Raw genomic sequence first — 52,926 nt, forward strand, 5'->3', positions numbered from 1 at the left:
TAATAAAGTTATTGACTCTGAACTAGTCCCTTGTTTTAAATATGAGGTACACTGTTACTAGAGGTGTTGGTGTACAGTTTTATCTGATTTGTTCTGTTTAAGACTAATTTTTATAGAATTTCCACATTTCAAATGTTTTAAATAATGGTGCTTCAATTTTGGATATGAATAAATTTGGTTCTGAATAAATTTGAATTTTGCTTTTAATAGTGAAGATGTACAGTGAACTAGAATATATTTTTACATCTTTGAGAGATTTCCTTAGCAGTAGAAAATTAAAAATATCCTTCTGACCAAAACTATCATCCTCTAGTTATGAAATGATATAGAAGCGCATTCAAGAACTTTTAGCTAGTTTTTCGTTTTTTTTAAATCTTGTATCAAGATTTCTTTTAACTTGATATTGTCAGATTACAGATGTATTTATTTCTGTGTATAGGCTGTGTAGTACGTATAGCAAGGATTTTTTAAAAAACTGATACATAAGCAGGTGATTTTTTTTTGTCACATACAGCAGGTTGGCAGCATGTTTCTATCTAAAGCCAGCTTTGTTGACTGTATAAAAGTATTATTTCCAGCTACATATATAATAGCAATTCTCTGTGCTTTATAATTTCCAGATAGTACCATCAGTTTATAAGTAGAGAAACTGAGTAAGTGGGTTAAATGACTTCCCCAAGGTCATATGGCTCCATGTTGTTGGAGAGCTAGCACATGGAATCTAGGTCTCTGCCTCATGGTCAAATGCCTCACTATTATGATGAGACTATTCATTCTAATAGGTATAATGAACCATTACAGAATTTCCTAAAGCACCTTCCACCAAGCTTTGGAAAATAATGAAGCCGCTACTTCAGAGGCTCCGTATGAGATAATGTTATGGGGACAGAGCACTCCTGGCTTACCTAGCTGACCGTGGAGATGCAGCAGGAGGTGAATGGGTTATCTCTGAAATTTGTTAGAGATGATTGACATAGGGTTAAGATGAGATGGGAAACAATCTTACACAAAGTCAGCCACCTCTCAAGTACTACGTTGTGTAGTTTGATGAGATTGTGGTTGTAGAAGTAAAGGACTGAAAGTGATAGTTTACCATGTTCTGTTACTAAGTATAAAGAAAATCAGAAGACAAGACATTTGCTAAATTATTAAGGTGCTAAAATGCCAGATTTGTTCTGTTCTGCTTCATCTAGAATCAGTAGCTAACTTATTTTCAGTGAAGTACAGTAATGAGTTCATGAAAGTCTTCCTCTTCACCTCTACAGACAGATCTGTAGATCACTCTGAAGTTATGTAGGATTTGAGCGGGAGGTCTGGTCCCTTAGGGTGTCCATGACTAAGGTCTGGTCTTCGTTGTAGAGATCTAGATGTTGGGTTACCCCAGATACCCCAAATTTATCTGGCTCAAGAGGAAATGATTCTTACTAACCATATTAACAAGAATCCAGTATAGAGGCCATGTGCTAATAGAAGAAATAACGTTTCTGCTGTGCAGACCAAAAAGTTGTCAGTTGGTTATTGCAGATTTTTCTCTTTGAAAAGCCTTAAGGGGAGCCACTTTTTATTAATCAGAAGATTATTTGATAAGATTACAGTCAGAGAATCTATTGATTTTTTTTAACTTTTTAGTTTGGAAAATTTAAGACATACACAAAAGTAGAACAGTATAATTAACCTCTCTTAAAACCAATCACCAGTAAGGCTCAATGGCCAGTCTTCGTGTGTGTGTGTGTGTGTGTGTGTGTGTGTGTGTTTGTGTACATATATTTCCTGCCCCCTATCATTTTCAAGCAAGTCTCAGACATATCATTTAATCTGTAAATACTTAAGCATGTAATCTCTAAAAGATAAGGACTCAAAAACTAGTTCAGTAGTTAAAATAAATTGGATGAACTTTCAGTTGCCCAAAGTCATCAACTGTAGTACTGGTCTGATAGCTTACTTTTCACTGTGCCTCAAAGGGACCAGGTAATTGAGTCTGCTACTTAGGCATCCTCCCCTCTGCAGTATAGGGAGAGACTATGCATGCGTCATCTCCCTTTATGTGAAGACATATTTTTCCTTCAAACGTCACAATGCATTTATTTTTCAGTTTGGATTAAAACAGCTTTCTTGCCTTCTTGAGCTTCTAAGATTGCCCAGCTTAGGTGTTTACATCTTCTCCTCGTAGACAGCATTACTTACCTGCAGGATCTGTCTAGGTTTTTTCAGTGTAGTGTTGCAGAGGATAACTGACCCTATATCCAAGGTCTACGAACACTTTGATTACATGTGGGTTGACTTCAGCCACCTTCTGATTAAAGTTTCTAGAGAGGTTAAAACTGAACAGTTTAGGATGGAATTTTCTTGAGCTTGCATACATTCTATGACTTTAAAAATGCATTGTAGATGAGCTGTGTGACTATTTTTAAGTATTCTAAAGTGCATGAAACAAACACTTGAATTTATTATGTATCTTTTCTGTGAGATGTTTCTTCATTCAGGGTTTGTTTTCAAGTTTGAGTTCTGATTGAAGTTTAGTTATTTATGAAAGAACCCCAGGCAACTACTTTTTTAAACTTTTGTATTGTAATGCTTGTACATGGTTCAAAAAAACCCAATAGAAATGTTTAGTGATCTGTGTCTCCCTTCTGCTTCTGTCCCTTCTGTTCTTCCTCTCCAGGAGCTACTACTGTTAACAGTGTTCTTCCAAGTGGTGGTTTTTTTTGTGGGGAGCTGGGGGGGTGTAAGCGTATATGTATAGATCTTTTTTATATATGATAGTACGTCATATGTTCTGAATCTTGCTGTTTCACTTAGTATATTTAGAATCATTTATTTTGAGAAATAGGAGATAGCACTTTGAAGTTTAAAATTGTAGTTTTTAAAAGTACATTTCAAGTAAACCAAAGCAGAGAAGTAAATGTAGTTTTCATTGTTGTATCAGATTTTGAATTTCCTCTTTTAAAAATGCAGCTTGAGAGTTTGATAGTTGATCTATTTCTTTCCCTCAGCCATCTCAAGTAGGTCAGTTGTCAACAGCTTTAAGAATGTTTAGGAACAACAGCTTTGGCAAACAACTTGGCATAAATGGCTGTGCCGTAATTTCTCTTGTGGCTATTTCACCCCTAGATAACATACCATAGAGAGAAACTTTTAACATATGTGTACCAGGAGATGGATGTAAAAATGTCATAACAGCATCGTTTGTAATAGGAAGAAAAGGAAACAAAAATAAAAACTGGAAAGATCCCAAATGTCCACCCACAGTCCACTGGATAAATATTGTGGTATATTCCTACAGTGGAATTCCACAGACGTCAGACTGAACTACAGCTACATATGTGAACGTGGTTGAATCTCAACATAATGGTCACAAAAGGAAGTTCCAGAAGAATACATCCACTATGGTTCCATTTCTATGAAGGTCAAAACCAGGCTGTCACATATATATGTGGTAAACAAAAGAAAAGTAAGGAAATGATTAACACAGAATTCAATGTTATCCTTTGCATTGGAGGATGGAGGCAGATGAGAACTGTGGAGGGCAAGGAGGAGCCTTGAGAGGAACTGTTGGTGGTGCTCTGTTGCTAAAGCTGGGTGGGTGGTTTCTTTTTTAAACTATGTTGATGTGCTTTTGTATATATGATGTTTCTTAATAAAATTTAAATTTAAAAAAAGAATGGGAAAAGGTCTTGGTGTAGGTAGTGACTAATAAAGTAGATAAATAAGTATAATGTATTTCATGAAATTAACCCTTCAATGAGTGGCAGATTTAAGAGGTACTGTGCTTTGGATGCCAGCCAAATTTAGGTTCTTAATTGTAGTTCTTTAAAAAGTTAGAAACAGGACCTAAATCTGGGTTTTCTTTGTGATATCTTGTTTTTATATTGATGTAATTTTCATGTGGGTGTCAGGCCAAAAGCTGATGCTTTTGTACTGCTTGTCTAAGCAGCTTCCAAGGAAGCTTTTCTCAGACTTAGGCCATTCGAGGCTGGGGTGAGAACAGCCAATACTCCTGACCCATGTGTCAGCATGTCCCTCCCTTTGTTCACGTTAGATTGTCATGCTAGAGAGGCTGCTGCTACTTTTAGTAGGGTACCTTGAAGTGTTAGGAAAATTTGCCCTTTAGAAGGGAGTGGTTGAAACTTGAAATGTACCTGCAGGTGCATAGAATTCACATAGTTAAGGCCTTTTATCAGCACTGGCCCTCTTAGCACAATCATGCTCCCCAGGTGAGACTTGGACTCCCCCCCCCCCCACTTCGTGAGCTCAGGGCTTAGCAGTGAGTTCATTCAGCGCATCCCTGAGTGCTACTTTCGGGCCAGGTGCTTTTCTCTGATACCTTGTGTCCAACTGAACAGAGTAGGGGCAGCTCCTTACCCTATTGAAGTCTGCCCTCCCAGCGACTCCCCTTAGGCCTAAGAGTGGTGTAGGAAGGACTTCTGCTCTGAGGAGAGTGGAAGAGGGCAGTGCTGTGAGTTACTAGTCACCCCATTGTAAATGAACATAGATTGTGAACAACTAAGAATTCTAGATCATTCCATATTTTAACTTAAGTATGTTCCGGAACTTTTTAGGATTACATTCTGGTACCTGGTTCATTTCAGTGATTTAAAAATATTAAAATGGCATAAAAATCTTTTAGTGAAATTGCACCGTAATCAAATTAATTTTTGCAATCTATGCATGAAGTGAAAACTGCAATAAAAATTACTCTTGAAGCTCTTCAAATTTTTATTCTTCATCTGCAGCCTTAAGACTATTCATGTTATAGAAAGGTTTTCTTTTATTTTTGGCACAGGCTGTGTTTATTAACTTGGAAGGGATATTGAATTTGCTGGTCAACTTTGTGAATTAAGTTGCCCTCATTGATCTTATTGTAATTAACCACTAGGCAACACATGTGTAGGCTGTCAGGATAGTGTAAGCTTTCCTTCCAATAGTAAATTTTTTCAAATTTATTCTATCCACGTTCACTTAAAAACACAACCTAAAAATCTAATTTTTCCACAAATGGTGCTTTGGGGCCATTAACATGACTAACCCTGAGCCCCTTCCGAAATTTTCCTTATTCAAAACAAAAACTGAAAATACCTTAGGGTGGTGGCACTTGGGGACTGACCTCCTGTCATCCCCTATCACAATCCTCTGGCATTGGAACACTGAGCACTAGGTGCAATTGGCTTTCGTTAGAGGCCATGCTGTATTTTAAGAACACGTGTATGTGACTTGGATGCTGAGCTTACATTCATGCGAAGGTCGCTTCTACCATAAGAGGCCCATGGATACCTAGCAGATTGCAGATTCGATCTCAGTCATTACATTCCATGGATGAAATGGTACACACTTCTGCACCTGCCCTATTTAGAACATTTTCTCTTCTTTGAACAATTGGGTGAGAAATGTTCATGTAATGCCTGTGTCCCTTCCTCACCCTTCATCAAAACTGAGCATGGAGAGTTTGGAGATGAGGGGACAGCGGCCTGTTTCATGTGCTGGGGAGACAAGGAAGACACTGATTGCACAGAAGCTCTCTGCTATTTTATCCCTCAGTTCCATAAGAGTTAGAGACAACTACACAGTCTAGGAGTAATGGGTGTGTAAAGAAGTGACAGTGTGGTGTGTGTTAATAAAAGCGTGTAAAGGAGGTCCAGCAGCTACATGAATGCTTCCCAAGTACAAGCACTTGTTAACTAGACGTTAGAGTTGACCTAGAAAGATTCTAGGCAGTGTGGTAGGGAGGCACCTAGTGTGGAATGTGACGACAGCCCACCTTTGAGCTAGTTGTTAGCTTGTCAGCTCTGGTTGGTTTCACCTGAGTAGAGTTCAGTGCTGTGGGCTGTGCCTTGGACATTCTGCAAGTTGTATGAAAAATAGCCTCAAAGGTAGTTGCTCAAGTCATATAAGTCATGCCATTTTGTAGGTAGATTAAAGGTGTAAATAGGAAATGATAGTATGACATGCATTTAAAAACAAGGAGTACTGGTTGAAGCCCTGTGCCAAGTGGGTCCCGGCCTTCCCAGCTGCATCAGCGCAGCTTCCCCCTCCAGGGTTCATGTGAACAGACCCTGGCCATTTGTCCTGAGCGAGTCCCAGCAGTGCATACCTGTGCCTCGTTAGGGTTGAGGTACAACTGTACAAAATAAACATGCATTGGTAAGTATCATAATACTTTTTTTATAGTTCTATTTGTCAAAGCGCTTTGAATTTACTCTTCTCCCAGCCCAGAGAAGTTGGAGACGAAACAACTTTCTGAGGCACACACAAAAAGTTAGCACACTGGTACATGCATCCAGGCTTCATTGTTTAGAAAATGCTGATTCCAGTTTTTAGTTTCTGGGACTTTTAATAAGTCATCTTTGCAGAGACGAAACAACTTTCTGAGGCACACACAAAAAGTTAGCACACTGGTACATGCATCCAGGCTTCATTGTTTACAAAATGCTGATTCCAGTTTTTAGTTTCTGGGACTTTTAATAAGTCATCTTTGCAGCGTTACTGTTGTAGCAGGGCTTCTCTATCAGAGACGGTGTGTATTCTATCAATTGAGAGCTCCCAGTTTTCATTAAAATGAGTTCAACTTCCTGCAAGTCCCGTAGTCTTAGAATGTCTTTGTCCTTAATATGGAGAAAAAATTGTACTGGTTTATAAATACCACATGAAGTTATTAAGATAAAAGCTTTAATAATATTGGCCAGGATCTTGGGTTCTTGCCTAAACTCATAAGATATTTCTGCATTGTTTTCTCTATTTATGATAAAACTGAGTAAATACTTGAGACCTTTTTTCTTTTTTTGGTCCCATTTGCAGGGACCAAAGGGGACTATAGTCCCAATTTGGTGCGTCTCAAGAAAAAACATTAGGTCAGGGCTTTTTTTTTTAAGGTATCTAGAAAGTGTGATCATCCTGTCACTTACTGTTAGTTTACAAAGAAGATAGCTAGCCAAGACACCAATAAGAATTGCTAAAGGGGGGCTGGTTTGGATCCTGGGCACAGACCTAGCACCACTCATCAAGCCATGCTGAGGCAGCGTCCCACATAGCACAACTAGGAGGACCCACAACTGAAAATATATATGACTGTGTACCGGGGGGCTTTGGGGGAAAAAAGGAAAAATCTTTAAAAAAAAAATTGCTAAAGGCATTTAGAAAGCTTTCTTTTTTTTAAGCCCAAAGAAATGAGATTTTTCTCCTGGCATTAAAAACTGAGGTCTGTATGTTGAATCTGGAAAGTACATAAAAATGCAAAATTTTATTTCCTGAGATTGCAAAGGCCAACTTGCTAAGCAAGTAAGAATGGGTTTGTGTTTTCTGTTCTGGGAGCCATGCCACCTATTGTTAACCAGTCAGTTTTGCAGAGGTTGGAGGGGCCATGTGTTTTGAACTAGAGTTTTAAATTTGGGCATTTGTGATAATTCAGGGAATTTCAAGGGGGGATGAATTGTGTGCGTCTGTAGAAGCACCAGATTGCAAATTACCTAGCTACCATATTGGACCATCCTGCAGTGAGAATTTACAATGTCTTGAATTTTGTTTTTATATTAGAAATGCAAAAGCTAAATGCTTGGCTTTACAGAATATAACTTTACCCACCTTAGAGCCCGGTCTGCATTTAGAAACTTGGATACTCTACCTTTCTGAGCAGTGTGTTTGGTAGCTTTCTGATCTTCTCCACTTGATCGGGGTTTATCCCCAGTTCACAGCAGCTCACTTGCAGCAGATTTTGATAACTCAGCTCCTGTCTGTTCAGTTCAACTTCAATAAAGTCATTTTCTTTGGGGCTCTGAATTCTGACTTTCAGCACCAGCTCTACATCACACGCAAATTCATTTGTAAAAGAAACAAAATACCTGTTTTAAAGCCTTTCAACACTGCCAGTTATTACAGTATAGATAATCCCAAGATGAACAGTTATTACCCAATCATCAAGTACATATCCCAACAACTGAATTATAAGTAGGGAGCTTTTATTGGCATATATAAACTTTGAATTATCTGAGGCTTTTCTTAGTATGTTGGGCAAGCTCTGGGATATATGCCCCATTGTACCCACTGCAAACAAAAAGCTTGCAGTTTGAAACCAGGCTAAGATTTTGACTATGCAGTGGATATTTAAATACATCGCCCAAGGGGGCCGGCCCCATGGCTGAGTGGTTAAGTTCACGTGCTCCACTTCAGCAGCCCAGCGTTTTGCTGGTTCGGATCCTGGGTGCAGACATGGCACCACTCAGCAAGCCATGCAGAGATGGCATCCCACATGCCACAACTGAAAATATACAACTATGTACGGGGGGGGGGGGTGGCTTTGGGGAGAAAAAGGAAAAAAAAATCTTTAAATACATCGCCCTTGGGCAACACATGGGAGTTATTTGTACCATGTTGGTTATTTGGAAAGCTTCAAGGAGATGTGTAGCCCTGGGGCTCTGTATCCTTGAGAAGCCATTGTGCAGAGGTGCAAATCCTTCTGTGTGACTCCTACCACACCCCCATGCCCCACCCCAGGACTTCAAGGTAAGAGGTAGGCCCTGAGAAATAGGATAATTCTACCCTCTTTTGGAGCAGTGGTATTGAGAGTCTTAAAACTTACTGTCCTAGGAAGGGGCAGTATTGACTGGAGGCAGAGGAAACCAAAGAGTGAGTTCGGCTTTGCAATGTGATCTAGGGGCTGAGTCCTCACCTAGACAGGTATGGTTAGGTTTGGCATCATCACCTGGGTCAGTTGGCAGTGGTGGATTTGGGCCTTGTTTATTTTCACCTGAGAAAGGATTAGAGAAAGTTGAGAAACATCAGCACCTTGGCGCTTGGCTCTCTGCCAGTTAGGGGACGCTGGTGCCCCATCTCCACTTCCTGCTCCTCCTCCTGAAGGGAAAAACCAGTCCCAGAATGGGTAGTAATTAGGTTTAGACGTGAAGAATAATTTTCCTTAATCACCACCCAAATCGTGAGAAGGGGCTGAGGCAGTATTTTTAAGTGGTACGTTATCTGGGGAAGAAATATTTATGATCTGTGTGCTTAACTCAAGTTTCTGCTTAAATGTTTTCAGCACTGAGTGCTCTGTGTCTCCAGTTTTCTGGCAGAGTTATACAGTCAGAACGGTCCCCTTATAAGGAGAGGTTTTCTCAGCCAGAGGGAAGAGAGAGGAGTGGACGTTACAGAGTACTTTCCAGGGGGCCGGCCTTGTACATGCACCCTTGTACATGCTTACACCATCCATCCTGCATGTGGAAAGCCTGCTCTGCACCAGGCACTGTGCTAAACCCTGGGGAGATGAGTAAAACAACCACAAAAACCAGAGTAGTCTCTGTCCTGGCCTTTATAAGTTAGCAGGAAAGAGAGATTAATCAAGTGACCTCAAGTAAATGTGAAAGCACCATTGTGGGCGTGCTGAGGATGAAATACACAACAGGACAGCATGGAAGGAGGTCAAGGACGTTCTCCCTGAAGGCTGGGCATTTGAGCTGACATCTGAAGGGTGAGCAGGCATTTCTAGATCCAGAGGGAAGAAAGGGAGAAGATCTTTCCAGGACCCAGAACAGTAGAAGGCCCTGTGTGGGGAGGGAGTGGAGCTTTTGAGAAAAGAAAAGCAATTGAGTATGGCTGCGGGGCAGAAAGCATGGAGGGACAGTGAGACCAGGCAGGCGAGGCCGGCGACGGAGAGACCATGGGATTATGGACGTGTACCCCTGTGTTGTCCATTTCGGTAGCCACTAGTCACATGAAACGAGACATGCTCTAAGTATGAAAGAAACACTGGATTTCAAAGACTTGTGGAAAAAATTTCATTGAAGTAAAACATTTCATTAATTTTTAAATATTGGTTATATGTTGAACTAATTTGATATATGAGTGAAGTAAATAAAATTTATTTTGCCCATTTACTCTTTTTAAATGTGGCTACTAGAAAATTTTAAATTACATATGTGGCTTACATTATACTTTTATTGGACAGCACTGGTCTAGGTGAAAGATTTTTGTCTTTATTCTGGAACAACAACAAGCCATTAGACAGTTTTCAGCTGTCATAATCAGACTTGAATTTTGGAAAAAAAGACAAATAGAAACCTCACTGTCCTCAAAAGAATCCTATGGGGTGTAGACATTATTGCCATTTTCAGACAAGAAAACAGGCTGAATGGTGAAGTAATTTGCTTGAGTTTGCTCCGTTAGTGAACAGCAGGACCTGGGGAGTGGAGCCCAGTGCAGAAGGAAAATGTGCAAAACGACTTCCCACAAGCTGCACCCCTAACTCGGGGCAGATGGGCCACCCCTCAGGAATTGCGACCTCCCCACCTGAACACACTGGTACCTGGTTGGGGGGTGAGAGGTCCCCGCCTCCTCTCTGCCCAATTGCCCTCAGAACATGCCCTGTCTTCCCCATCTCAGATCGCAACTTGTAGGCATCAGTCCCCACCAGGGGCCGAGGGTGACAGCAGAATGAGGGACTCGGGGGGAGGTTATAGCGGTGGTGGGGTGGGAAGGGGACAGTGGGCTGGGAGTGGCACCACACACGTGAGCCAAGGCTGCAAGCTCCCAATCCCCTAGCACGTGCTCCATTGTCCCATCTAACTTCACTTACAAAACAAAGATAAAATTACTAAAAATTTCAAACCAGCAAGCACAGAGCATTTAATCTCAAGTGTGGGGCCTTTCTGAATGCAGGATCCTGCGCAACTGCTCTGATGGCAGGCCCATGAAGCCGGTCCTGCTTAGGGCTCAAATCATGCTTTTTCCACACTGCCAAATGCCTCCTGCCCAGCTCAGCCCCCACCCAGGACAGAATGTCCCTCCCCTTAGTGCACAGTCTCATTTTCGCTCTTCCACTCTCACTGAGGGCCCTAGAGGGAGCTTAGCGCTGGGGTCTGGAGGGCTGAGGCCCCTCTCCCGGGCAGCCCGTGTAGCAGCTTGTCCTCAGCACCCCAGAGACAGCATATTTGAACCTAGACGATGCCTTCTCCATGTCTCCACTACTCATCCAACACAGAGCTCAAGAACTTCCCCCAGCCTGGCCTACCATGTTTAAAAGCATCTTATTTTCTGATTAGTTTGTCAGATTCAGATACCCTGTGGCTAGACAGGGTCTCGTAGAGGTCAGAAAGCACGCCCTTTGAAATCAGGCAGATTTGGGTCTGAATTTTTCCTCTGCTGTTTGGTAGCTGTGACACCTTGGACAAGTTATTTAACCTCTCTGAGCCTCAGTTTTCTGCTCTGGAAATGGGATTAACAATCTCTACCCCACAAGGTTGTAAGAAGCAAATGAGACAGTGCACAGAAAGCCCAACTACTGGCACGTAGCCGGCAATTGCAGGCCGCTATTATTTACTAGCTGTTGATACTTGTTTCCCCCTGAAAGGACCCTTGGTCGACTCGCCCTGCTCTTGACCACACCACTGGCAGAGTAGGGGAGGGCCACAGACCCCTTGGCTGCAGCATCGCCCCTGTATCTCCCTTCCTCAGGCCCCTCCCCAATCCTCCTTGAGGACCATGTTGGAAACAGGACTTCCAGACTCACCTGCGGGCTCATCCCTCATGTCCTGTTGGGGTTCAGCCATGGTTCAGCTCTGTCGTGTCAGATCAGCAGCCTTCTCACACTTATGCATGAGCTCCCGATCGGTTAAGAAGCACTTTCTAAAGCCTCAGTGCATCTGCAGTGACACAAGAAGTTCTTCTCATTAGCTGGTGAGATAGGGCATTTTATAGATAGGCAAACTAAGGCTCAGGTATGTCGCATGACTTGCACAGGATGCCGCGAGTGAAGGAAGGGACTGAAATTCAAGGCTCCCTCCTCCCTCCTCAGGCCATGTCCACTGGGAGACAGTCTAGGCTCATAGTGCTCCCCAAGGGAATGGCGCCCCTAGGAGGGGAGGGCTGGGAGGCACAGCCAGCGGCACCCAGCCATACCCCAGCTGGGGGTCAGCCCTCCTTGGAAAAGGTTAGCAGTTGCTACCTCATGGATAAGAAAAGCCAGACCCCTAGTATCCCTGATTGCACAGGCTCCCCTCCTCCCCAGTTCTCTCTCCCTTTCTCCCAGCCCCTTCCTCAGTAGCTGTGCGTGACAAGAAAGCAGGAAGGCCCTGGCCCATACCTGGGGAGACTCAGCCTTGGCAAGGATCCTGGATTCCCTGATTCCAAACATCAAAATGGAGGCGGCAAGGGCTGGAGCAGGAGGTTCATTGAAGGGTGGGTGGGGCTGGGCAAAGTCCTGGGCAGGGCTGCTGCCTCAAAGGCCGGCTGAGGATAGGAACCTGCGTGTTTGGAGGTGACTCGCATTTCACTTAACCCTCCAGGGACAGAGGACAGCAAAAGGACAGGCCATCAAGGTGGGCCTCAGCATCAGAGTTGTAGGGAACCACGGAGATCGTAGCCCACAGGCTCTCAAATTTAGCTGTGTGTTGGAATGACCTGGGAAGCCTTAAAACCCGCGAGTGTCTGGGCCCCACTCCCCAGCCAGCTCATTTTAACGTGTGGCCAAAGTTGAGAACCACTCATCTGGCCAAACTGCTTAAGGTGTAAATGGGGAAACAGAGGCCCAAGAAAGGGAAATACTCGCCCACAGTCACATGGGCAGCCCCGCACAGGCCTGGGGCTAGATCTGGGCCGCTTGGTTGCCAGCCTGCTGCCACCTCCCCAATATGCGCTGCAGCGCCTTTCTGCCAAGAACGGAGGAAGGGGGCCCCCTGTAGAGAGGAGGAAGCAGTGGGGATCCACCTGGCCTGACCTCCTAAGAATGGGGAAGAAAATGAACTGTGGCCAGCCTGGCCGCCAGGGTGTGGTCAGCCATAAACCCAGCCATCCTGCACCTCCTCACCCGAGCGGAGAGGCCTCAAGGCGCAGAGGGACTGGAGATGACAAGGCTTTCGCGTTGACAGGGAGCCTTCGTCCATTTCCACTTCACTCCCCTGCTCTGTCCATTCATTCACTCACTCCCCACTCACTGATTCATTCACTCAACAGTACTCACTTGTTCTTGTTTTTCTCTCTCTCTTTTTTTTTTCTGGCCTGGGATACAATTCAGGATCATGCATTGCATTTAATTTTCACGTTTCATAAATTTCTTTAATCCAGAAGAATTCTTCAGCCTTTCTTTGTTTTTCATGACATTGAGATTTTTGGAGTCCAAGCCAGTAATTTTGTCTTTTGTCCCTCAGTTGGTTTCGTCTGATGTTTCCTTGTGATTAGGTTCAGGTTATGCACTTTGGCAGGAATACCACAGAAGTGACGCTGGGTTTGCCTTAGTGCGTGGTGTTGGGAGGCATCTGTGGGTTTGGACCACTTTAGGGGATGGGAACTTTATTCACTCGTGGAAGGAGGTGTCTGCCAGATTTTTCCATTGTACAGTTTGTCTTTCTCCCTTTGTAATTAATATGTAGGTTATGGGGAGATATTATGAAACCGTGCAGATGCGCTGTTCTTCAAATCTTCACCGTTTAGTTTATAGAATCTGTTGAAGATTTTGGCTTGAATCAGTTGTTACTATGATGAGTGCAAAATGGTGATTCTCTAATTCCATTATTCTTTCTACACTCATTATTTGGTATTCTACTGTAAGAAAGAGCTTTTCTTCTCATTCGTTCATCTATTATCAGTTTGGACCCATGGATTCTTATTTTATTCAATGAGTTGTAATTCATTACTATCATTACTAATTTTGGTGTTCAAACTATTCCAACTTTGTACAGTATCTGCTACAGCTGTTTCCCATATCCTGTGACATATCTCCGTCATTTTATGAGCACATTCTTACTTTCTGGCACATCAAGATGTTCTAGGCTCAGGGCCGGCCCCGTGGCCAAATGGTTAGGTTCGTGCACTCCGCTGCGGCAGCCCAGGGTTTCGCTGGTTCAGATCCTGGGTGCGGACGTGGTACTGCTCATCAGGCCGCGCTGAGGCAGCGTCCCATATGCTACGGCTAGAAGGACCCACAACTGAAAGTACACAGCTAGGTACCAGGGGGCTTTGGGGAGAAAAGGGAAAAAATTTTAAAAATCTTAAAAAAAAAAGATGTTCTGGGCTCAACTTGTATTTTCCCTGCCCTAACCCCAGAATCAGTGATTTCTCCATGGAGCCAGGTTCCTGTCAGTGGAGAACGGGTATACTCGTTCCTACAGGGATGTCAAGAAGAATGCTGCTTGGCCCTTCCAGTGGACAGAACTAGGAACACACATACTCACATGCACATACACACATACACACATTTATCTATTTCTGCATATATATATTTAAGACCACACGTTCATACTGATACTTCCAATTCCATCCCCAAGCCACAGGGCTCTCCCAAGCTTTCTTCAATTCCATATTGTAACTCTCTTCTCCAACAGTGGGGAATCTGGTTCCTAACATCTTTAATATGTTTACTCATTTGCTCCATTCTACAACACACAGAAAGTAGTTCCAGAATTGCTCATTTGAAATACCCTTAGGTTCATTGCTTGTGTTTGCATTTTAGGATTCTTCTCAATCCTCGTTGATATTTTTCTGAGTATATAAAACACTAACATGGTTCTAAGAGTCAAAACTGCACAAAAATTTATATTTTGAGAAGTGTTATTCAACCCTCCAGCCCTTCCATTTTGCTTTCTTCTATCCCCTGTAGGAAACTGATCTCCTTAGTTTCTAACTTATCCTTCCTATGTTTCTTTTTGCAAAATTAAACAGATAGATGTATATTTTCTTTTTCTTTAAAGATTTTATTTTTCCTTTTTCTCCCCGAAGCTCCCCAGTACATAGTTGTATATTTTTAGTTGTGGGTCCTTCTAGTCATGGCATGTGGGATGCTGCCTCAGCGTGGCTTGATGAGTGGTGCCACGTCTGTGCCTAGGATCCGAACCAGCGAAACCCTGGGCCACTGCAGCAGAGCACACAAACTTAACCACTCGGCCACAGGGCCAGCCCCAGATATATATTTTCTTATTATTCTGTTCTCACAGAAAAGATAGTACATGTATTCTCTTCTACTTTGCCTTTGTTTCACTAAAAAATATATCCTGGAAATTATTCCATATCAGTTCATAGAGATTTTTCTCACTCCGCCCCCACAGTAGTGTGAGTATCCTGTAGTTTATGCAACAAGATGCTTGCGTACAGGTATTCAGTACGTTTCCAGTATTTTGCAATTATAAACAATGCTGCTCCAATTAGTAATCTTGTGCCTGTGTATTTTTTTTATTGTTGGAAGTATATATTCTGGCTAAATTCCTAGAAGTTGGATTGGTGGGTCAAAAAGTAAATGCATGTGTAGTTTTGTTAGCTAGTGCCAAATTTCCCTCCATACGTGTTTAACCATTTCCCATCCCACTGGCATATACGAGAATGCTTGTTTCCCCACAGCCTCGCCAATAGTGAGTTGTCAAGCTTTGAAATAGTAAGAGATGGCACGTTAAAATGTAGATTTTACTGTTATTGAGCTGTGACGAAGCCAACAGATCAGGAGACAACTGACCTTGAAAAGATAGTTTGTGACTCACAGTTCCCAAGGCAGGAGGTAGGGGGCATGGCATGCCACCCAGGGCCACACAGAGGAGCACCGGGGTTGGTCAGGAGACAGATGGAGGGGAAAATGTGGACGAGAGCCTTTATTTTATGGAAAGAATGGATGAGACAGGGTAAGCAGGCTAAGCGAGTTTAGGATTGTCTAGTTTGAATAATTTCACTGGGCTCTGTGGTGTAGGGGCTGCCCCTAGTTGTCTGGTACCTGGCCCTGGGGTTGATTAGGGCAGGTGGATAGTGGCCCAGAGTGTATGAGCTTTATATCCTGCCATGTTTGAATTCTTTTATTGTTTTAGCTTTATCATTTAGTAGGTCTTTTTAATTGTTGGGAGGTAATTTTTTTTTTTTTTTTTATTGCTGAGGAAGATTCACCCTGAGCTGACGTCTGTTGCCAATCTTCCTCTTTTTTTGCTTGAGGAAGATTAGCCCTGAGCTAACATCTGTGCCAGTCTTCCTCTACTTTTTATATGTGAGTTGCTGCCACAGTGTTGACTGACAAGTAGTGCTGGTCCACACCTGGGATCCGAACCTGCCAACCCAGGCTGCCGAAGCAGACTGTGCTGAATTTAACCACTATGCCACAGGGCTGGCCCCCTGAACTTCCTTTTTGACTGAACAATTCATGGTGGGTATTTTTCCGTGTTGCGTTATACCAGGGTTTCTCAGCTTTGGCACTGTTGATATTTGGGGCTGGATCATCCCTTGTCAGGGGCAGTCCTGGGTACTGAAGGATGTTGAGCAGCATCCCTGGCCTCCACCCACCAGATGCCAGTAGTGCACCTCCACCGTATGGTAATCAAAAAGGTCTCCAGATGTTGTCCAGTGTCCCCTGGGAGGCTAATTTGCCCCCACTGGAGAGCAACAGATTTATACAGACCTACCTTTTTTATTGGCTGCCTCAGAGTATCCCAGAGTGCGGCTGTGGAATCTTTTCGCTAATTGCTTATTGACACACAGTTGCTTCCAGTCTCTTGCGAGGGGCCTACCCAAACACTTGCATAAGTGTTTCTACAGGACACTTCCTAGAAGTGGGATCGCAGGGCGGACGATTGTACCGATCTTGGCCGCTACTGACGGGGCCCGGTGGAGCCCAGTTCACTCCATGCTGGACGGCAGTGGGAATTAATCTTTTCCATCTTGCCAGTCTGATGCTGTTTGTAAGCAACGTCACTTCTTATTTCGTTCTCTTGTACAATTGTATTAACATTTCTAGGAAAATGGTAGATAACAGTAGTGATCTTGAGGAGCCCCCTTCTTGGCTCTGACTTCAGCAGTGTGCTTGGAAAAACTGTGATCCCATAGACAGCTGTCTGTACATCTCACGTCTATATGTAAACTCACTTTCCAAATGCTCTGCACTGGGGGGGGGGGGTCTTCATGTTCTTTTTGAACACAAGGTTGTTTAGGAGAGAGCTTTAAAGTTTCTAAGTGGTGGGGGGATTTCATTTCTAGCTTTATTATTTCTTTCTAATTTTTCAATTGTAGTAGAAAAAAATGGGGCTTGTAGGTGCTATTTCTTCTGGAATTTACTGAGATTTCTTTTGCAGCCCAAGTCAATTTTTGCAAATGTTTATAAATATTACATTACTACCAGGATGTGAGCCACAGCACAGCAGAGATTCTCCCCAGCTCCCAGCTGTGTCCCCAGGGCTTTGAATGAACCCGGCACACGGTTGGTACTCAGTGTAAATTTGTTGAAGAGAGGAGTGGATGCGTGACCCTTGGACAGGTGTGTTCATTGTCTGTAATGCACAACTTCTGAGAAACAGGATTTTCTTGGTTTTTCAAATATCTGGTTTGTTAAGGGCTGAGAGGTGTTTCCACTTGTCTGTTTTTCCATGCATTTCCTAAAGTTTTTGCCTTATATATGTTTTTAAAAGAACAGCTTTATTAAAATATAATTCACATCATAAAGTTTACCAATTTTAAAGTGTACAATTTCGTGGTTTTAGTATATTCACAAGGTTGTGCAATATTCAATCGCCACTATCTTATTTCAGAACATTTTCATCACCACGAAAAGAAAGCCCGTACCCAGCAGCAGTCACTTCTCGTTCCCCCTGGTCTAGCCTGTGGCAACCACTAATATACTTTCTGTCTCTATGGATTTGCCTATTCTGGACATTTCTTATCAATGGAGTCATGCAATACGTGGCCTTTTGTGTCTGGTTCCTTTCGCTTAGCATGTTTTCAAGGTTCATCCATGTTGTAGCCTGTATTATACTACATTCCTTTTTATTGCTGAATAATATTCCATTGCACGAGTCTGCTGCATTTTATTTATCCATTCATCAGTTGATGGACATTTGGGTCGTTTGCACGGTTTGGCTGTTATGAATAATGCTGCCATGAACATTCTTGTACAAGTTTCTTTGTGGACATATGTTTTTCTAATTTCTCTTAAGTGTGTATAGGAGTGGAATTGCCAGGTCATAGGATAACTATATGTTTAACATCTGAGTTATCGTCAAACTGTTCTCCAGAGCGGCTGCAGCGTTTTACAATCCCACTAACAAGGTCAAAGGGTTCCGATTTATCCACAGCCTTGTCCATACTTGTTAGGACCTGTTTTTTAATTTTAGCCATCCTCGTAGGTGTGAAGTGGTATCTCATCGTGGTTTTGAATTTCCCTAATGACTAATGATATTGGGCATCTTTTCATGTGCTTATTGGCCATTTGTGTATCTTCTTTGGAGAAATGTTTATTAAAATCCTTCGCTCATTTTTAAATTGGGTTGTCTTTTTATTGTTGAGTTGTAAGAGATTTTTTGACGTGTTTTGATACAAGTCTCTTATCAGATACATGATTTGTAAATATCTTCTCCCATTCTATGGGTTGTCTTTTCACTTTCGTGATGTACAGGTTTTTATATTATGTTATTTGGTGCACATTTTGTCTTCTGGGGTCTTGTCCCCCTCAGCATTATAAAGAGATCTGCTTTGTTCCATGTAATTCTTTCTGAGTTGAACTCGGCTTTGATCTTCAGCTCATGACCTCGTTTTCCTTTTGGTTTGCCTGTGCTTGTGTATCTTTGCCCATTTTTAAAGTGGATACCATTCTTTTCAGGTGTCTCTTCTAAGCATATGGTCAGCGCTCAGCGAAGGGCCATTGCCTTCCTCCTCTCTGTCCTCACAGAATGCCCCTCCGCAGACCGGGCCCCCCTGGAGTAGCCACTGCAGTCTCAGGGCTGAGCTCCTGAGTCCAGACCCCACATCTCAACCTGCGACCTCTGCCAGCCCCGCCTCTGAGCCGCGCCCGCCCCTTCCCCCTCCTCTCATTCAAGGCCATTGGCGGAGCGGGCAGAGCCTTCGAGCTGCCATTCTCCTCATGTCCACCAGGGGCCGCCCTGCTCCTTCCTGAGTTCCCTCCAAGAACCTGCGCTGTGATAAACCTCCTCCCTCCCGGTAGTCCGTCTCTCCCAACACCACCTTCGGATTTAAAGCCCCAGAGCAGCATTCTCGGTTATCCAAGGAACTCATCTGTGCAGCCACTGCGACTAAAGCCGTCCTGTGGGAGATCAGCCCAGTGTGTCCTGGCACTCCCTTTCAATGCCTCTGTGCCTCAGTTTCCTCATCTGTAGAATGGGAATAATTTCCCAAATTAGTATATAGTGTTTAGCATGGTGCCTGGTACACAGCCGGTGCCTAATGAAAGCAAGCCACTTTACCAAGGCTTCAAACTCCTACTAATGTCTCTCTCCACAACTCTCCCTAAAGCTCTCCAGGCCACGAGCAGACCTGCCTACCCTTTGTTCTCTTGGGTAAAGACCGTGGTGGGCTTCTTTGGGGTGGGATACTTTGTAGCAGGTACAAACTTTGCAGGACACAAAATCAGATATGTGAACATCTTTGTTTTCCATAACTGACTCTAATTTCCATTTCAATTTCCCATGTTGCATGATGTAGAAACGTTTTCTTAAAGAATTCAGGGTTTCCTCAGTCAATTCTGTTTTTGCCTCCTCTCCCTGGGGTTCCAGCTAGTGCTGTCAGTAGGGAGAGGGCTTCTGATCTTGGTCATTCTCATTTTCTCTGCTGGCATCTGTAAAGATGGCCCCTGGCTCCACTGGCCGTCACTTGCTGGTGTCTGTCCATGCCGGCATCCACCCCTGCCCGCATTCACCAAGAGGGCCCATGGTCCCTCCAGCCTCCTTTGTCACTGTATCATCCTGACCCTAGCCTCTTCTGGCCCCAGAACCCTGTCTCAGCCACTCCTGTGGAACCTGGGGGAGGGGGCAGCATCAGGCCCTCTCTGTCCAGACGAGCCACACCACCACATCTGCTTACCTATAAAAACATGTAGGGTGTCCTGAGAGAGTGGCACCTCCAGGCCCCCCACCCAGGAGGTAGGCTCCTCTCCTCCCTGAGCTCTGTGGCACCCCTGCTCCGGCCTGGAGAATGGGAGGGAGTGGTGGGAAGAGAATGCTCTGGGATGGGTAGTATTTTTACTGAGGCAAGGAGCTCAGCTTTGAAGCTCAATATTCGAGACCTAGCTCCTTTAGCTTCTCTCCATTTCATCTGGAACAGCCCTGCCCTGGAGCCGCCCTTGCTGCCCTCTGCGTTGGGGCGGGTGGTATGACGTACTCGGAAAGAAGCGAGGTTGGTGTTTGCAAATATCAGCCTGCCACACCTTTTCACCCTGTTTTCTGGGTGCTCTGAGTACAGGCTGACTCACGGCCATAGCACCCTGGGGAGTTTTGTGCTCCTGGTGGTGTGTGGGGTGGAGCTGAGGGCGACAGCTTGGTTTCCTGAGGGTTAGTGCTCAGCCCCTTTTGGGAGGGTAGAGGAGTCAGAGTTCCTGGTTGCAAACAACAGAAAACAACCCTAGTGAACTACAGCTTGAAAAGAATTTTCTGGAAGAATGACGGGTGGCCCACAGAATCACAGGGTAGGCTGGAGAACCAGGAGTACCAACTGGGCAGCAACCCAGAAGGCTGGAAGGCAGCACCACAGGCAGGGACCCGTGAGGATGGGCCTGCTGACATCACAGCCATGGCTGCCCCTTGGTGCGGGCTACTGGGCCCCTGACACCGGAGGAGTGACGTCTCAATGGTCCCAGCTTGTGTGTGACCCTCAGTCACTGTTACAGTCGTAGGGAGGATGAGCCCAAGCTGAGTGCCCAAGCTCTCTCTGCGGGCCTCTGGGAGAGAGAGTCTGGCCCCACTGGGCTTCCATAGGGGAGCCCTGCCTCCTGCCCCTGCAGGGATTTGACCCCCCCCCCCCCCATGGGTGTTTGGATGCTAAGCAACCAGAAACAACAAATGCCATACATCTTCCTTATTTCCCAGAATGTGCATTTGCCAAGAGGCAGTTTCAAACCTGCCTCATCTGGGCAGTCTGACACCTGGAGTGCAGCTTGTTTATGCCACTCGGAGAGCTTGCCAAACACGGTGCAGTCACGTAAACAGACCAAGTGCTTCCAGAGGATCCTTACACTGGTCTTCTTTCCATGGCTGGTGTAATAGCTAACCCTTGTGGAACAGTGTGAGGCTCTGAGCTCGGTGCTTTAATTCCAGCATCTCAGTGGGTCTTGTCCTTGAAGTTACTGCCATTTTTCCAAGGAGGAAAGTGAGGCTGGTGGTTTAGTAGCCTTCCCAAATTCATACGGATCTAAATGAACAGGGACTTGAACCCAGGCACCTGTCTCTGGAGCTTGGCTAGAAAGGGGCCTGGCTCTCCGTAACCCATTGAGACAGACAGGAACCTGTAAACACAGGATTGTGGATGTTATTCCAGTGAGCTCTGCAGGGGAAGCTAGGGCGGAGGAGAGACGAACAGAGAAGCTGAGCTAGAGGGTGGGGCATGGGGTCGCGAAGAAGGGCTCTGTGAAGTGCTTTCAAGTCATGACCCTGACGACAAGGCCTTAGCCAGACAGAGAACAAGGAGAAGGAGGGAGCGGCCAGTGCCAGGGGCCTGAGGCAGGAAGGAATTGAATGTTTTTGAGGGGAACTGTGCGGCTGGAAAAGGCTGTGCACCTGGAAGGGTGAGAGCTGGGAGTCTCTGGCTGGGAACCTCAAGGCCAGTTGGCTGGTGGTCACCTGGTTTCATCACCTCAACATTCCCTGGCCCCCGGAGCCCCTGCCTCTGCCCAGGTGCTGTCTCTGTTCCCACCAGCACCAAGGCCATCTTTTCCATGCGTGGTCAGACCACGGCCCGCCTCTGCTTCTCATCTCACTGAGTGCAAGCCCACGTCTTACCACGGTCTACGAAGCCCTCTGTGGTCTGACGCCTATGGCCTCCTTGCAACTGTCCCCTCCCTCACTGGGCTGCCACCATGCTGGCCTTTTGCTCTCTCTCAAGCCCTCCAGGCAAGCTCCTGCCTTTGGGCCTTGCTGTTCCCTCGGTCCAGAGTGTTCTCCCCCACATATCCTGGGTCTCCCATCATCCAGCAGGCTTGCCCGGGCATGTTCTCATAGTGAAGCAGAGGGCCGGAGCAGGCGGAAAGGCACCGCCCTCTGCTGTGTCTCCTCTGCTAACATCCTCCCGGCTAAAGTGAGTGGCTGGCTGAGCCCAGAGTCCCAGGAGGTGGGCACGACGACCCTGGATGGCACAGGCTGAGGAGGCAGGGAGGGGTGAGGACTGGGGCCCTGTGCGCTGACCGAGACCCCTGGACCTGAGCTCCATCCCACCTCTCCCTGGCCCAGGGCCCTGCTTCCTTCAAGGGTCACTCCTGCAGTCGTCATTCTATCTTCGTCCGACCAATATTTATTGAGCATTTGCAACATGGCAGACCCTGTTCTAGACATGGGGACACAGCAGCACATAAAGTGACAAAGTCCCTGCCCTTTGGGAGCTTACATTTTTTCTTTTTAAAAGATTTTATTTTTTTCCTTTTTCTCCTCAAAGCCCCCCAGTACATAGTTGTATATTCTTCGTTGTGTGTCCTTCTAGTTGTGGCACGTGGGATGCTGCCTCAGCGCGGTTTGATGAGCAGTGCCATGTCCACGCCCAGGATTCGAACCAACGAAACACTGGGCCGCCTGCAGCAGAGTGTGCGACTTAACCACTCCGCCACGGGGCCAGCCCCATGGGAGCTTACACTTTTGAGGCAATGACACCCAATAAACAGAGAAACAAAGGGCCGTGAAGGGCACTGGGAAGTCCGGAAAGTGCCACGAAGAAACGGGAAGCAGGTAAGGACTCTGTCCTCCATCGAGTGGTCAGGGAAGTCCTTCTGATGAAATGTTTGAGCCGAGACCTGAAGAAGCGAGAGGGAGTCATGTGGATACGTGGGAGGAAGGCTGCAGGTCAGGGCAACGGCAGGTACTGAGCTCTGGGGCCGGATCTGCTTGGTGTGCTTGAGGAACAGTGAGCAGCCGGTGGCTGGAACAGAGTGTGTGAAGCAGAGACAGGAAGGCAGTGAGGTGATGGAGATAAGCAGGGCCAGCCACGTGGGGCTTTGTGGGTCTGGTGACGACTCTGATTCTACTCCGCGTGTGAAGGGAGCTTTTGGAGGATGGTGAGCAGAGAGTGAGGCAATCCGAGTCATAGTTTCAGAAGGCCCCCCGGGGAGCGGGGGACCCCATTAGGAGCTTGTTGCAGTCAAGGAGAGAGTCAGTGGCAGTGATGGGGGCCATGGCAGGTGGTCGGAGTCAGGATATAGCTGGAAGTGAACCCAACAGGATCTGCCAAAGCACTGGAGGGAAGCGAGGCGGGAGTCTGGGCGGGCTGGCACTTTGGTCTGAACAAGTGGGTCATTGGAGTTGCTATTTGCTTAGATGGGAGTGCTGGCTAGGGTAGGGGCTCAGTTTTAGACATAAAAAGTCCTCTGGGAGGAGAGAGTCTTTGGGACCTGGACAGAGTGACTGGCGTCTGAGGGAGGCATGGGGGCTTGGGGAGCCCCACTGTCCACTGAGTGGGGGAAGCAAGAGGCCATCAGAGGGTCACTAGTCAGTTCATTCATTCCGCAAAAATTTATTGAGCACGAAGGATAAGTCAGACACTTTTCCAGATTCTGGGGAAACAGCAGAGAAGAGAAACAATGTTGCCACTCTAACTTGGTACCTTACTTTCCCGTGGGGGAGATAGACAATGAGTACGCAAACACATATAAAAATAAGACTATGTCACAGAAGGATGGGTGTTACAAGGAAACACTGGAGGGTGATGCAGAGTGACCAGAGGACTCACAGTTGGGCAGGATGGTCACCCAGGCAGCCCCAAGGACCAAACCCAGACTCCCAGGAGGACCCTGGTCCAGTTTGGCTTCTTTTTGTCCCCCAAAGTGGCTGCTGTGTCATGAGGAGGGTTGGGAAGAGGAGTGGACCTCCAGTGACCCTGAGGGGTCTCGGGAAGGGCTTTGTCCTAGAGGTGGGCTCCTGAGGCGGGCTGCCTCTGTGAGGCTGTCCTGGTTATCAAGCTCTGGGCATGAGGAATCTTGGACAGAACAGGTGGAAGTGGAGAGGTAAGGGGCCAGGGAAGCCAGGAGAGGAGCATGGCCATGTTCCCACAGAGTGAAGCCGCTCGGCCCACGGCAAATTCTTCTCGGAGTGTGTGGAAAGGAAGCTGCTTACTTTGTCCTGGTTCAAGAGTTTCTGCTATGCAAAGAATTTTCTTTGTGCTTCCTGGAGCTTTATCCTGCAAAGAATGGGGGAGTGGAGCAATGGGTCTTTGAAGGCTCATAAACTAAAGTTCCCATCTCAGTTGTGTCATTGCAGATGGGTAACCTCAGGTGATGTGTCTATGTCCTTGGGGACAGCAAGAAATTCATCCAGGGGAGCGGTTTAGGCCGACTAGATTTTGAAGAAGCTGCCTCAGACAATTGCATGCAAGCTTTGGGGGTGGTTGGAAGTCATGGCAACAGGTTAGGAGGCTAATACCAGAGCCGCGGCAGGGTACAGAGAAGTCGCGGGAAGATTTGGGAAACATAAGTTCAAAGGCCCGTGGAGAGCGTGGGTCTCAAGGCTGAGGATGAGGAAGGTCATGGGCAAATCCTGGAGTTTCTAGTGGGGGCGGCTGAGTGAATGATGAACTGTGAGCTGAATTACAAACCACAGAAGGAGAAACAGATTTGGAGGAAAAGGGATCAAGTTCAGTTTGAGGACGTGAAGTGGAAGAAGTCTGGCACGTTGCTATAAATATGGATCTGGAGTTTAGGAGAGAACGCTGAGTCAGAAGCCACCAGGGCCTGCAGGGTGTTTGTGGCAGAGACTGGCCAAATGACAGCTCTGCCTGTTTCCTTGCCTTCCGGGGACACACTGAGGACACACTTCCCAGCCTCCCTTACAGTGGTGTGGCCACGTGGCTGAGTTCTGGCCGATGGAATGTGATGGCACTTCCAGGCCTGGCCCATCTACCCTCAGCCCTTGATCCCCCACAGCAGGGTTGGCAGACTTTTTATGTAAAGGGCCAGATAGTCACTCGTTTGGGCTTTGTGAGTCATATACTCTCTCCTGCAACTAACCTACTCTTCCATTGTCGCATGAGGACAGCCATAGCAATATGTAAACAAACGGGTCTGATGTGTCCCAAGAAACCTTTGTCTATGAAACAGGCCAAACCCTGATCTGCTCTGCTCTTTTCTACTTGATGGCTGGTTTCTGATGTCCAGGTTTCAGGTTCTGAGAAGCCGTGTATTGATTCTGTTTTTGTTTTTGTTTTTTTGAGGAAGATTAGCCCTGAGCTGACTGCTGCCACTCCTCCTCTTTTTGCTGAGGAAGACTGGCCCTGAGCTAACATCCATGCCCATCTTCCTCTACTTTATATGTGGGATGCCTGCCACAGCATGGCGTGCCAAGCATTGCCATGTCCGCACCCGGGATCCGAACTGGCAAACCCCGGGCCACCAAAGCGGAACGTGCGCACTTAACCGCTGCACCACGGGCCGGCTCTGACACCATGTATTGAAAAAGGCTAAGCCTCAATCTGTCTGACTCATGCAGGACTGTGAGGAGCAGAGATCCCTAATCCCTCACAGGAAGTAAAAAATAAACTTTTAGTGTGTTTAGCAAATGAAATTTGCAGGTTTATCTCTTATACAGGTTAGTATTCCTTTAACTAAGACAGAAATTGGTCCTAGGAGTGGGGTGTTACCATAATGAAAATCGACAATGTTTGGCATTGGTTCGTAGCTGGGGGGCAGGTGAGGAGGAAACCATTGTCGAGGTCTGGAAATATGGAGGCCCGTGCTCTGTAAGGGTGACACATTTAGTAGAACAGTTGCCTGAGACCAGCAGGCCAGCTGTCCTCTGAGCCTGTCACTCCTCGGGAAGAGGTTGTAAAACAGATTGTCATAACGAGCCTCGGTTGTTACAGGCAGCAGTTAGCAAAGTATTAGAAGAATATGATGAGTCCAGACAAGAATTGGCTGATTTGCAAGCAAAACTAAAATGAAATAGAAAGATTCCAGAAGTTTGGGGCTCTGGTTGGGAAAATTGACTGCTTCTAGACGCCAAACAGAGGGAAATCACATTTAACAAGCCTTTCAAGCGGCAGAGGCCAGTAGGCCTGAGCCTTGTGCCAGGTCAGAGTGAGCCAGCGTTCCGCTCCCGGGCCCAGCCTCAGGATCCCGCCTCAAGATCCCCATCAGTACAGGGAGAGAGAGAACGGCCTGAGGGCTGCAAGCAAAACAATCAGTCTGGAGAACTATGTCTCAAAATGAATTTTGCATGTGGTCACTGGCACCTGAAACTGACTGGAAGGAAAGAGATGAGGAGCCTTTTTAGGTTTTGAGGGAACTGTGTTGTCAGATAAAGCCAGAAGCCTGAACTAAAAAAAAAAAGGCTTTGACCCTTTGGGCCTTAAAACCACTTCAGGCCTCAAAACTTCTACCAGCGGGAGCTGTAGACAGCAAAAGATTAGCAGCGCCCGAGGAGGGTGTATGCCCAATATATGCTTCAAATGAGGCCTTGGATCAAAATGGCGAGAGGAACCCCTGAGCCGGCAGCCACAGAGGACAGGACGGGGCATTCCCCCAAGAGCAGAACCCCCGGCAGGGGCTTTCCCAGCTGCCCAGCAAGATTTCACAATTGCTGGGGTCAGAGTCTGCTTTGCATCTTCCGTTCTTCTTCTGATTGGGATATGGTATTGTGGTTATGCTGTCTGAGTCCTAACACTGAATAGCGAGTGTGTGTGTGTGTGTGTGTGTGTGGTGGGGGCAGGGGGAGGGAAGGACACAGATAACTTGTTCTTACAGTGCATTGGTTTCCAGATCACAAGGAACCACATGGGACCTGGAGAGAGAACCGTGCCTCTCCTGGAGGTCCCCAGCCTGTGGCGGAGGTCTCAGGAGACAGTGAGGGCACAGGACTTGGCTGTCTCTTTGGGGAGCGATGAGTGTGTGCCATGTGTGAGGGGAAGAGTGAAATGGCTCTCCAGTGACCAGATGGACAGCCTGTGTCAGGGACTAGTCAGCTGCTTACCCGCCCTGACCCATCTGCTGCCGGGTGTACCATTAGACCATGTCTCCTGCCTGCCTTGCAGTTGGATGTGGCCACAGGTGGTGTTATGGACTGAATGTTAGTGTCCCTTCAAAATTCGTATGTGAAGATCCTAGCCCCCAATGGGATGGTATCAGGAGGTGGGACCTTAGGGAGGTGGCTAGGTCATGAGGGTGGAGTCCTCGTGAGTGGGATTAGTGCCCTTGTAAAAGGGACCCCAGAGAGCTCCCTCGCTCCTTCCGTCATGTGAGGACACAGTGAGAAGAGCTGTCTGTGAACCAGGAAGTGGGCTCTCACCAGACACTGAATCTGCCGGTGCCTTGATCTTGGACTTGCCAGACTCCAGAACTGTGAGAAATAAATGTCTGCTGTTTATAAGCCACTCAGTCTATAGCATTCCCTTACAGCTGCCCGAATGGACTAAGACAGGCGGAGTTCTGGCCAATGGAGGGTGAGTGAAAGTGATGTAGTGTCTACCACAAAAACCTGTAACACCTCCCTCACGAGTCTCCATGTTCTCACGCCGTCAGGCTGCTGGCTGGATGCAGATGCCCCAGGCCATTGTGGAAGCCAGTTACAGATGGCAGGGGCTCATCCCTTGAGGACTTTGTGGAACACCAGTTGGATTTTATATGAAGAAAGACACTATTACATTAAGCCACTGAAACCTTGGGTTTGCATATCAGAGCAGCTGGTGTCACCTTCACTAAAGTGGAATAGAAGCTGTGGGAGCAGAGGGACCAGAGCTGGGAGAGGGGTGGCGTGAGGTGGAAAGAGACCCAGGTGGGACCCGGGGAACACCAACGCTTAAAAGGTGGGTGAAGGGGAGTTGGCAGCAAAGGGGGCTGAGAAGGAGTTAGGAGGAGAGTGAGGGTAGAGGGGTGGGTAGAGAAGGAATGCTAGGACCCTATTTCACAAACGACCCTGGGTCAGGCAGGGGGTACAAGGATGCACCCGAGTGAGTCCCTTTCCTCCAAGGGCATGGAAGACGGGCCACCACAGTACCACACGGTAATGCAACTCAGAGCAAGACGTAAGGTGAGTGGAAACCCAGGAAAGATGCTCAGCCCAAAGCGGGCAGTGTGCCCGGCGCTCTGAGCAAGGGGATTGACCCAGAGGTCTTGACTTCTGGTGTAGTGGACCCCTCAGAACCAGACAAAAGCTAAGGACGCTCTCCTCAGAGCAATGCATGCATTCCGAAGTACGAAGAGTCAGGACTCCAATGTATCTTTTTGGGGAACACAGTTCACCCCATACATGCTGTGAGCGAATTTGCTTTTCCCTAACAACACCCACCCTGAACACCCTCTGGACTGTGGCGTCCTCCCCAGAGCCCCCGGCAACTGCAGACCTGGCCAAGCAGGGAACTGTGGGTGCTTTCACAGCCCAGGACTGGGCATGACTCCCCTCCAGGACGATGTTGTGAGTGAGAATGTGCTGGTAATGCACAGCATGCAGCTTAGAGTGCTGGGCTTGCTGCTCACCAGCCTGTAATTTCCCCCAACCTCAGCAAGGATGTCTTGGTGGCAGGGGCTGCTGAATTCCATCCCAGGAACGTGCGGAAGGAGGTGGCTCTGGTGCTCTGCTTTTGAGAGAAGAAGGTAAGGAGGGAGCCATGGTTTGTGGCCTGAGCTTCCTGACCAACAGTCCCTAGCCAGTCTGGCTTGCCCTGGGGAGGCTGCGGGGGAGCAGGGTGGGGAAGGAGGGCGCAGCCCCTTCAGCTCCAGGCGGGTTCTAGCAGGAGGACCTAAGACAGGCACTGGGTCTCCTCAGGGCCACCTCAGGGCCCAGTTAGGCTTGATCATTAATTCACCACCATTATCATATACCAGATGCAGTCTGGATGGGGACAAAAGCAAAGTGACAACAAGGAGAAATGCTCTGGATAAAAACATTCACAGGAGGGAGGGCCCGTGGGAGGAGAGGCAGGGAGCTGTCATCTGGGATGACATTGAGGGGTGAGTGGGGTTCTTCTGCAAGTTAGAAGAATGGAGACCTGGGAAATCTGGGGCCCTTCAAGGATGCCAATCACTTGGCAGGGCTGGAAGAGCCAAGGTGAGGGGCAGGGCTGAGGACAGGGCGGAGGAGGCAGGCAGGGCCTGATGGCACAGAGTCTTGGGCCCAGGAGTCTGTGTTGAATCCTCTAAGCAATGGCAGGGCCTTGATGGGTCTTAAGCAGCATAAAGCCTTGGTTCAGTCCATGAATTCAACCATCCCGGCTGCAGCAGGCAGGCTGCTGGGCACTGGGAATGATGTGGGAGTCAGGGCATGTCGGTGGCCATCTACCCCTTGGGAGGGGGTGTGTTCATCTGGGGAGATGCAGCGAGAAGGGAGAAGCCTGAGCCCGTGTCTTTAGGAGTGCAGTGCAGAAGGGGAAGGGAGAGGGGGAGGAGGGCTGCGGGTAGGGCCCTCAGCCGTGTCTCTGGCTGGGCAGGAGCCGCGGCTGCTTGGCGACTGTTCGCTGTGGGCAGAGGCCCGCGTGGACAGTTGCCTCCACGTTCTAAGGTGCCATACTGTAGCAGCAAAGAGTCCCCTGGTATAACGGCCACCACCACTGATGGCCCACTGCGCGCCCAGCACTGTGCTCCAGCTTTGTGTGCCCGATCTCACGGGTCTCTCCGAATCCCCCCTGGGATATTACTCCTCCCATTTTGCTGAGGTTCGCAGAGGTGAGCGACTTGAGCAAAGAAACCCTGCTAGTGAGTGGCAGAGAAGGGGTTTGAAGTCAGGACTGCCTGTAGCCCAAGCTGCATCCCACTGTTGCCCCGACTCCTAAAGGATGTGCTGAGAAGCTCTCTTTGGTCACTGGTTGTTGGGTAGTGAGTGGTTGTTGGGTGACAATGCTTGTCCTATCGGCATAGGAACTGGGACTTCAGGTGGCTGGATCATTCATGGAGAGAAAGCTTCTGCCGAGCGAGCGGCAGTGGCCGGAGTTGGCAGAGTTGGTGGAAGGTGCCATCTTCACGAGGGGCCACGGCTGTCAGGGTCCTGGGATATCCATGGAGGCAGTGGAGTGTGGGTGGGGGGCTTATCTGAAAATCTTTGGCCACGCTACCCTACAGGGGCTGTCAGTCCTCGGTCAGGGTCAAGGGTCCCAAGTGGTAGACCTGGAGCTATGTGAAGATTGGAGCATCCAGAATTGGGGAGGGCGATTCAGAATTGCCCTCTGATGAGTAAGCACTGAGGAGGCAGCCTTCCCTGAAGGCTGGGATGGTGGTGGTACAACCTGTGGAAATTATAGTCTGGTGCTCCCAGAGCCACCGCCGTGTAGGCTGCCAGGCTGGCTCTGGAATTCAGAAGCATGGACACTGCACACAGGTGACCCTCACATCCGTGACCGCCACAGTTGGACGGTGTGACAAGGATTGCTAGCTGCTCTCCAAACTGGTGTCCTCTTTATTCTGGGCACGTAGCTAGACTGCATTGTCAGCTTCCCTTGCAGTTAGATGTGGCCATGAGTCTCAGCCCACGAGATGTGACCATTTTTCTAGGCCTGCTGTAACCATAAAAGGCTCGCTCACTTTCCTGGTCCTTTGTGCCCTCTCCCCTTTCGTTACTGGATGTCAACACCAAGGAGGTCTCAGAAGCCATGTGTTGAAGATGACAGAGTCTGCATTTGAAGAACTGTGTGGCCAAGAGCTCCACCCCCACCTGCCAGAACTGGACCTGCCGGGGACTGTCAATATGAGTGAGAAATAAACTCAACTGTGTTTATGCCATTATTATTCTTGGACTTGTTGCAGCATTAACTTACCCTGATAATACAGAGAACCACAAAGCTTGCAGGCCACAGGATCTCTCAGCTGCCGTCTCCAGTTAGTCTGACACCTGTTCAGCAGTTTCAGCTCCCGGCCTGTATCAGACGTGGAACCTGAACTTCTTGGAGAACAGTGCCCATTTCGCTAGGCACAAACCAAGTCACTTTCCTCAGATGACCAGGCTGTGGTGGCCTGATGTCCCATCTTGGGGAGCTAGGTCCCTGTAAAGTGCTTTGTCCACCCTTGAAGCTGGCCTACTTGCTCCTACCTGGGATGTTGACCTCAGCTAGGACCACCTTTCTCCAAAGAGGTGGTACCCCTGTGTTTGAAGCCTGTTGTGATCTTACGTCCCTGCCAATGCACAAAAGACACCACCCTAGGCGAGGCTGGCTCAGAGAACACCAAGGAGGGCAGACAGGAATGGGTTTCTCAGCTGCTGGCGGCCTGTGGCTGCCACTTAAGGCTGGACATCCCTCCTTCTTGAGGAGGCTGGCTGCTGCGGTGGCAGGGGCTCGAAAATGATGCTGAAGGCTCTCTCGTCTCTGGGGAAGCCTAGAAATGTTGGGTATCTTTGACACAAGGGCCACTCAAATCAGTTAAAACAAAACAAGGGGGCTCTATTGGAAAGACACTGAGGAAAGCCCCAGAGAGTGGCAGCAACGGGGGTGTCTCTGAAGACCTCGGAAGCTGGAGTCAGGGAGGCGACGCCCCCGCTTCCATGCCTTCAGCAGCTCCAGGCTGTGTCCTCCAGCCCCATCACCTAGAGGTGACAGCCTTGGCAGAGAAGCCTCAGGGAGGTTCTGATGGGTCTGGCTTGGCAATCACCAGAGCCAGGAGAAGGGCTGTAGCCTGGGGCAGAGTCTGAGTGGAAGAAATAAAGCTTTGCTTTCATTAAAATTCAGAAACAGCCAGAAGCACCTTTATTCTAAAACGGTATCTGCAGAGAAGAATAGCAGCCTGAATTACTTCTCTGCTGGGTCTTTCTTAGTATGTGAAACAAAGGAATCTGGGTTAGATGGAAAAAACAAAGAAGGGCAGGAATCTAGCGAGTTTGCTGAGCTTGTTTACGCCTGAAGTGATCGGCGATAGACGTAATTCCTGAACCATCATTGCATCCTGTACCACCCGTGTTTTATGATTTCACTCAGTTGTCTAAGATGTGTTTTACAAGCTTAATATTTATAATGCTGGTGATGGTGATGATAATGACAAAATATATTTTATTGCTTCTAAGTTCCAGGCACAGTTCTTAAGTGATTGATAATTCTTAAATCCTCAAAATATTCCTATGGAGTAAGTATTATCATCCCATTTTACAGATGAGGAAACTGAGGCACAGAGATATTAAGGCTTATCTTTTACATGGGAAAGACAGACTGTTTGGAAAAAAATGACAAGAAAATTTCATCTTTTTATATGGAGTGGCTGGACGACACTCAGAGAAAATCTCTTATGACAAAGGCCAGAGAAGAATCTAATTTAATTGTACTTGGGACGTTTGCCTGATGAGTCAGATAATCAGGGCTCTGTGGAGTCCATGAGTTCATTAATATTCTTCAGCTTTTCTCATTAGCGTGAAGTAACCACACTATTTTAATAACCACAATACTTCTTTTTTGGGGCCAAGGAAATTGTTCCGTTTTAAAGAAGACTGAACAAAAGAGATTTCTATATTTGTCATTCTGCATTTCTTACCTCCAAAGGGAAGACGTGTACTTTCTGATTTCACAATTTGTTACGAGGAGGTGGTGGAGAAGATAGCAGATCAGACGTAGATGGTGGCACCTGGTGGGGAATCCACCTTGGAAGTGTCAGAGCCCAGTTCCACGCCAGAGGAGCCCTGGTTAGACACGCCAGGGCCCGGGAGGTCTGCATTGGGAAACACAGGCCTTGGCATAGGCTGGCTCAGAGGCCATGCTGCCCGGCCAGTGACTCCTTCAAGGTGACATTGGGCAGTACCCAAAGATGTCCTCCAGGTGGATGGTGACCCCTTGCAGGATCCCATTTGTCACCCATTAAATGACATGGGGGATGGTGGGGGCATCCCATAGCTGAGGGTTGATGACCAGGTAGCAAGCTATCCAAAAAGTAACTGGGAAACTTTCTTGCATTCTTGACCTCCGGGCTGTGCATGCCCCTGAGGCCCTGTTTTATGAAGATCATCCTGACAGTTCAAAGTTCAATGAAAACACCTAGGATCCCACAGAGTCACTCCATCGAGGCGGTGGTAGTCTGGGCGGAGGTGGAGCTCCCCGTTTTCTCCACTTCAGAGAACACCAGGCCTTGTGGTGGCAGAGGGCTGATGATGCCACAGTCAGGATTCTTTGGGTTGAAATCCAATATGACATAGTTTAGGCAGAAAGAGGAATTTACTGGAATCAACCAACAAACTGTAGGAAATCCCACACAGCGGCTTCCAGGACCCGCAGCCCAGTGGGACTCTCTTCTCTCAGCTCTACTTCTCTCTCCCCCTGTGGTTTGTTCTCTCCCCCTGCAGACTTGGCTCCTCCACTCATGGGAAACACCAAGAGTGGCGGCGCCCTGTAACAGTTAGGACTCTAGGATGGCAAGGCAGTCCCACTAGGACCACAGGGTTGGAGGAAGGGAAGAGGCAGTCCCCGAGAGAAGGCAGACCAACAGGTAGTTGTGCCGTTCACCAAGGAACCTGGTTTGCCAGGGCCACATTCTCTCTCCACGTCGGATTAAGGTCAAGCCCTGTTCGATTTGGCACAGAAGTTCCTGAACCAACAGGCAGCGCTGCTGCCCCATTCAGGAGTGACAGATGCAGGGTCTAGGGGGGCTCTGAGGTTCCAGTTGGGAACAGCCACAAGTAGAAAATAACCTACATGTCCACCAACTGATGAGAGGATAAACAAAATGTCCTACATATGCACAACAGAATACCGTCCAGGCATAAACAGGAATGAGGTACTGATACGTGCTACAACATGGATGAACCTTGAAAACATTGTGCTATGAAAGAAGCCAGACACAAAAGGCCAACATCGTATGATTCCTTTTATAGGAAATATCCAGAATAGGCCAATGCGTAGAGAGAGACAGCAGACTAGTGGTTGCCAGGGCCTGGGGGAGGGAGGTGCGGGGAGGGGTTAGACCTAGGTAATGATGCTGGTTGCACAACATTGTGAATGTACTTGATGCCACTGATTTGTAAATCTTTCAATGGTTAAAATGGTAAAATTGATGTTATGTGTATTTCAGCACGACAAGAATAGCAAGAATAACATAGGCTGACTTCAGACAAACATGTCGGGGCTTGAAGCACTGAGACTCCAGTGAGGGGGTGAGTAGGTCCCCACATGGATCCCCTGCCTGGGGAAGGTGAGGCACCCACAGAACACAGGCCACGGGCCCATCACAGGGTGATCGGGGGGTGGGGATACTGGAGTGTCATTTGACTGAGCCCTCATGTTTCCGGAAGGCCTCCCACAGAGCTTTTGGATGTCCCTCTAAGCAAGCTTGTCCACGCAGAAGCAGAGAGGCACTGGCTGGACAGGAGTGTTCTCTCACAGCCTTGAATTGATGCTCTGCCCCTGGATCACAGCACCTGTGTGAGTTAATAATGTTTACTAATCCTGTCGTTATCTGTGCATAGCACTGTTCTGGTGTAAATATTTTTAAAAGATTTAAATCTATAGATTACCAGTATGTGGTGAGTTGAATAACAGTTCCCAAAGAAATCAGGCTCTAATCCCTTAAAACCTGTAAATGTTACCTTATCTGGCCCCAAATGTGATTAAGCTAAAGATTTTGAGATGGGGAGATTATTCTGGATTATCTGGGTGGGCCCTAAATGCCACCACAAGGACTCCTATGAGAGGGAGGCAGCGGGGGACATTACCGCAGAAGAGGAGAAGGCCACGCGGCCACAGAGGCGGAGACTGGCGTGATGCAGCCAGGGAGCTAGAAGCCGACAGACGCCGGACGAGGCAGGAAGGGACTCGCCCCTGGAGCCTCACCCAGCGAAAACTGATTTCAGACTTGCGGCCTCCAGAGTGAGAGAGAATACATTTCTGCTGTTTGAAGGCACCACACCTGCGGTGGCTTGTTACAGCAGCCACAGGAAACTAAAGCACAGTGACACACGGTTGTCATTAAACTGTAATCAGGATAATATTGTCTTACCGAAAATGCAAAATTAATGTGATTTTGCTGCAAGGTTCTGACATTTTGCATCACTTGAAACTACATCAATCTTTTTAGTCTTTTGGGCAGAGAAATAAAATATTTCATCACTTGCATGGGTACGCATCAGAAGTACTAACTTAATAAAAAGAACGTGTAGAATATGCCACAGTTTTAGAAATCCTATTTTGATATTTCTTGATTTTTAAAAAAACAGACTGGGAGCCTCAGAGAAAGGAGGTGGCCTTGGCCTCTGAGAGGCCCTCGCTGGTCAGTACCATGTGCTCCCACCCCCTGGGGATCCAGTTGACACTGGTGCACTGATGACCGTCGCTGGGTGTCCTGTGCACCAAGAGGGATGATCCCACAGGGCCTGGCCGGGTTCCCGTCTCACACGCCTGAGTCTCCAGCTGCCGAGATTCCATCTGTTGCCTGCGCAGCCAGGGCCCTGCAGAGCCACCAGGGGATATCCTGCACACGCAAGAGTGGGAACCTCCGCCTCGGGACTGGGAGGGAGAGGTGCCTAAACTTTGAGGACTCCAGCTGATTCACACGCCCAGAGAGGCTTCCCGGCGAATGACAGCCTGTGTATCAGGCCAGGAGAGGGGCCCGGGCTGGGATGGTGAGACTCGGCACCGCTCTTTCAGTTCACTGGATCCCTTTTCTCAGCCAACCGACCCTGGCACGTTTCCCAAGGGATGAAAACCCTGCGTGGGGGAGTGAGGTAAGTACATCGGGGTCACACACTTCCGAGTTCGTGCCTCTCCAGGACCTCAATGCTTCTGGAGCCAGAGCTGCAGTCTGAACTGGGGGAATGAGGGAAGATCAGAACTTCCAGAGACGTGAGGCCGAGGGTCAGTTTCCAGTAGAACAAAGCTGTTGAGGGAAAACGAATAGGAATTTAGAAACCGGGAAGGTGAGTCAAGGCTGGTGGTTCGGAATGGAGACTGTGAAAATGCCAGGCTGTCCAGAGGCCTGTTTGTAAGCCGTGCTTGCTGCGTGGCGCAGGAGCAGCTCTAGGGCATTAAAAAGAAGGGTTCAGAATGCCTCACTCAGCCGCCTAGTCCTCCAGGCTTGGTGGGGTGAGGTGGAGGAATCTTCATTTCTAACCAGCACTTCACATGTTTCTAGTGTATATGCCTTATGGGAGGACGTGTGTATATCTATGTCTGTATGTGCATGTGTGTGTTTCAACACGGATGTGTACCTATATTTGTGTGTGTTTGTATACGTGTTATCAGTGTGTATATGTAAACGTGTATGTATGTGTGTACTTGTGTGCATGTATCTATGTGTCTTTATACGTGTACATGGGTTTGTGTTTAAGTGTGCATGCGTGTGCACATCTTTGTGTGGTGTGTTTTCCTAGGCAGACTCCAGGGGAGCTGGTGACTGGCCGGAAGGCGGAGAGAGGGAAGGGGGTGGTCAAGGATAGCTGATGAGCCTTGCCTGGGGACTCGGTGACTACGATTCCAGGAGAGTGACTGGCCCACGTTGTAAATGATACTGCACAGCTGAGCACATGTGCACACTAGTAGTTACACCATTCCAAGTTACCAGGAGGGCAGTTTTGGTCCTAAGTCCAAACCCTGCCACAGAAAGAACCACCGTGGCCCGGCAAAGGAGCCCGAGGGGAGGCCCCCTCCAGTCGAAGCCTCTGGAGTTCTCTTCGTCCTCAGCATCCTGCTCCTGGCTGGTCACACTGAGTGCAGAGCAGACAGCCTCCTGGGCTACGTTTCTTCCCATCTAGACCCCATCACCTGCAGAGCCCCTCACCGTACTTCTGAGGCTCTGGGCTGCTCTTGCTAACCCATCTTAGCGAGTGTGGGGAAGAGTGTCTCTCCCACAGGCCCTGCTGTGGCTTCCGGCGACCCGCGGGGGCTCCTCTCTGCTTTGTCTCTGCACCACATCCAGCCATAGGAGGGCTGTGTGGACCACCCTGACTTATGGCAGGAAGAGAACAACTTTCCAGTCCAGTGACAACTAGAAAGGTCTCCCCATTGTGCAGGGAGCCATCAACTCCACTTAATTCCCCTCCCCTCCCCCCACCCACCAGTGGCCCAGGCTTAACCATTTCATAACCAGTGTATACACCTGGTGACGCTGCTCTGTGGACCTTTGCCATGGCTGCTTCCCCTCTGTTGGAGTCGAACAAGAGAGGGGCGGCAAAACCAGCCAGTGGTGGGGGCTTTAGCAGCAGGTCCTGCAAGGATGCCTAGAGCCAACAGGGCCTCACAGGCCAGGGGTGGGCAGGGACAGAGCAAAGGAGAGCAGAAGCCGCAGCAGCACAGCGGGGAGTCCGTGAGGGGCTTGCCATGCAAATAATAGAAACCCAGTTCAAGCAGCCGCTGCATGCCCCAAGACACAGGCTGGTTGCTTATCTCCTCTGTCCCCGCCCCCCGCCCCTGTCTGTCCTCCTGGCTGCTCCCCTGGGCTCTCAAGACGGGCTCCGTAGGGCCAGGCCTCAGACTCCGGCAATGACACAACTTCTGTAGCTTTTGTCTCCTTTTAAAGATGAAGAAAATCCTTCTCCGGAGCCTCACATTTCATTGGCCAGAACTGCTTCACCTGCCCATGCCTGACCAGTCATTTGGCAGGGAAAACGAGCCAGCACGATGGCTGTGGACCGATTAGAATTCACGCCCGTGGGCTTGGCGGTCCCGGTCTTCCCTGAGGAGCAGGGTGAACCAAGTTGGGGGCCAGTTCGTAGGAAGACATGGGGGTGAGGGCGTTGGTCAGGCCACAGTGTCTGCCAGAGAGAGAACGAGGGGGCTAGGTGTTCAGGAACCACATCGGAGTCCAAAAAAGGGCAGGCTTGAAGCTGAGCCAGAATCCCTTGTTCCCTCCGCATTGCTTTGACCCCAGCCGACTGCGGCCTAAGGTGACATGGGCTGTTGGTAGTCCTGTCCTGGATTATTCCAAGGACAGTGGCCCACTTACGCTCTTGCTCACTGCCACCCTGGAAGTGGTTCTGAGTGAGCTTTGGGGAAGCATGGCCACCACCGTCATAAGGCAGGAGGCCCAAGGCCTGTGGACTCTGACGGATGGCTGGGGTCTGGGGACGTCGAAGCATGGTCGTGAGGGCGCTGGGAAGGATGGAAGGGAGGCAGCCAAGGGAGGGGAGGCCCTCAGGGCTGTGGGTTCCAGTGAGTGTGGGGAGCAGAAGCAGGGTTTGAAGACCTGTGAGCATCTCTGCCACCCAACTCAAAGGGGCCCCAGGGGCCTTTCCAGAGCAGGGATCGGAGGGAGAGGACCAAGTCTCCTGGCGGGAAGAGAAGAAGGTGAGCACAGTCCGCTGAGTCCTTCTGCAGATTCAAGGGACCTCAAGTTCTAATGGGGACCTCCAGAGATGACTGCTTGCAAAACACCTTGGAGCCGGGTACCTGAGTGTGGTTCACCCCCCGAGATGTGCTCGTCCTAGACCCCAGATCCTGTGGATATGTTACTCTACAGGGTAAAAAGGACTTTGCAGATGAGACTAAGTTGGGATCTTGAGATGGGGAGGTTATCCTGGTTCTCCAGGTGGACTCAGTGTAGTACAAGGATCCTTCTAGGAGGGAGGCAGAAGGTCATGGAGGAGAGAAGATGCTACACCACTGGCTTTGAGGATGGAGGAGGGGCCATAAGTCAAGGAATGTAGGCGGTTTCTAGAAGCTGGAAAAGGCTAGGCACAGATTCTCACCATATTAGTTTCCTGTGATTGCTGTAACACATGACCTCAAATTTGGTAGCTTAAAACCACAGAAATTTATTCTCTTACAGTTCTGGAGGCCAGAATCTGGAGATCATAGCGTCGAAATGCAGGCCCCTCTGCAGGCTCGGGGGGAGTCCGCGCTCTGCTGCCTCCAGCTTCGGGCGGCTGTCGACTTTCTCTGGTTTGTGGCAGCATCATTCCAGTCTCTGGCCCACGGTCACACTGCCTTCTCCATTCTCTGTCTTCTTGTCTGTCTGTCCATGTGTCTCTCTGATAAGGATACACGTGGCTGCATTTAGGGCCCACCTGGGAAATCCAAGAGAAGCTCCTCCTCTCGGCATCCTTAGCTTAATCCCACGCTTTTCCATATAAGGTAATGTGCACTCTTTTGCCATATAAGGTGCTATTCTCAGGACCCCGGGATGAGGATGTGGACATATCTTTTGGGGGCCACTGTTCAGCCCCCTACACTCACCTAGAGCCTCCAGGAGGACCCCGCCCTGCCGACACCCTTAGTCCTGTTAAGATCTGACTCCCAGAACTGCAGAATAAACTCACATTGCTCAAGGCTGTGAGGTTGGTGGTAATTTGTTACAGCAGCCGTAGGAAATGAACGCACTGTATTTACTGACATGAAAAGACACACTGTCGAGTGACATTCAGGCAGGACACTAACCCGGGTTATGGTAAGAACCGCTTTATATCACAGAAGTCTGTGTGCCAGGCTGCTCTCAGGGGAGGGCACCCAGCAGAGGGGCCGGGACAGGAGGCAGGCTCGGTGGAGGCCCAGAGCAGTGTGGCCGCTTGTCACCCGCCCATCCACACTCTTCCAGAAAAGATTTAAGGACAGGCCCTCCCCGCCGCTCCCCCCTCAAGTTCTCTTCCCTTCTCCTCCTCCCTCACCTGCCTCACTTCCCCACAGTTCCCTAGAAGCTAGCTTAAAGCCAGGCCCCTGGGGGAGACGACGAGGGGGCAAGATGAAGATGGAGGGAGGGTGACATGGGCCATCAAGGATGATGTTGGGAGACCTGGGGACTCTGGAGGGGGTGCCTTGCCTCTTAGCACCAAGGAAATCGGTTCTGGGAGGCGACCCTGCTCCCACAGACCCGTTTGACTTGAAGCACCTCATCCTGGCCTAGATTCCCCATCTGCTTGTGCTAAACCCCACATCCCCCAGGGGGCTGTGGGGCACCAGGCCCACTCCCTCACGAGTCAGGAGTGCGGGCCCCAGGACCCGAGGCCGCCCCTTGCCCACGGCGGTGGATTCGATGAGCGGAGCACTCTGTCAGCCTCCTCGCATCCACCCCCACCAGCCTCACCCAACCCCCTCCCCACTCCCTTTCTGAGGTTCCCCCTCAGAGTCCCCAACTTCCTGGCAAAGGTTCTCCAGCTAGGCTCTCCCAAGAAAGCCGTCCACGGCCAGATGGGAATGTTTCCAGCTCACGGTGAGGCTCTGAGGAGAGACACTAAGAGGTTCTCCTCTGTGCTCAGGTACTCACTCTCCCTGAGGCCTCAGTGTCGGCAGAAAACTAAATTATCCATCCAATTCAAAAGTGGAAAACTTCCATTCATATAAAAATTCTTTCATAGCAGATTGGGGGCTGGGGCTGGGGAATGGGAAGTGACAGCTTAATGGGTACGAGGCTCCCTTTTGGGTTGATGAAAATGGAACTAGATAGGGATGGCAGTGGTACAACATTTGACTATCCTAAATGCCTCTGAATTGTTCACTTTAAGATGGCTGTGTTTATGTTGTGTGAATTTCACCTCAAAAAAATTATTCCTTTCTTTTCAACGAAAATGGAGCGTTGACTGTGTTTCACATACTGTTGAATGTCCTGGGGACATATTGACGAGGAAGACGCCCAAGATGCCCACCCCACAGAGCATAAGGTCTAGTGAAACATACAGGTAAGAATAATACAGTGATGCAGCTGAACTTGGCACAAAAGTGGTGATCAATAAATGCTTGTTAAATAAAATATAAATGGATATAGGAGCTCTTGGAGGTCTATGTAACCCAGACTGAGGATCACAGAGGAAGTGGTATCTAAACGAACTCTTGAGAGATAAGTAGGAGTTAGCCAAGTGGGACTGTAAGATGTGCAAATGCCCAGAGGTGAGGCAGCTTCCAGGAACTGAGAGATGTCCTGTGTGGCTGGGAACAATGTTGGAGGAGTGAGGGGTGTGAAACAAGGCGTGAAGAGCGGGCAGGAGTCGGCTCCAGAGGCCCTTTGAGTCATGCTAATATTTGTTCACACAGGCATTCTTTCTGCCAACGGTACCTGGATTTTCCTTTAGGGAATTTACTCATCCACCATTCTCAGCTGTGCAGTAGAATGAGTAGGAAGTGAGGGGTCTGGAGTATTTATTACCTTTATGTGAGTAAAATTCATTATAGATAGGTGATAGAGAGAGATAGCTAGATATCGATAGCTAGAGAGATGTAAATAAATAGATAGATATAGATAGACGTTAATAGATAGAGAGAGACAGAGACAGAAAGAGACAGAGGTGATAGATAGACAAGAACTGGTTGTTAAACATTCACCAGCACACCACTGTCTGTAGAGGTGGAGGGATATGACTCAAATCTGATATAAAAATCTATTTTTTTTTAAAGATTTAATTTTTTTCCTTTTTCTCCCCAAAGCCCCCCGGTACATAGTTGTGTATTCTTCGTTGTGGGTCCTTCTAGTTGTGGCATGTGGGATGCTGCCTCAGCGTGGTCTGATGAGCAGCACCATGTCCGCTCCCAGGATTCGAACTAACGAAACACTGGGCTGCCTGCAGCGGAGCGCGCGGATTTAACCACTCGGCCACGGGGCCAGCCCCTATAAAAATCTATTTTTTACATCCGTCTGGGCTCCCTGAGTTCCCAGCCAACACCAAAACTGTTTATTTAATAAGGGGAAGTTCCATCCCTCCTTCCACCATTAGGGACCAGTTAGATGAGGGGGTGTGTGGGGCCTGGGAGCGTGGCTGTGTTCATTTGCACCTGGATCTCAGCGTTCAGTGGAACTAAGCCGAGAAACGCATCGCAGTTCCATCTCTGCTAAGCTGCTGGCAGAATGATGTTGAAAAGAGAAGATCGAGAGAGCAGGAGTCCTGGGTGCCCGGAATTACTCTGGAAGACGAATGTGTGATCTGGGCACAGAGCCGCTGTGACCTTCAGAATGGCTGTGCCAGCACATCCAGGGCTGGAGGACCAGGCTGGGGTCTGCACAGACCTCCTGTGAAAGACACTGCAGAAGGCAGCCCGTGGACGGGGTGGACGTGTTTGCGGCATCCAACAAAGGTAATTTTTTAGGATGGATTTGCTCCGCAGAGGCAAAGTAGATTTGTAATTATGCAGTTCACTAATGAGACTAACGAGACCTGTTGTTTCCTGACAACAGCTGTCCCCACCTTCTTACTGACAAAACTCGGGTTTGTTCTGGTGTCAGCAGTCCTGGGCTTTGTGCTCTTCCCAGCCTGGTGGGGTAATCATGGTTGGTGTTTCTCTCCTCTGGGCAGCGACTGATTTAAGAAATGAACCTGAGAGGAAGCCTGTGGAGGTGTCTCTGGGAAGGACTTTCTCTTCTTCTAGAAAGAACTACTGGGAGAAATGCCCCCATTCTCTTTGGGTGTGGTGGTCCCTGTGGGAGGCTGGAACTGCTGCAGCCCCTTTGCGACCATGAGGAGACAAAGCAATATGTTGTGTGTGGGGGGGGGGGGTGGATATCTAGTCATATCTGTCATCCTGGAGCAGATCCCTGGAAGAAGTGGGCAGTGAGAGGAGCCCAAGGGGCCCTGGGGTTGGCTGAGGGGAAAGCTATGACTTCTGGTGACAGTGATGCTGAGGGACCTCCGAGGAGCCAGAAAGGAGATAAAGCGAGTAGAGGAGGTACTCCTGGACAAGACTGTAGTATTGTGCACCAGGTTTGTAACAACGAGCACAGAGAGAAGTGGACAGGCAATAGATATCTTGGAGGCAACTTGGTGATCACTTGGATAGAGAGGATGAAGAAGAGAGGCTTCACAGATTTTCCTTCAATAAAGGACAAATTCCTCCCCACCATGGACCACACAGCACTGTCCACCACGGCTCCTGCCCATCTCTCCAGACACATCTTTCCACCTCGCCCTCCTTGGTCTCTAAAATACGGTCCGTCATGTTAATCTTTTGGTTTCTCAGAGGTTCCTTTGCACTCTGCCCTCTGCCCTCTGCCCTCATCACTCGCCCGCCCACCTGCCAGACTCCGGCTCACCTTTCAGCCTGCTTCCTCTGTGCTGCTCTGGTCCGGCTCGCTCACCACCCTGTGCCTCCTCAGCCCCTCTCCCCGCCCATGATAGTACTGAGACTGCTGTGTCCAGCCTGCGGCTCTGCAAGTGCCATGGGGCTGGGATCAGCTCCCAACACAGCACCTGGCCCCCAGCAGGTGATTCACAAACACCTGTGGAACGATGGACTGAGAGCCGATGAGATGAGTGACGGGGGGCCCTGGTGGCCTAGAAAGAGCTTTGGGTGGGGGAGGTGAGGAAGAGGAGACTGGGGGTATAGAAACACTTTAGGGTGTCTCGCTCCTTCCAAAGGTGCACCTACCACTTCTCTCCTTCCCAGGACTTCACTGCCAAGACCCTCATTGTCCCTATGCTGCTGCTTTCTCTGTCTCTCTCTCTTTTTTTTTTTGTGAGGAAGATTGGCCCTGAGCTAACATCTGTTGCCAATCTTCCTCTTTTTGCTTGAGGAAGATTGTTGCTGAGTTAACATCTGTGCCCATCTTCCTCTATTTTGTATGTGGGATGCCGCCACAGCATGGCTTGATGAGTGGTATGTGGGTCCGTGCCTGGGATCTGAACCCACCAACCCCTGGCCACTGAAGCAGAGCACGGGAATTAACCACTATCGTGGTCCCTGGTTTCTCTTTTTTACCAATTCATTTCCATGGGCCCATGAACCTGCTCTTCGAGTGTCTCCATTACAAATCCCTTAGGAGGCAACGCATTTGTACACCTCACCTCCCAGTGCCACCGGCAAAACCTACTGAAAGACTCATGCGTGCTCGCTGTCCCACCTGCTCACCTCCTCGTCTCTTCAACCTGCTCCTGCGGGGGCTCTGTGCACTCTGCTTTGCTGAGTCTGCCCAGGTCGGCGTCACTGGGGACGGGAGACCTCAGGCTCCTGGTTTTCCTCCTGGTCACAGGCTGCTGGATTTCATCTCCTTTACTTGTTTTTCCTCCACTGCCTCTAAATGTAGTGGTGTCCCCGGCCTGGGCCCCTTTCTCTGCCTGCTCTCCACCCTGGTGATCACATCCATTCCCATGGCTTTGAACCCCATCTTTATACCTACGGCCGCCACACTTAGAACTCCAGCTCTGAGTTTCAGTCTGCTTACCTGGTGTGTCCAGTCACAGGGTCGAATTAATACCTTTTGAAAAAAACTTAGCATCTTGAATTTAACTTCGTTCAAATAGAATCTTGACCCCCGCACACCCTGTGCCTCCCCTCTCCTCCCCCATCTCTGGCAGAGCACATAGTGGGTGTTCAATATCATTTGTTGATGGTGGATGTGATATTGTGATATAATAAGATCTATATATTTTATCTTTGTCTCCTGTTCCTGGCACAGAGGTTCTAAAATCTTTCTAATTTCCTGAGTGACAGAATCATCTTTTGTTATAATATTTGGTCTCAGTCTCTAGGTCCTTGGGTTCTCCAGAATGATGAGTGTCTTGTATGCTAATGAGAAGACTGGTGGCTGGAGGCCCCCAGACAGCTTTGGGATGGGGGCTGGTCACCAGAAAGACCAGGCATGACTAGAAGGTTGGCACCTTCAGCCCTACCCCCAGCCTCCTGGGAGGGGAGAGGGCCTGAAGATTGAGTTAATCACCAATGGCCGATGATTTACTCTATCATGCCTACGCAATGGTATCTCCATAAAACCCCCTAAATAATGGGGTTGGGGGGTTCAGAGGGCTGGGTTGGTGAACCCGCTTCTTGGCGGCCCGGGGTTCACCGGTTCGGATCCCAGGTGAGGACGTGGCACCGCTTGGCAAGCCATGCTGTGGTAGGTGTCCCACATATAAAGTGGAGGAAGATGGGCATGGATGTTGGCTCAGGGCCAGTCTTCCTCAGCAAAAAGAGGAGGATTGGCAGTAGTTAGCTCAGGGCTAATCTTCCTCAAAATAACTAACTAACTAACTAACTAAATAAATTGTAGGGCACCCAGCTGGAGTCAGAGAATTGGTTGGTGTGGGACCCTCCCCCGTACACACACATATTTGGTGTCGGAAGTGTTCTGTGGGTAGAAACAGATCACAGCCGTGAGTGATTGCGAGGCAGTGGTGCTTCCTGCTTCTGAGAGCTCTGGCCGCTGACCTGGTTTGGGGAACCAGACCAATCGCTGGGCTGAACTCTCCGCCTTCAAGCTGACCACTGGTGCCCAGCTCTGAGGTTCTTACAGAGCCAGGGGGTGTCCACAGAAAACGGTTTACTTATGAGCAACCACATCTGTTTTTTTTAATTGTGGTAAAATATGCATAACATAAAAGTCACCATTTTAACCATTTTAAAGATTTTACTTTTTCCTTTTTCTCCCCAAAACCCCTAGGTACACAGTTGTATATTCTTCGTTGTGGGTCCTTCTAGTTGTGGCGTGTGGGATGCTGCCTCAGCATGGTTTGATGAGCAGTGCCATGTCTGCGCCCAGGATTTGAACCAACGAAACACTGGGCCGCCTGCAGCGGAGCGCACGAACTTAACCACTCGGCCATGGGGCCAGACCCCATTTTAACCATTTTAAAGTGTACAATTCAGTGGCATTTACTACATTCACAGTATTGGGCAACCATCACCATTATCTGGCTCCAGAACATTTCAGCACCCCAAAAGGGAAATTCTGTACCCATCAGCAGTCAGTCCCAATGCCTCCCAACTCCTGGCAACCACTAATCTACTTTCCATCTCTATGCGTTTGTCTGTTCTGGACATTTTGTATAAATGGAATCATATATTATGTGGCCTTTTGTGTCTGGCTTCTTTCACTTGGCATCACCTTTTCACGGTTCATCTGTGTTACAGCATGTGTCAGGACTTCCTCCTCTTTGATGACTGAATAATATCCCATCGCGTGGATATACCACGTCTCCATGTCTGTTCTTGAAGGAACAGGAGTAGAGAAGATTCTCCATGGCAGGTGTATGCTGGGGGCTGGGCAAACACAGCCAGGAGCACAAATGACACTGGGCTTCTGGGCAGTGGGGAGCGGCTGCAGCCCCCTGGAAAAGCCTTTTAACCCTGCCTTGTCCCCATCATTCAGATGGCTTATCCAAACGTCCCAGGGGAAACAGGAGGTCTCCTGGTCCAGCAAGGGAGGCTGTGGATGGGTGAGCCCCTGGACACCGTCTCCAGCATCCCTTCTGTGCCCACTTGGGCTTCCCCAGCCCAGCAGGGGGCGCTGGGGCAAGTCTGGTTCCAAGAAATGGTCTCCTACTTGGGATACTGGTGAATTTCCACCTTTCAGTGTTTTTTTCCTCAGCTTACTTCCCAGGTATTCAAGTGACGGGAACTTTGCGTTTGGGGAGTGCTAGACCGTTCCGGTTCTGGGCTGCAGCCAGTGGGAGTGTGTGAAAGACAAATTCCCCATCTCAGTGGGGTCAGAATGGGTCTGACAAGCCTTCCAGCTGATGCTTGTGCATCCCAGGCTCAGGATGCTCTACAAGACCCTCAAGTTCATGCCCAGAGCGGGAGCGCGTCCTTTCTGCAGACACTAGAGGGCTGCCTCCCAAATGATCGTTGCTAGGCTGAGCGCTCCTGTCTCTTCTTTGTGAATCCATTCAGGAGAACCAACCTGAGTGGTGGCTTATTCTGTGGGCCACACCCGTAACATTTCGTTCATTCATTCATTCAACGAAACTTTGTCCTATGCCGGGCACCATGCTGGCATGGAAGTTACAGCGCAGACTAAGACGTGGTCCCTGCCTACAAAGGCCTTGCATTCTGGGTGGGGAGACACCTAATCCCACTCCAGCGAGGAGGGAGCCTGGAGGGCGGAGCAGGACGGGTTCCCAGGTCAGGGAATCAGGAAGCCGAAGGCAGCAGCAACATTTTTCTTTTTTTTTGGGAGAGTGAAGCAGAGAACTGAACCGGAGCATCATGATTTGGTCGTAGGCATTTTAGCCTTCTATATTTTTTCCATTCAACATTCAAGAGATGAAAATAATAAACTTGTTTCTGGTTCTGCTATGAAGGTCTATCTTAGGTCAGAAAGAAAATGTCCTCCCTAATTAGTCCATTATGGAAACGCACAAGCGGACTGTCCACAGAGAAAAGGGAGAGCTGTACGGCTTTAGTTTCGGGATAAGTGTGCTCAACTCTGGAACAGCTTCTACAAAAGCTGAGAAGACACCGCCGAATCCACTTCCAATAGGAGGAGCCGTCTGGCTGGAATCTTTGGGCAAGCAAAGGTGTTTCTGGGTGCGTCAGGGTCTGCAGATACGGCTCTGAAGGCTCCGGGGCGTAGGTGGTCAGGAAGTCCTGGGGGTCACCGAGGGCAGTGGCTTGAAACCCTGGCCGCCCCTTCAGAATCGCCTGGGAGCTTTTAAAGCTACCACATCTGGCCCCACTCTAGTGACTCTGATTTAATTAGGGGGCACTCAGGTGCTGGTACTTTTTAAAAGCTCCCCAGATGATTCTAATGTGCAGCCGGTGCTGAAAACCCCTGGCTGTGGGGGGAGGGGCAGCAATGTGCAAGAAGAGGACGGGGGCCATGCCAGCCTTGACACACCCCTATGCGCAACGCCTGGGGAGAGGAGATGGGGACGGGGCTACCAGAGAAGTGGATGGAGACCAGGAACAGGCATACCACAGGAGCGGGCCACATGCTGCGAGAGATGGAGAAAAACCTGCACTGGATGTGCCATTTAGGGCCAAGCCAGTCACTGGCGGCGTTAGCAGGTTTGTCGCAAAGTGACGTGTGGGCAGCTGGATCAGAGGGTGCGAAAGAGTGAGATATGAGTCGGGACTCTGGAGGTGAGAAAACGGACACAGAGAATGCAGACTGACTTGGAGGCGAGGAGAGAGGCAGTAGTTGTCGATGGAGGGGGGACGTGGGGTCGAGGGCAGGCTTTAGCTGTCTGTCTAGGATGGGGGAGACGTGAGTGTGTCTGAATGCTGATGGAAATGGTCCAGTTGAGAGGAGGTGGTGAGTGTTTGGGAGAAGAGAGACATAATTGATGGTATCAAGCTCCTAAGAAGGTGGAAGGGGAGCGAAGGGTGGGGATCAAACACAACGGTGGCAGCACAATCTTAAATCAGAGTGACACCTCCTCAGTTGTACCAGATGGAAGACGGAGAGGATGCGGGCAAGAGAGGAAGGGCGGCTCATCGCACTGGGTGAGTTCCAAGAACAGTCGTTCACCCTTGCTTTACTCACCCATGGGGTTACTTTCAAAGGCTCGTGGCCTTGACATGCTCCCTCTCTTCCATGAAGACTCTGGTATTTCTCTTTCCTTTTGTCTCCACATGGCAGCCAGACCTGGAGCCACTGTCCCAGTGATGGGTGAGCTGGTGGAGGCCTGGCCGTCCTCTCTTCCTGGTCCACCTTCTTCACCTGTGGCTGTTGGGTGTTGGGTCAGTCAGCCAGCAGTGACCCCATGGCTGAGACCCTGGAGAAGCTGGGAGGTGAAGCCTGCCCTGAGGCTCCTGGCCTGAGCTCCGGTCTCAACCAGGATCTATCTCACTAGGGAGTCTCTGCAGTGGGGACAGCCCCTTCCCACTAAGGTTGATGAATGGGTACTGCACTGGGTCCCGTTGCCCTTGTCTTGTGTGTGTGTGCTCCTTCCTTGGGAAACCCCAAGGGGCAGAGGGTTAGTCACAGGGTTCAGGCATCGAACTCTCACCCTGACACCCTAACGGCCTCTGACCTCAGTGGTGGAGTCTTTGCCTCCCTGATCCTTTCACACCTGAGGCCGTGCTGCGAAGGTCGGCAGTTAAGGTCACTGCCCATGGATTGAAACTGGAAGGTATGGAGGGGCCACTCCCGTGGATAGGTGTCTCCTGCCCCGACTTCATCTTCCAGCTCACTCCCACCTCCGTGCAGCTGACTCAGAGTTAGGAACAGCCCCTCGCAAATCTCCTTTGGGGAAGCACCCCCGGCCCTCTGCCTTGATGCCCGCCGCTGGGCTCAGCGTTACAGAAGCATCGCCCTCTGGCCCATCACTGGCAGGAAGTCCTCCTGGTGGCTCCTGACAAACGGGCCTGGCCCATTTCCTGCCCCTGTTCTGTGTCCAGCTGTGTCCCTAACCATCCCACCGTGAAATGGGCAGTAGCTTTCAATCTCTCACCTGTTTTGTGCTCATCGAAGATGCCATCAATGCTGACACAGTAGTTGGTGCTTACGTTTTTAATGGGCTGCAAGCCAGAGCAGTGCCTAACCAACAGGTCTCCTGTGTCCCCTCTTCCCATAGCTGTGCACCGGGTTTGTGTGGTTTGTTTGGTTTCTCAAGTCCCCACCCCAACACCTGCCCCAAACAGAATCCAAAGTGCAAAAGAAGCGTGTTTTTAAATGAAGGGTAAAATCAGGGCCTCCTTCCTGGTGGTGGTGTAGGCGTGGGTCTGAGATTCTCCCCCTGAGTCGAGTCCCGCTTGGACTTGGGTAGACTTGCTCCTCTCCGGCCACCCTGGCTGTCTTCCAGTCCTCAAATGTTCCGTATCACCTCCCGCCATGCAGCCCTTGCAAGTGCTGTTCCCTCCTTGCCCAGTTACCTGTAAGTCATCCTTGAGGGCTCAGCGTGACGTTACTTCCTCTGGAAGCCCTTCCTGACCCCTGCTCTAAACTGAACGCTCTTCCCTGGCATCTGAGCCAGCCAGCTGTTCAGAGTCTACTCCAGCGACTTCCCATCCTTCACAGGTAGAGAGAAAAGATGGGGCAGGGCAGGGGGCTGGCCTTGTTGCCTGAGGTCAATCACCTGTGTATTTCCTTTAAGCTCCCTCCATCAAGTGTCATTTATATTTATTTGTATATTTGTCTATTATCTGTATCCTACACCAAAATTTCTTCTTCTTTTATTTTTGGTGAGGAAGATTGGCCCTGAGATAACATCTGTTGCCAATCCTCCTCTTTTTGCTTGAGGACCATTCTCCCTGACCTAACATCTGTGCCAATCTTCTTCTATTTTGTATGTGAGATGCTGCCACAGCATGGCTTGATGAGTGGTGTGTAGGTCCACACCCAGGATCTGAACTGGCAAACCCCAGGCCACCAAAGCAGAGCGTGCAAACTTAACCACTGTGCCACTGGGCTGGCCTCCAAAATTTCAGATCCATGAGGATGGAGGCTATAACTGTTTCCACCACCGTCCCGGTTCTAAGCACAGCAAGGGCACACAATAGCTCCTCAAAAATGTTTGCTCAGTAAATACTTGAAAAATCCCCCTTTGCTGTGGGTCTGTTGATGGTGCTTTCCTCTGACCCCACACTGCAGGCCTCTCTGATGATGTCGCTGAAGGTACGGGCCGGAACGGTCCCAAGCGTTCCATCTCAGACTCTAAGGGGGTCTCTGGCAGCATTCTTGTTTCTGACTCCTCACTTGTCGTGAGCTGAGCAGCTGCCGCTGGCCTCCCCGACCCTCCCTGCGTGCCTAGAGCATCCATGTATTGCTATGTAACAAACTATCCCACAAGTTAGTGGCACCAAACATGTGATTTGCTCCCAGTTCTGTGGACTAGGAGTTGGAGCAGGACTCAGCTGGGCTGGCCTTCTGCTCTGGGTGGCGTTGTCTGGGGTACTCACTCAACCACATTCAGCCGGTGGCTGGGCTGGGCTGGGCTGGAAGAAAAGGCCTTCACCTTCCTGGAACTGTGGTGCTCGTCCAGGTGTCCTTTACGTGTCTCTCTCCAGGGGGCTTCGGGACCGCCTCCTGGCATGGTGGGCTCAAGGGAGCTGATTTCTTACCTGGCGGCTGGCTTCCAAGAGGGCGCCTTCAGAGGGCGGCGTATGTGGAAGCTGCAGTCTCTCAGGCCTGACCCCGGAAGTTAGACAGTGTCACTTGTGCCACATGGTATTGGTCACAGTCAGTTACGGGATGAGGCAGACCCAGGGGAAGAGGATACACAGCCCGTCTCCCTATCAAGGGAGTAGCAGAGGACCTGTGGCCGCCTTTACCCCACCATGACGCCTCACTTGGCACTGGCGAGCCAGAGGTGAGAGCCTCGGGCCCCATTTGGAAGGGCTTTCCTCTAGGATCACGTGTGGGACTTGCCCATAACTGCTCACTTGAGGGCTAGGAACTCTAACTTGAGAGCAGGACTCAAGATGGACACATTCCTGGGCAAAGCAATGGCCATTTCTCCTTCACAGTCATCTTTATCTCATCCGTCCCCTGACCCTTGACACTGGTGTCAGTGTGGAGAGTGAAGGGTTTGGAGGCATCAGCAAATATCAGCATGGGTGCTTGGATCAGGCAGGTGATGAAGAACTTGAACCCCTGCTAAGGGCTTCCACACACCAATATTGCTTCCACTCACAGTCCATGGGCCAGAACTGGTTATGTAACCTCTACCTGATGTCAAGGAAGGCTGGGAAATGTAGGGAGTACACATAACTGGTGTGCACTAATGACCTCTGCCACACCTTCTCTTCCTGCCTACCTTTGAATGTTGTCACTTGGAGTGATGGCAACCATTTTGTGACTGTGAGGAGAAGGTCAAGAGAATCACAGAAAGGCTGGCCTGAAGCCCTAGTGTTGTGGAGCTGCTGAACTACCCTGGTACCACCTGTTCTTGGACCCCTTGATATGTGAGATGCTTTTATTTAGGAGTTCTGCTGCTGTTTTTTTCAGCCAAAAGAAACTCAACAGATACAGTAGCTAGTGCTATGAAGAAAATAAAGCAGGGAGAAGTGTAATGTGACTGGGGGAGGGGATGACAATGAGCTGAGTGTGTGTGTGTGTGTGTGGGACAACAATGGACAAGGAGGTAAGGGACATCTTTGAGAATAGAAGAGACCATTACGGGCAGAGTGATTTGGACAGAGAAAGCACTACATGCAAAGGCCCTGAGGTAAGATCACACATGGCGTGTTTGAAAGGGAAGGCCAGTGAGGCTGGAGCAGAGTGGAGGGAGAGCGGGAAAGGATGACAGAGGGGCTGGAAGGGGCCAGAAAGGGCAGGGCTTTGTATATTAGGTCAGAGCTTGACTTTCTTAAAAAACAGGCTCATTGATGCATAATTGACAAACAAGATGCTGCCCTTATTTAAAGTGTACTTACATGTCTGTCTTCTTCCACTCAGCGTAATTATTTTGAGATTCATCCATTTGTTGCATGTGTCAGTAGTTTGTTCCTTTTCATTGCTGAGCAGTATTCTATTGTATAATACGTTGTAATTTGTTTAAACATCCTCCTGTTGAGGGACCTTGAGGCTGTTTCCAGATTCTGGCTATTATAAACAAACTGCTGTGAACATTTGTGGATGAGTCTTGTGTGGATATATCCTTTCATTCCTCCTCGGTAGATACCCAGAAGTGGAACGGGAGATGTATTTTCCACTTTAAAAGAAAGAGACAAACATTTCACAGCGATTGTGCCATTTTATGCCCCATGAGCACTGTCTGAAAGTTGCCCTTCCTCAACATCCTTGCTAACTCTTGGTATGGCCAGGCTTTTGAATTTTAGCCATTCTAATTAGTGTGTAATAATATCTCATTGTGGTTTTGATTTGCATTTCCCTAATGGTTAATAACGTTGAGCATCTTTTTATGTAATTGCTTATTCATATATCTTCTTTGGTGAAGGGTCTGTTCAAATCTTTTGCCCATCTTTTCATTAGGTCGTTTGTTTTCTTATTATTGAGTTTTGAGAGTTCTTTATATATTCTGGGCACAAGTCCTTTATCAGATATATGTTTTGCAAATATTTTCTCCCAGGCTTTGGTTTTTCTTTTCACTCTCTTAACAGGATCTTTTGCAGGGCAGAAATAACATCAATTTTTTTCTTTCATGGATCGTGCTTTCCGTGTTGTATTTAAAAACTCATTGCCAAACTCAAGGTCCCCTAGATTTTCTCCTGTTGCCTTCCAGAAATTTTATAGTTTTGCATTTTACATTTAGCTCTTTGATCCATTTTGAGTTAACTTTTGTGAAAGATGTAAGGTCTATGTCTAGATTTTTTTTAAAAAGATTTTATTTTTCATTTTTCTCCCCAAAGCCCCCTGGTACATAGTTGCATATTTTAATTGTGGGTCCTTCTAGTTGTGGTATGTCGGACGCCACCTCAGTGTGGCCTGATGAGCAGTGCCATGTCTGTGCCCAGGATCAGAACCAGCAAAACCCTGGGCCACCGAAGCAGAGCGTGCAAACCCAACCACTCAGCCACGGGGCCGGCCCCTAGATTTTATTTTTTTTAAACATGTTTTGTATATGGATGTCTAATTGGCTCAGCACTGTCTGTTGAACAAACTGTCCTTTCTCCACCGAATGGCCTTTGCTCCTTTGTCAAAGATCATTT

The 52,926-nt window shown here is 48.9% G+C and overlaps 2 protein-coding genes and 2 long non-coding RNA genes across 17 annotated transcripts in view; 3 read left to right on the top strand and 1 right to left on the bottom strand.

The window, feature by feature from the left end:
- The window catches only part of LUC7L3 (LUC7 like 3 pre-mRNA splicing factor), a 26,308-nt gene extending 26,286 nt beyond the window's left edge, over positions 1-22 (top strand). For all 9 annotated transcript variants that reach the window (XM_070562211.1, XM_070562219.1, XM_070562223.1 and 6 more), the window contains one exon: positions 1-22. This exon is cut by the window's left edge. The gene's annotated coding sequence lies outside the window, so the exon portion shown is untranslated.
- Positions 23-6,302: 6,280 nt separating this feature from the next.
- Positions 6,303-12,167, bottom strand: ANKRD40CL (ANKRD40 C-terminal like). 4 transcript variants are annotated; one of them, XM_070562235.1, is made up of 5 exons: positions 12,065-12,167; positions 11,492-11,624; positions 8,693-8,737; positions 7,616-7,791; positions 6,303-6,599 (listed from the first exon to the last, which is right to left on the bottom strand). In XM_070562235.1, exons 2-5 carry the CDS (start codon positions 11,529-11,531, stop codon positions 6,456-6,458), a joined length of 405 nt encoding a protein of 134 aa, XP_070418336.1. In that variant the 5' UTR covers positions 11,532-11,624; positions 12,065-12,167; the 3' UTR covers positions 6,303-6,455. The 4 variants fall into 4 exon arrangements, with proteins under 4 accessions (XP_070418336.1, XP_070418334.1, XP_070418335.1 ...); XM_070562233.1 differs by having other exon boundaries at positions 8,660-8,737; XM_070562234.1 differs by lacking the exon at positions 8,693-8,737 and adding an exon at positions 8,776-8,841.
- Positions 12,168-21,936: 9,769 nt separating this feature from the next.
- On the top strand, positions 21,937-34,911 carry LOC139074062 (uncharacterized). The gene is made up of 6 exons (XR_011523387.1): positions 21,937-22,037; positions 22,357-22,598; positions 28,374-28,444; positions 30,418-30,531; positions 33,824-33,905; positions 34,044-34,911. It is a non-coding gene; the product is annotated as an uncharacterized lncRNA (long non-coding RNA).
- A 3,598-nt stretch (positions 34,912-38,509) lies between these two features.
- Positions 38,510-45,439, top strand: LOC139074061 (uncharacterized). 3 transcript variants are annotated; one of them, XR_011523386.1, is made up of 4 exons: positions 38,510-38,814; positions 40,248-40,352; positions 40,705-41,739; positions 45,035-45,439. It is a non-coding gene; the product is annotated as an uncharacterized lncRNA (long non-coding RNA). The 3 variants fall into 3 exon arrangements; XR_011523384.1 differs by lacking the exon at positions 38,510-38,814 and having other exon boundaries at positions 40,136-40,352; positions 41,095-41,739; XR_011523385.1 differs by lacking the exon at positions 38,510-38,814 and having other exon boundaries at positions 40,219-40,352.
- The last annotated feature ends 7,487 nt before the right edge of the window (positions 45,440-52,926 follow it).

Source organism: Equus przewalskii, chromosome 10 (assembly GCF_037783145.1).
Source record: "Equus przewalskii isolate Varuska chromosome 10, EquPr2, whole genome shotgun sequence".
In the NCBI taxonomy this organism is placed as follows: Eukaryota; Metazoa; Chordata; class Mammalia; order Perissodactyla; family Equidae; genus Equus; species Equus przewalskii.

What these genes read in the sequence shown, in the direction of transcription:
- ANKRD40CL (XM_070562233.1), bottom strand. Translation starts at nt 11,531, where the DNA reads ATGGCTGAACCCCAACAGGACATGAGGGATGAGCCCGCAG. An exon ending in CATGAGGGATGAGCCCGCAG is followed by an intron (nt 8,738 to 11,491) that starts GTGAGTCTGGAA and finishes ATCCTTTCTCAG; the next exon opens with GTGAAAATAAACAAGGCCCA. An exon ending in ACCTAACCATACCTGTCTAG is followed by an intron (nt 7,792 to 8,659) that starts GTGAGGACTCAG and finishes CGTGTGATGTAG; the next exon opens with AGCTGGTGCTGAAAGTCAGA.